Source organism: Mus musculus, chromosome 2 (assembly GCF_000001635.26).
Source record: "Mus musculus strain C57BL/6J chromosome 2, GRCm38.p6 C57BL/6J".
In the NCBI taxonomy this organism is placed as follows: Eukaryota; Metazoa; Chordata; class Mammalia; order Rodentia; family Muridae; genus Mus; species Mus musculus.
In genome coordinates, this window is record NC_000068.7 from 30,620,277 (window position 1) to 30,686,654 (window position 66,378).

General features: G+C 51.2%; 3 long non-coding RNA genes across 11 annotated transcripts, besides 1 other annotated feature; 1 reads left to right on the top strand and 2 right to left on the bottom strand.

The window, feature by feature from the left end:
* Positions 1 to 9,282: 9,282 nt before the first annotated feature.
* 9330198N18Rik lies at positions 9,283 to 35,922 on the top strand. Of its 3 annotated transcripts, none has more exons than XR_003954017.1 (3): positions 9,283 to 9,469; positions 21,097 to 21,989; positions 34,891 to 35,922. It is a non-coding gene; the product is annotated as an RIKEN cDNA 9330198N18 gene (long non-coding RNA). The 3 variants fall into 3 exon arrangements; XR_003954018.1 differs by lacking the exon at positions 34,891 to 35,922 and having other exon boundaries at positions 21,097 to 21,328; positions 21,428 to 23,187; XR_001783259.2 differs by lacking the exon at positions 34,891 to 35,922 and having other exon boundaries at positions 21,097 to 23,187.
* Positions 25,955 to 28,187: an enhancer, noted in NCBI's record as "VISTA enhancer mm1612". NCBI's record gives its function as "enhancer in: midbrain (mesencephalon)[3/5] | eye[3/5]" and the evidence as "EXISTENCE:transgenic organism evidence [ECO:0001131][PMID:17130149]".
* On the bottom strand, positions 27,268 to 35,657 carry Gm32316. 7 transcript variants are annotated; one of them, XR_866104.3, is made up of 4 exons: positions 34,326 to 35,657; positions 32,342 to 32,429; positions 31,266 to 31,859; positions 27,268 to 27,816 (listed from the first exon to the last, which is right to left on the bottom strand). It is a non-coding gene; the product is annotated as a predicted gene, 32316 (long non-coding RNA). The 7 variants fall into 7 exon arrangements; XR_374241.4 differs by lacking the exon at positions 34,326 to 35,657 and adding an exon at positions 34,174 to 34,191; XR_374240.4 differs by lacking the exon at positions 34,326 to 35,657 and adding an exon at positions 32,771 to 32,940.
* Positions 35,923 to 37,887: 1,965 nt separating the features above from the next.
* Positions 37,888 to 57,735, bottom strand: Gm14486 (predicted gene 14486). Its single transcript, NR_136917.1, has 4 exons — positions 57,630 to 57,735; positions 49,557 to 49,631; positions 39,524 to 39,609; positions 37,888 to 38,713 (listed from the first exon to the last, which is right to left on the bottom strand). It is a non-coding gene; the product is annotated as a predicted gene 14486 (long non-coding RNA).
* Between the last annotated feature and the right edge of the window lie 8,643 nt (positions 57,736 to 66,378).

A 66,378-nucleotide genomic window follows, 5' to 3' on the forward strand; every position in this document is an offset into this window, starting at 1 on the left:
AAGAGAGGGTATAGACTAAATAAGTCTCACTCAGAGTTTATCAGTCAGCTTTCTGTCACTAGAATAAAATGCCTGAGGTGACTTACTTATAGGGAGAAAAGGTCTGGGCTCCAAGTTCAAGAAGATCCAGACTGCTGGGCCTGTGGTGAGGCAGCATTGAATCCTAGTAGAAGCACATGGTAGGTGATGCCCAACACACACCATATTGCCAGGAAGAAGAGGAGGGAGGCAGGGCTCCACCAGCCCCTTTGAGAACTGTACCACACACAGTGACATAAACGTCTCCTATTATGTCTTCTCTCTGAAGGGTCCTACCTACCACCTCACGCTGTGGCCATCTTGGGAAGCAAGCCTTCAACACCTGGGCTTTTGGGGACATCCCAGGTCTGAACTCAGCAGCATTGCTTTGCCAACACCTGCGGTCACTTGTTACACCCTGGTATTAGTTACTCCTGGCACTGTGACCTCCATTCTTGATGAACAATGGAACAGAGGAAGGCCTATCCAATTCACAGGGCCAGAGGCAGGTGTTCCAAGATCAGAGAGTGAGGTCATTTCTGATACAGTGAATGAAATCCATTAGAACAAAAAGATTTGCATACACATACCAGGAAACTCACAGGATCCCTGGATAAAATAGAGACTTGCAGTGAGTTAACTAACAAATTAATCTGTTGTGCACACTGAGAACAGAAAGCAGATGTTGGGGCTTCCCATGTGAAGGCTTGGTTCCCAGGTAGCAGTGATCATAGGTGGGGATTTTTGGAGTCTGGTGGCCTCCTAAGGGCTCTGAAGTCATGGATGAATCAATCAGCAATGCATTTGCAGCTTGATGGACCATTGGGAGGTGGAAGACATTTTAGAAAGTCGATCACAGAGAGTGCTCCCTTGAAGGTGGGCTATGTATCTCTGCTATTCTGCCCCCTTTCTGGTTGCCATGGTGAGTATCTCTGGTCCAACATATCCTCCTTGCCATGGCTTGCCTCTCCAAAGCCCTGAGGGATGGAACTAAGTGATCTGCAACACTGATATACCTTTTGTCTTTACATTGCCTGCCTCAAGTGTTTTATCACAGCAATGGAAATGTTGTTGACAAGAAACCTCGGGGCTGGAGAGATGGCTCAGAGGTTAGGAGCACTAAATGCTCTTCCAGAGGTCCTGAATTCAATTCCCAGCAACCACATGGTGGCTCACCACCATCTGTAATGGGATCCAATGTCCTCTTTTGGTGTGTCTAAAGACAGCTACAGTGTGCATATACATTAAATAAATAAATAAATAAAACTTTAAGAAAGAAAGAAAGAAAGGAAGAAAGAAAGGAAGAAAGAAAGAAAGAAAGAAAGAAAGAAAGAAAGAAAGAAAGAAAGAAATGTTGCTACCTGCAAGAGAACAAGCACCAGGCTGCTTGTTTTCTGCCACAATGACTGCCCTTTCTGTGAGGCATGGGGGAAACATGGGCACATTCTGGGCTATCCCATCAGCTGTGGCTTCAAAATGCACCAGCACTACAACCAATCTAAAACTCGAAGTATAAATTATTGCAAACAACCTTTCCAGAGGGACTACCATGTCAAAAATATTCTTAAATGGTATTTAACATAATGTAAAAATAAGAATTTAGCCAGGCAAGGTGGCATAGCCTGGAGTCCCTCTCCGGAGGCTGAGACAGGAGGATGGTTGGAGCCCAAGAAGGTTGAGTGACACAGGGGTACCCTGTCACCAAAACAAAACACAGAAGGTGAAATAAAACAAGCAAGAGTTTTCCCATCTAGATTTAAAGGCTTAAAACACCTTGAAATAAATCAGAACTGGAGGCCCTGACCTCACCTGAATTGAGTTTTCTTCAAACCAGGCAGCTACCCATGCAAGACTCCTACAACCCAAGAGCATCCAGTGACCAAAGCTAAAAGAGCATTTAAAACAAATCGCTGAAGATGGAAGAAGGAAGTTGGGAGGGGAGGGGGAGAGGGAGAGAGAGAGTAGGGGGGAATGTGGGAGGGGGGACAGAGACAGAGACAGAGACACAGAGACACTGGGAGACAAAGATTCCTCCTGGAAGAAACAGCCAAATTTTGCTCTGACGCTAAAATTGTAAGAGCTCTAAGGCAGGGTGGAGAGCCACATCAAAACCATCCAAGCTTAACAGTTGCACTCTGAGCTCCCAGCAACTAACTGCAGCTCTTGCACTGGGCTCCCACCAGTGATGGTGGATGGGAGAGCTCACAGGGTACTATCTTTGATTCCTGAATGATTGGCTACTGGTGGATCCTGGAGAAAGGGAGTCACTGTTTTGGGTTGTGAATCCAGCTGCTGAGCCCACTGTACTGGCTAGTTTTGTGTCAACTTGACACAGCTGGAGTTACCACAGAGAAAGGAGCTTCAGTTGAGGAAATGCCTCCATGAGATCCAGCTGTAAGGCATTTTCTCAATTAGTGATCAAGGGGGAAAGGCCCCTTGTGGGTGGTGCCATCTCTGGGCTGGTAGTCTTGGTTCTATAAGAGAGCAGGCTGAGCAAGCCAGGAGAAGCAAGCCAGTAAAGAACATCCCTCCATGGCCTCTGCATCAGCCCCTGCTTCCTGACCTGCTTGAGTTCCAATCCTGACTTCCTTTGGTGATGAACAGCAGCATGGAAGTGTAAGCCAAATAAACCCTTTCCTCCCCAACTTGCTTCTTGGTCATGATGTTTGTGCAGGAATAGAAACCCTGACTAAGACACCCACCAAGGTCCAAATGGTCACACAAATGGCCCTGGTTAAACTCTGCAGCTCATCAAACAATAGACATGAATGTGAGAGTTTGTGGGGAGTTGGGGGAGGGTGGGCAGGAAGTAGTTATTATCATGTATATGTAAAAAGCTGCTAAAGAAAAATGTAATTGATTTAAAAATGCTACATAAATAGGTTACATTTTGGTGATACACCTGCAAAGGCTCTTAGACTGTGTAAAACAAAAACAAAAATGAAAAGTCAGCTATAAACTGGGTTTTATACCAATTCACATACCTTTCATCCCAGTGTTCCAGAAACAGAGGCAGGAGGATCTCTATAAGTTCGAATCCAGCCTGATCTACATAGTGAGTTCCAGGCCAGGCAGGGCTATGTAGTTAAGACCCAGTACAAAAGATCTTGAAACCAAGATCCTTTTATTATATACTTATTTACTTCTCTCTCTCTCTCTCTCCCTCTCTCTCTCTCTCTCTCTCTCTCTCTGTGTGTGTGTGTCTGTGTGTGTACATATACAAATGTGCAGGTTCGAGCACAGTTTACAGGAGTTGATTCTTGACTTCCATCACATAGGCTCTGGGATCAAACCCTGGTCCTCAGGCTTGGCTGGAGGCGATTTTATTCTCTGACAGCCCCTATCTTCGACATATTTAAATAATAGCTACCCCCCAGTTTATATAGAATTGGAATGTAATTAATAAGGTTGATTTAATAATTGAACTTTGTACCCTATGAATAAAAGACTCATTTCTTTGCCAGAGCCCATCAAACATTTATGAAAATTGATCATATATTAAGCCATAAAGAAAAAAAAATCCAATAGAATCCCAAAAGCCGATCGAGGAAAAGCCTCATCTTTGACCAAAGTGCAGTTAGGGTTAAAGATTATTAAGAAAGGTTTAAATTAACAAGCCAACCATTTGAAAATTAACAACCACCTTCGTAAATAACAAAGTAAAACCTGTGCTGTGACAAACTCGGGTGACAAGCCCGAGTGACAAACCACTTAGAGAAGTTACACTTCAAAGCATCACGTGAGGACTGGACCGAAAGGCAGCTGCCATGCACGGAGGAGGGGACCCGCACGTGAAGACCAGAAATGTGTGTCTGAGAAACAGGACAAGAATCAGCAAGTGAAGATCCAACTGAAGTTAGCGGCGGGGTTGGGGGAGTAGCAACAGAGCCAGGAAGAGAAAAGTGGAAGTCAATAAAGATAAAATGCAGATCTAATAAATAAGGAAGGAGGCAAAAAATAATGGTTTTCTGAAAGTCTAATAAATTAGGTAGATTTCCAGCAGAGAGAGAAATCAGGATCAACTGTAGAACAAAAATATAAGTTGAGTTTTAGGGGAATACAACTGGACAGGACATGTTAGCGGGAAATACAGGCATGACCCAAAGGTCAGAGGAAGAAACAGGAAATCTTATCACCACAAATAAAACCACAGGAGAAGGACACATTCGCTGAAAAATACTGGCTCTGATCCTTCTTCTAGCAAGTTCTTCCTGTTTGATTCAGGGCATCAAGGGTTAAATGCTGCTTTGTTGGTGTTAAAAAAGTATAGTGCTGGGCAGTGGTGGCACATGACTTTAATTCCAGCACTTGGGAGGCAGAGGCAGGTGAATTTCTGAGTTTGAGGCTAGCCTGGTCTACAGAGTGAGTTCCAGGACATCCAGGGCTACACAGAGAAACCCTGTCTCGAAAAACCAAAAAAAAAAATAAATAAATAAATAAAAGAGTATAGTGTTCAACTGAGGGTGGGGGTGGCGTGGGCCCCAGGTAGGGGTTAGGGGATGGTGCACTCTTTTAATCCTAGCATTTAGGAGGCAGAAGTAGGCAGATCTCTGAGTGTGAGGCTAGCCTGATCTACAGAGTGAGCTCCAGGACAATCAGGACTTTTCAGATAACCCTGTCTCAAAAATGAAACAAACATACAAATAGGTAGATAAATACTGTAGTGTTAAAGCCAAGTGTGGTAGCTGCCCCAGCTCTGTTTGCTCTGTTTGCTCTGTTTGACTGTCAACTTAACATGACCTAGGGTCAACCTGAGAAGGAGGCTCTTGATTAAGGGATTACTTAGATCAGATTGTCCTGTGAGCAGGTGTAGGGGAACCTGTATTGATGGTAAATTGATTTGGGAGGGCCAGCCCACTGTGGGCGTCATCAATCCTTAGGCAGGTGTCCCTAGGACACACCAGAAAGCTAGCTCAGCTTGAATCTGAGTGAACCAGCAAGCAATGGTTTCAAAGTTTCTGCTTTGGAGGGTCTTCTTAGAATTAGAGAAAGAATGACACACAGCCAGGCTCCTGAGGTAGCTAGCAGAAGCCACCAGGACACTTATAACTCACCTTCTAGTGTCCTCTGTCTCTCAACACACCTTGAGGTCTAAGACTTTCAAGTTCAACTTTGAGTGTCTTTGACATCCCTAGTCTATGATTAACGTGAGGTGATGCTGTCATAGTGCCTCAGTAATGACAGCTATGACTCTTGTGACTTTGCCAGCTGCTACCACACTTTTCAGATGGGTGAGGCAGGGCTGTATTGTTACCTATCTCCATTCAAACAAGGCTCAAAGTAGTAGATGCGGTTAGCATTTTATGGCTGGTGTGAGGCTGTGGCAGTTGGTGTTGACTGCCAGTCTGACAGAATCTAGACTCTCCTAGAGATGGGTCCCTGAGCATGCCTGTGGAAGATTACCGTGAGTATACTAATTGACGTGTGAAGATGCATCTTAATTGTGGGTGAGACCATTCGCTGGTCAGGGGATCCTGGACTGCATAAATAGAGCTTCCTGTCTTCTTCCAGACCGCTCTGCCTCTGTGACTTAGGCCACGGTGAGGGACTGCAACCTGAACTGAGCTAAGACAGGCTCTTTCCCCTCCCCCGCCCCCCATTATGTTGCTTTGGTCAGAGAGTATATCACAACAACACACAAAGAAACTAAGGCAGGAATCTCCAGGTCTATTTCCCCTGCCTCAGAAAGCAGAAGAGCACGTGTAACAACCCGGTGTTCTAATTTAGTTTCTGTTACTGTGATAGAACGTCAAAACCAGAAGCAACCTGCGCAGGACAGGGTTTGTTTGGCTTACAGGTTACAGCGCATCGAGGGGGAAAGTAAGGACCGGAACTCAAATTGGAGCCCACAGAACAGCCCACTGAGCTCAAAGCGCTCCATGGCTTTTCCAGTCCAGAGCTTTCGTAAGCCTCCCTGCAAACAGCATGGTCTGGTGCGTCACAGCAACACGCTGCTCTCTGGCAGCCATCTCTGCATTAGCTACTTCCTGTGTAAAACCCCAAGACAAAAGCCACTTACAGAACAAAGAGTTTACTTTGGTCCAAGGTTCCAGAGAGTTCATCGTGGTCGGAAGGCAGAGCGGTCGGTGGGCAGCAAGCATACAGCGGAGCAGAGTGGGCAGCTGAGAACACACAGCAGCGGGCAAACAGAAAGTGGGGCGAGACCTCAACACTCCCACCCCCTCCTCAGAGATGTGCTTTTTCAAAGAAGGTGACACCTTCTTAAACCTCACAAATGGTGTCATCAGGGGACCAAATGTTCAAGTATCTGAGCGCCTGGGGAGCGTTAGCCACCCAAGCCACCATTCCCTACTGTCTCAATTACTTTTCTATTACTGTGACAAAACACTATGACCAAAGCAACTTATTTTTTTAAAAAAGTGTTTAACTTGACTTATAGTTTCAGAAAGTTAGAGTCCATGATGGCCAAGAAACAGCCAGCTGAGGGTCACATTCTGACCCACACCCATGAAGCAGAGGCCTCTAGAAATTGCATGGGTTTTGTTTTGTTTTGTTTTGTTTTGTTTTGTTTTGTTTTTGACACCTACAAGCTTGCTCCCCATCCCTCATCCCCCAGTGACACACCCCTGAATAAAACCACACTTCCAAAAAAAAAAAAAAAAAGCCGGGCATGGTGGCGCACACCTCTAATCCCAGCACTTGGGAGGCAGAGGCAGGCGGATTTCTGAGTTTGAGGCCAGCCTGGTCTACAAAATGAGTTCCAGGACAGCCAGGGCTATACAGAGAAACCCTGTCTCAAAACAAAAGCAAAAACAAAAACCACCACACTTCCTAATCCTTCCAAATAGTTCTGCCAACAGAGAGAGAGTATCCAAATGTCCCAGTCTATGGTGGGGGCACTCTTTTTCAGACCACCACACCTGTGTATCCCGGCTAAGCCAGTGACAGAAGAACTGTCTCAAGCTGAGAGTCAGTATGATGCCTAGCATTAAAATTCTGGAACCATCCTTCATGATGTCCAGAACATGACAAGGATGCTCAGTTAGTAAAAAGTCTTTCTGGTTTTACATTGCTCCAAGTTCTGGACCAGTTATCTCCCCATCCCATCCCCCGGCCCATGAATAGTGTGATTGTCTACTGGAGAACAGAAGAGATACAAAGGAAAACATGTAGAGCTCTGAAGACAGACATACAACCAACATGCAAGAATTTCCTTTCTGGTTGGGTGTTGGTGCCGCATGTCTTTAGTCCCAGCTCTCAAAAGGCAGAGGCAAGTGACTGAGAGCTGGACACCAGCCTGGTCTACAGAGTGAGCTGTAGTACAGCCAAGGCCGCACAGAGAGACCTTAACCTGAAAAACAAACAAAAATCCTTCCTTCCTTACTTGCTTTCTGATAGACTGTGCTTGTTTGCTCTCTCTCTCTCTCTCTCTCTCTTTTCCAAGACAGGGTTTCTCTGTGTAGCCCTGGCTGTCCTGGAACTCACTTTGTAGACCAGGCTGGCCTCAAACTCAGAAATCTGCCTGCCTCTGCCTCCCGGGTGCTGGGATTAAAGGCGTGCGCCACCACCACCTGGTTTGACTGTGCTTTCTTTATCCGTCCCTTTTTTCTAACTTATTTTGAAAATAATATAATATGTATAAACTATACATGCATGAATATATATTATATATAAAATTATAATATATAATTTTCATATATATTGTATATGCATTTCACTATATATATTTGCAGGTTTGGCAGCTCACAACCACCTGCAGCTCCAGCCTCAGAGAATCCAACGCCCTCTTGTGGACTCCTAGGGCACCTGCACTCATGTGTACATACCCAGACACATAATTAACAGAAAAGTAAAACTTTTAAAATGTCATCATTTGAGGCAGGGTCTCATATAGTCCAAGACATCTTCAAACTCACTATGTAGCCACAGGTGACCCTGAACTTCCGATCCTCCACAGTACTGGAATTACAGGTTATGTACCCCCATGCTGGGTTCCTGTGGTACTGAGATTCAAGCCCAGGGATCCATGACTTCTTGGCAAGTAGTCTCCCAACTGAGCTATCTCTACTACCCTCGATATTACTTCCTAGTTCTTTCTGGGCTTGATTGACTTCAATAATAATCTGAGCCAGTACTTTTTGTGTGCTTTCCCGCCTGTACACGGTGGCGAGATTGAGCTGGGTCCTGTCTCTATCACTATCACGCTCCGGAGTGTTTTATTTCTACTCTGCTCCAAGCCAGCATCTGTCACTTCGGCTGCCATTCTCCCTCAGATGTGAGTCATGCTTTGCTGTCTTTGCCCGTGACCGCTTACATGTCACACTTGATGCTGGCCCGCAGCTTCTCTGTCATCTTTCACCCATTCTGTCTGCCAAGATCCACAAGCACTGATGCTCTTTAGTCTATCAGAATTCAGAATGTTGCTTTTGCCTCCATTCCCTGGAGTGTGTGTGTGTGTGTGTGTGCGCGCGCGCGCACGCTCGTACGTACAGGTCAGAGGTTAACACTGGACACCTTCTTCTGTTGCTCTCTGTCTTACTTCCTCGAGACAGTGTGTCTCACTCATTTACCTAGATTGGCTAGCCATTGACTTCTGAGTTCCTGGGGTACACCCTTCCTTATTACCCAGTGCTAAGGTTACAGGGATACCCAGCTGGGCCCTGCTTTATATGTGAGTGTGGGGACTTGAACTCAGATCCTCCTGTTTGCACGGATAAGTGCTCTTACCCACAGAGGCATCTCTCTAGCACCTCCACCTTATTTTTGGTGACAAGGACCCTCACTGAACCTGGAGCTCACTAATTGGCTACATTGGCTCCCAGCAAGCCCCGGGGATCCCTCCTGTCAGGTCTGCGTGAGCATGTCTGGTGTTTTTATGTGGGTTCTGGGGATCTGAACTTGCATGCATCGGAACAGCATGCACCGTACTGCTACAGCAAGCACTTTGCTGACTGAGCCGTCTCTCCCAGCCTTGCTCCCGCTCTCGAAAGGCAATTTAGCTGAAAGAGGGTTCAGACTGATGAATGCTTGCTTTAATTGCCTTGACTATGCTATAACAACAATGTTCTCCAGCCTTTCCTGTGGCTGATGGGTTTGTGGTCTCACTGGGCTGTGTCTCGGATGACTAAAGAAAGCGTTCTTCCTCCTGAGACGTTGAGCCACACCTTGGTCCTGTCCCTGGCCATGTGTGACCTTGGACTTAGTTGCTCACTGTTCTCAGTTTTGTAAGCCTAGCTTCAAGGGCATTTGCTGCTGCTGCTGCTGCTGCTGCTGCTGCTGCTGCTGCTGCCTGGGCTGGTTGCCATGGTTACCCTCACCTGGGTTGGCTAGAGCTGCAGTAAGGAAGGACCACAGGCTGGCTGGCTTACAAAATAGAAACGCGTTTTCTCAGTTCCAGAGGACACAATTCTAAGAGGAGATGTTGGCAGAGCTGGCGTCTTCTAAGCCCTCTGTCCTTGGCAGATCGATATCTTCTTCCAGCATTCCCCTGGTACCCATCTCTCTTCTTCCCTTTCTATGTGAGTGTGTGTGTGTATGTGTGTGTGTGTGTGTGTGTGTGTGTTGTGTTGTTTGAGATAGAACCTAGGATTTTGTGCATGCTAGGTAGGCTGTTTACCAGTGAGCTGTACCCACAGCTCTGGGAGGAGGATGCCATCATCTCCCTATTGTAACTGGAGGCAGACATTATGATGTCTTTCCCTGCATCTCACCATGTGACCTTGGCTACCCAGTGGGCTCTCCCTCCCTCCCTGGTGGGCAACCCCACCTGACCCTCCTTAGCCTGTACCCAGCTCCTAGACACAAGACTAACTGACCTAACACAGCTCCGGCTGGAGCTACATGACGTCTGAAGGTTGGGCCTGAAAGGTTCACAGCATCTCTGCTGCATGGGATTGGTCGAGCCAGCATCTTGCAAGAGCATCCCCCTAAAGGGAGAGAGTCAGGAAGTGTGAACACTAATGACTGTGGTCAGGCAAAGCAGGACTGTCCAGGGGCCACGCCCATGCAACACTTTGTGGAAATGTTGATTTAAACTCAGGGCTGGGGGAGATGGCAGGCTGGGAAAGTGCTAGCTTTGCACTTTTTACTACACTTCTGTAAAAAGCCTGACATGAGGAATCACTTGTAATCCCGGTGCTGGGGAGGCAGGTGACAGGCAGCTCCTGACCAGACAGCCTAGTCAGCAAGTCTCAGGTCCCAGGGAGACCAGGGATCAAAACAAGTATCCAGATGTTAACATCTGGCCTCCATGTGCACCTGCACACTTGTGGGTGCCTAAACACACACACACACACACACACACACACACACACACACTCACACACACACACACTCACACACACACACACTTAGAACTGCTTCCAATCTTCAAAGTCAAGACAAGGGGCTGAAGAGATGGCTGAGCCCATAGAGCGTCAGCTTTTGAAGAGGACTAGAGTTTGGTTCTCAGCACCCAGGAGGGGCAGCTCCCTGGAACTCCAGCCCCAGGGGTTCAGCCACCTGCTTCTGGCCTCTGTGGGCACCAGCATATGTGCATACACACAAGGTTTTCTAAACATGGGAAATCAGTGCTGCTTTGATGATTTCCTACTGGGTGGGGGGAGCTTCCCTTTTCGGTTGCATATTTAATAGAAGTATCTAGGTGTAGACTCCTCTGGTTTGTCCCTTTGGGAGGAGACACTCCTATCACAACCCTAAGGACTGGATCCAGGGTGGCAAGCATGCCAGGCGGGTGTTCTACCAAGGAGCCACAGTCCCAGGCTCTGTGCAATTCATAAATCTGAGAAATGTTTTTCACCAATTCTGGAATGTTCTCAGACAACATCACATCAAATATGGTCTCTTTCTCCTTCCAGACCTTCTTCCAGACAGATCTTGGGCCTGACCCCTCTCTTTGTTTCACTTTTCCTACTTCCTATGTCATCACTAGCTCTGCAAGTCGTGTCCTGGGTGATTTCCTTAGCTCTGCCTTCCAGGTCACCAGAAGTTTCTTCAGCTGTGTCTTTCTTGTTTGTTTGTTTGTTTTTCGAGACAGGGTTTCTCTGTGCAGCCCTGGCTGTCCTGGAACTCACTTTGTAGACCAGGCTGGCCTCAAACTCAGAAATCTGCCTGCCTCTGCCTCCCAAGTGCTGGGATTAAAGGCATGCGCCACCACACCCCGCTTCTTCAGCTGTGTCTTATCCACCGATTCACCATTGACTGAGATTTTAACTCCAGTGACTATTTTTCTTTTTTGAAGATGTTTCTTCTTCCTAGTTCTTGGTGTCTTTTTTCCTCTTCTGGTTATTTTAAGTGATTTAAAGCAAAGCATGGTGGGTAGGGCTTATATGTAAATACTTGAGAAGCAGAAGCAGCAGGACCCAAGTTCAAGACTATCCTGTACAACATAGCAAAGTCCAGCCTCAGGAAATATATATTTATTTTGTATGTATGGTTTGTGTGTGTGTGTGTGTGTGTGTGTGTTAGAGAGGGGGAGGGGAGGCAGGTGTGTCTGTGGAGGTCAAAGGACAACATTGGGGATCAACCTTGGCCCTCCACCTTGGAAGAGTTGTGTCTTTTTGTTGTTTGTTGCTGTTCCAATGTCCCAAGAGTGCTGGGATTAAGTCTCATTCTGCCTCACCAGGGATTTGAACTCATATCCTCACGTTTGTGTAGCAAGTGCTGTATTCACTGAGCCCTCTTGTCAGCCCTTGCTGACAATATTTTTTAAAAATTTTAGTAGCCTCCTGCTTTGTGCCCTGGCCTGAGCTCTTGGGATGTGATCACCTCCTGCATGGTAGCTGCATGGTGGTTCAGTCAGTCACTGAATTGGTTGTTCAGTTGGCAGAAGGGCCTTGCAGCCTGAGTTTCTCCTTTCTGCCCTGTGTCAGAGTTTCCCTTGCCTTTTCTCTCTTTCCACTGAAAATGGTTGGCTGTGGTTGTTGCTGTTAGATTCTGCCCAAATTCCTTAGCGGGACTGTCAGCTTCAGCTCGGTGCCTGGGCTCCGATATACTCCAAAGGCATCATGCAAACCAGGAAGGAAAAAAGAGGTTGTAAATCAAACAATATGCAGACAGTGGTTCAATAACTGGGTGTGGGGGGGCAGACTTAGCCTCAGCAGCCCTTGCAAGGGGATGGATTGCAGGTAAAAACCTACATATAAAAGTAAAATTATAAAAGCACCGGGTGCTGATGAGACAAGAACAGGCTTTTTAATTATTCACGAAACTGCAACCAACCTGAAGTCTTGACTTCAAAATGCTAAACCTTACGCACGCTGGAGAACTAAGGAGCCTGTGAAGTAAGAGGCTGGCTAAGATAATATTTGCAAGCGCTGATCCAGGCTTGGTATCCCCAGTCTGCACGGTGCTTAGTATGAGACAGACTTAGAGTCCTCAGTCTCGAGGCTCAGTACCTCAGGCTGCAGCATGCTTACCAATGTCCTCAAGTGGATTAATACCGCTTAGAAGGGTTTCTTTGGCTTATACTTCTACATTGCTGTTCATATTTGAAGGAAATCAGATCAGAAACTGAAGGCAGGGTCTGGGAGGCAGGAGCTGATGCAGAGGCCATGGAGGGGGGCTGCTTACTGCTCCCTGTGGCTTGCTCAGCCCTCTTTTTGTTGTTGTTGTTGTTTGTTTGTTTGTTTGTTTGTTGTTGGTTTTGTTTTGTTTTGTTTTGTTTTGTTTTGTTTTGTTTTGAGACAGGGTTTCTCTGTATAGCCCTGGATGTCCTGGAACTCACTTTGTAGACCAGGCTGGCCTCGAACTCAGAAATCCCCCTGCCTCTGCCTCCCAAGTGCTGGGATTAAAGGTGTGCGCCACCAAGCCCAGTCCTCTTTCTTATAGAACCCAGGATCACCAGTCCAGGGATGGCACCACCCACAATGGTCTGGGCCCTCCGCTTTGATCACTAATTGAGAAAATGCCTTATAGCAAGATCTCATGGAGGCATTTTCTCAACTGGAAAAAATAAAAATCTCCATCAGAGAAGAAGGTCCTTCCTCTCTGATGACTCTAGCTTGTGTCAAATTGAGACAAATCCAGCCAGTTCAGAAATGAATCCATAATTCACTAAGCAAGAAAGACAGACCCAGAAGCCCGTGAGGGTCACACCCTTACACTAAGTGCAGTGAAAGACCCTGGGCCTGCACTCTGGCTCAGCAAAATGGCTCAGCCAGTGAAGGTGCCTGCCTCGAAGCCTAACGACCTGGGTTTGATCCCCGAAACTCAGAGTGCAAAGAAAGAATTGACTCCCGTACATTGTCCTATGACGGTCACATCATCGTAGCTGATGGGGGACGCTGTGGGTTAGCATGCAGTCCCCGAGTGTGACCTTACCTGGGAAAAAAGAGAATTTGCCAGTGTGACCTTAAGAAGTTGAGGGGGTGTGCCCCAGGACCCACTCCATGCTACATGGCGCTTGGCCACTGGGCTATGAGCTAATATTTTCTTTGTGGTGGTTTGCTATTTGTTCGTTTCTTTGTATTTAAAAACAGGGTCTTACAGAATCCAATCAAGCCCTGGACAATTTTGATCCCCCTGCCTCCATTCTCAAGTGCTGGGATTATGGACATGCGTGGATCTTCCAATCTGTTTTTCCTAATTTTTTATTTTGAAACAGTGTTTCACTACTTTACCCATGATGGTCCTGTGTCAGCCTCCTGCTGAAGCGTGTCAAATTAAGGTCTTGAGATAGACTCATCTGTGACTACACAGCTGGACCCTAAATTTGATGGCAAGTGTCCTTTTATTGTTTGTTTGGTTGGTTTGGTTTGGTTTTCATTATTTATTTATTTATTTATTTATTTATTTATTTATTTATTTATTGAGGCAGGGCCTCTCTGTGTAGCTCTGGCTGTCCTGAAACTTGCTATGTAGACCAGACTGGCCTCAAACCCACTGAGATCGACTTGCCTCTTCCTCCCAAGTGCTGGGATTAAAGTATGCCACCATGTCCAGCATCAACTGTTACTATAAGAGATGCACAGGCAGAAGACAGACAGACAGACAGACAGACAGACAGACAGACAGACAGACAGACAGAAGAGGCAATGTGACCACTAAGGCTGAGATAAAAATGGCCATAAGTCAGGAACTCAGGAACCACCAGCTGCTGAGAGATGCTGAAAATTTAAGGGAAGACCACAGTCCATGATTTTCAGAGGGTCCAGAGCCCTGACCACAGCTTGGCCTTGGGACTCTGCCCTCAGTGATGTGAATTCCCATTGTCCTAAGCGACCCTGATGTGGGCACTCATGGAGTGGCACATGGTGGCAGGGAAATTTGGCGGCCCAGGCTTGGTCATGCGCATTCTTTCCTCCTAGGACTTTCTCAGTGTGAATAACTGATGATTTGTAAAGGATCTATTGGCATGAGTGCTCGCTCACTTTCATCTTCTTGAAGGAAAAGCTGAACAGACAGTGTACGGAGAAACAAAAGACTATTCCGAAGCCACTACTCCACAATGATAGAGAAAAATAATAATGGTGGCCAGGGCTGGTGTAGGGTGTGATGTCCTCTCGCCCCCCAGGGATGGGCCCTTTGTCCCTTCCCTTAGGATCCTGGCCCTGTGGAGAGGTAGCCATGGGAAGTCAGTGCAGGGAGAGAAACAGGAGAGATCTCAGTGCAGGCCACCGGTACAAGGTCCCAGAGCTGAGAGACAGACAGAGAGCCCAATCCCAGGACGGGTGCCGTGCCTTCTCCATCCTACAGGACAATTCACTCTGTGGCCACCAGACACCACCATGATGGTGACAGGTCAGACACAGGGATGTGGTCACACAGCTTTACGAGACAAACAGAAATTGTGTGCATTCTATTTTTGTAAAACTAAAAAAAGAATAAAGAGCTTTGGGCGTGCAGAGAAAGGGGCTGCAAGGATTTACCGTACGTACGTGTTAACAGGGAGGCCACTGCGGGATGCAGCTTGCTTTCAGGTTTACTGTCTACCTTCTCTTGGGTGGCTTGTGTAATCCAAACAAAAACATGGAGAGACAAAAACAGCCAGTGCCTGCCAGGCCACACCCACCCCTGGGCTGGAGGTGCAGAGGGGACCTGGCATCTGCAGGCCATCCCCTCCACTCTCTCCACAAGGTGCTCTTATGTGCTCATTGAGTTTCCCACCCTCAAAGGAGTGCCTGAGGGAAAGGAAAGAAGCCCCCTGACCCAGGCCCAGAACCCCTCATCTGGGGCTGGGGTTTGGGGTGGGGGCTCCTCTCCCTTTCTAATCGTTTTTATTTTTTTATTAATTTTATTTATTCACTTTACAACTCAATATCAGCCCTTCCTCTCCACCCAGTTTCTCCAGCCTTGCCTGGGCTGACTAGAGAAGTGGAGGTTTGAGTGACAGTGGCACGGGGTGTGTCTGGGTCCGCCTGTTGGTGCGATATGCCCTTCTCGGTGGTCTTGCTAGAAGGGTGTCTATGGGGGCTGCAGTTGAGTGTGGTGATAGGCAGGTGCTAAGGCTTTGGAGGGCTGTGTGAAGGAGCATGGCTGCCAGATGCTGGCTATGGCCTTCCACCTTTGCCTGAAGTACAAGGCTGGACCTGGCCTCCTTTAAGAAGCAACTTATCTTATGTCACAGAGCTCAAAGGGAAAACTGAGGGATCACGCGCACGCGCACGCGCGTGCGCGTGCGTGTGTGTGTGTGTGTGTGTGTGTGTGTGTGTGAGAGAGAGAGAGAGAGAGACAGAGACAGAGACAGAGACAGAGAGACAGAGAGAGACAGAGAGAGAGAGAGAAAGAGAGAGACAGAGAGAGACAGAGACAGAGAGAAAGAGACAGAGAGAGACAGAGAGAGACAGAGAGAGAGAGAGACAGAGAGAGACAGAGAGAGACAGAGAGAGAGAAAGAGAGAGAGACAGACAGAGACAGGGAGAGAGACAGAGAGAGAGAGAGGACAATCCCCAATGTGTCGCCTGCCCTCCGGAATCCTCTATTGGCTTTAGGGTGCCTGACACGCATAGAGTAGACAGCCACGTGGCCCAGGGCTATCCACGACCCTGAGGACATGGCTCTGCCATACTCCCAGTCTGGTGATCTTTGTGTTGAATGGCTGAGCCTAGACACCATCCACTTTAACTTTGACTTGGGTGTTAGGCTCTCTACAGTGCCGGGAGGCAGGAACTCTGGGGTCTGTGCCAGCTGCCCCCATGCCCTCCCGTGTTGCTTCCTTCTGTTGCTTCCTTCTCACATCCCGTGCCCTGGAAAAGCTTCCTCAGGATGCCCTCTGAACTTTGTCACCCCAATTCTGCTGTTTCCTGCTTGATTTTCATTGGTAGATGAGCCCCAAGTGCGGGGGCAGGATGTCTCCTTCCTGCATCTGTGAAGGAAGAAGCCAAGACCAGACCCGTATCTTTTCTACTGTGTCATTCCTGGAACCCCAGAGGTCTGGCTGACAGCACTTCACCTCCAGACATGAAGTCCACCCCAATATTTACCCCAAAGGCTGGCCTTGGTGAGGCTTCTGAAGGCGAAGTTGTCTATGCTGAGTTTCTGGTGGGGCAGGCAGGTGCTGTATGTGTGGCCTGAGGCCACTGCTCTTCTCTCCCCAGTCCTGAGGTAGAAAACCTGGGCTGCAGCCTTGTAAAACAGGTCTACAAAGGGAAGCAGAAAGAACAAGGTAGCAAGATGGGAACCTCCCCAGCCCTGGGGCACTCTTCTTTAGTTCTCACCAAGGCCACCTGTGTCCTAGCTTCTGTGGGGTCTTGAGAGAGGCTTGGTGGGAAGCCGAAGCTCTCTGCTCTGTGTCTAGGTTGCTGGGGCCTGGCCAGGCTTTGCAGCCGATTTTGCAAGGCCCCAGCTGAGGGCCTTACAGTGGGCCTCTGCCTGTTTGAAAAAGCTGAGGCAGCCAGAACCTTGTCCAAAGCCATCAGGACCACAGAGCATAGGGATTTGTATGGGCCCTCCCTTCTCCTCCTTCCCCTCCCTCCTCCCCTCCCTTTGCCCTCCCCCTTCCTATGTCTTCCTCTTGTCTTCCTCCCACCCCTCCTCTCCATGCCTGTCAGTTTCCCTCACTACAGGCTGCTCACTTCACTTCTTGTTCCCTGGGTTGCCCTGATGCCTCTCAAGCCTGTCTGTACAGCCGGACACTCGCACACCCTCTCCTCTCAGCTCCCCACAGCTTTCCTGTCCCCACCGACTCCTCTCCCTTTCTAATCGTTTTTTATTTTTTTATTAATTTTATTTATTCACTTTACAACTCAATATCAGCCCTTCCTCTCCACCCAGTTCCACCTCACAGTTCTGCCCCTCATTTGCCTTAGAAGGGGATGCCTCCCCTCTAGGTGTTACCCACACACACACACCATTTCTAGATCTTGAAAACAACCTGGCTTGTGCTAAGCTGTATCTCCTCTGTGTACCTATTCTCCCTCCTTCCCTAGCCATAACCCAAGCCCAGAACTGACAAAGCCTGGTTGCTAGATGAACAGGAAACCCTATCTGTACATGTCCCAACCTTGGCTTAAGGAATTAAAACCCGATATGGCTAATCTACGTGCCTATATAATGTGCTGTGCCTTTTCTGGGTCCTGCCTCGAGGTCTTTGCACAGGTTCTGGTCTCTAAGGATCTCTATTTCTCACTACGTGACTTTGGATAAGTTGTCTAACTTCTCTGAGCTCCCAGCTCCCTGACTATAAAATGGGTCGTAATAGAGTGCTTGCGGGTCCAAGGTAGTGAGAGTACGAATCACATACTTGGCACTTAGGGCAGAGATGGGTCCCTCTCCTTACTCCTTCAGAAGCTGGGCCCCTCCTCTCCAGTCACCAGACCACATTGGCTGTGACCTTCTTCCCTGTCCCCGTAAGGACCGGCAGGTGAAGACTGAAGAGACAGGTCTGTAGACAGGTGAACAGGCTCCAGATTCTGTCCTTTATAGCCATATACACTGCCAGGCCTGCGCCTTAGGGTTCGAAGGACGTGACAGATGGCTGCCATCCTTCTAAGCAGCAGAAAGCTTTGGTGGAAGAACATGACAGCCAGCTGGTCCTTTGGATCCTGGGGCTTAGCAACTGTGTGAGGGAGGGTGATAAGACCACTTTCAGAACAGGGACAGAGCAGCTCACAAGTAGCCCTGGTCTCAGCTCCAACAACAGGTACTTGAGGCCCTATGATGAAAGACGTCCAAGGGTGAGAGAAAGACTTGCTAGCTCTCTCCCATAAACAAGCCCTGGCCACACAGAGTTGGTGTGACCTCCTTAGCCCTGCCTCAGGGTCCCCAGATTCCCTCACTGAATGTGAGCACCAGCTCCCAGAAGTCCCCCCCCCCCCGGTAGTGCTTCATGGAGGTCTCCGGTGCCCAGGATACTCAGTCTCTGGAGCCTGCACCCTGGCTGGGGAAACTTTGGCAATATAGCTGTTTTGTGTTACCCATGATTCTCTTGGTGATCCCAATAACTCAGTCACCCAGACCACCATGGCCATTGGAGGGAAAGCTGCCCCCCCACCCCAATCAGGAACACGTAATTGTCAGTGACTAAGTCCCCACTGATACCAAGGAAGACACTGGAGGAAGGGCAGAGTTATTCGGGGAAACTGGGCTTGGGAAAGGCAGTGTTTGATATTTACCAAAGAGTTAAGAAAGGCATTGACTCCTCCTGACTGGTGTGGGTTAGGTGGGATGCCAAGACCTTGAGACAGGAGGAGCATTGCCTAAGAGTCATTTTGGTTGAGTAAAAATCCCAGAGACAGAGGTGAGAGGTGAGTTACCCCCCCAAGGTTTTGTTTTTGTTTTTGTTTTGATTGTTTCTTTGTTTGTTTGTTTGGGGTCAGGTGGTCCCTAGAGGACCCCAAACTATACAGGCTGTTGTCTCTGCTGTTGGTTGCCTGCCAGAATTAGGTGCAAAGTCCCTAATGCTAAAGACACTACGCACTTTGATTGCAGGACATGGAGAAACTGAGATAGGATAGAGGTGGAAGCAACCTTCCGACTGGCTGGCTTCTGTACTGCTAGGAGGTGCTATTCAGGCTGATGAGGGAGGACTGTTGCCAATGAACCTGCTCTGTTATGGACCTTGCTTGACAGACTACGGATATGCTGAGCAAGATGTGTCAGCTGGTACAACAGTGGTGCCAGTTAAGATGCAACCAGTCACCCTCTGCTGAGATCTAAGGCTGCTCCACAGGAGGGAACTGATGTTTGGTACTTCTAGTTGGGGCGAAGACCTATGGCCCCAGCAGGTTGGCCCCAGCAGGTTGGCCCACCAACTATTTTATTAAATAGATGTGGCGGGCCTCCAAACATTTGTCTTCTAGGCATTTGTGCTTACCCCCTTGGGATACTGATTCTGTTAGTGTCAGTCATGGGGGGAAACTTCTCTTTTACTAGAGGCAAAGTAGAGTACGACCAGTAACAGGTCTGAAAGTGAGTGACTGTTGCTGCAGCATCCAGACACAAAGGGAAGAACACCCAACATCTCTCTCACCCCACTAGGCGCTCAGGGACAACCTTCTCTGCAGAGGGAGGTGGAAGGAAGGTCATAGCCAGAGGAAGGGGTGGCCGTGCTAGGAGAGGCTGCTCAGGGGTTGAGAAAAGCACCGACTGGTCTTGCAGAGACCTGTGCTCAGTTTTCAGCAGCCACATTGGGCAGCTCACAGCCCCTTTTAACTTCGGCTTCTGGGGGTCTGGTGCTTTCTACTGGGATCCACAAACATTGCACTGTGTGTGTGTGTGTGTGTGTGTGTGTGTGTGTGTGCATACATAAAAGCTTTTTAATCAAAAAAAAAAAATAGAAAGTAAGTAGTAAAAAGCAAACAGAAAGCAGCTGAGAAAGTTGCCAGCTCCATAAGGCCCCTCTCAAAGGCCATCCAGAGTAAACAGGTTTCTGAGGAAGCGAGCGCTTGTGAGTGGAGCTGCCTGCACGCTGTGGCTGAGGATGGAGCTTTTGTGAGTCACTTACAATCCCTTGACTTCAATCCCTTGTTCCTGTTGCAGTCACCCTAGAGGCAACCATGGGTCGATAAATAACCCCTCCCCTATTGTACGAGTCTGGTTCCTGTTGCTGTGATAAAACTTTGGGAAGGAAAACCCTTGGGAAGGAAAGGAGAGGGTTTGTGTTACAACTCACAGTCCATCTGTGAGGGCGCCAAGGCAGGGGCTGAAGCGGAGGTGCTGCTTACAGCTCTGCCCTCCATCCCCCCATCCTGGCTTGCTCATCTTGCTTTCTTACGCAGCACAAGCCTATTCGCCCAGCGGTGGGGGAGGGAGGGCACTGCCCACAATTCCCAGCACCGGTTCATGGCCATCTGTCATTCCAGTTCCAGGGGACCCAACTCCTTCTTCTAGCCTCTGAGAACACCAGCATGCATGTAGACAAAGCAACTAGGCACATAAAGTAATTTTTTAAAAGAAAAGAAAGAAAGAAAGAAAGAAAGAAAGAAAGAAAGAAAGAAAGAAAGAAAGAAAGAAGGAAAGGAATGTCCGACAGATTTGCCTACAGGCCAGTCCAATGGAGCCATGTTCTCCGCTGAGCTCTCCCCAGATGACCCCAGCTTAGGTTAAGGTGACAGGAAGATGAACAGCACATTTATGTCCTACAGATAGCCCCAACAAGCCTCTGGTTCTGTGAGCTAACCACCTCGGTGGGCTGGTTTCTTTGGCCATCATCAGTACTCTCTATCTTGTGCCTTCCCAGAAAAGTTGCATAACGCAATGAATCTCTTCCTCTTCCTCTTCCTCTTCCTCTTCCTCTTCCTCTTCCTCCTCCTAAGACAGGGTCTCTATTATATAGATAGCCTTGGCTGTCCTAGAACTTGCTGTGTAGACCAGGTTGGCCTCAAACTCACAGAGCTCTGCCTACCTCTGCCTCTTGAGAGCTGGGACTAAAGTTGTGTGCCATCATGCCTGTCACATATACATGCCTGTCACATATACATGCCTGTCACATATATTTCTTTGTATACTATCCAGTATGTAGGTGGATGCGTGCACACGCCACTGTGCGTGCACATACAGATGTCAGAGGGTCACCCTCTGGAGTCTGTCCTTCCATTGTAAGGTTCAAGGGATTAAAGTCAGGATGTCAGGCTTGCAGGGGAAGCATTTTCATCCCGCTGAACCATCTTGCAAGCCCCTCAAAACACTTTTAAGTGTCAAAAAACCCACCTTTTACTCAAAACTTCTCCTCTATTACAGCCATGTCATTCATATGGCCAACTCATCTGCTCCAGATTCTGTAGCATGCCCAAGGTGAAACAAACTAGATAAAACCTGTACTCCGGACAATGGAAGCTCCCTCATCTTGCGCCACACAAAATAGCCACTCCCCACCGTCTGGTGATGTCTGGAATCTGTGTGAAGTCTCACAAGAGATAGGAAATCTAATCTAGGAAGGAATTACAGGCACCTGCCACAGAACAACTCAGGGGTAAGAATGTGCTTCCGGCACGGTTTGGTCAAGAAGCTCACAGCTGTGGAGCACTGCCTGGGCTTCTCGTCCATTCCTTCCTCTCTCCCCTCCTCACAGTGTTGGCTGGGTGTGCCCACTTGGAGCTGCGATGGCTGCTGAGTCCCAACACTCCACTTCTTCACCACCCTGGAGGAGCCTGAAGCAGCTTTGGAGCTCTGAGGTAGACAAGCACACCTTCTCAGAGGTGCTTGGACATCCTATGCAGGAAGCTCTGAGGAGTCTTCCAGCCCGAGGCTACTGTCTACCTTTCCTCCAAGATTGAAACATTTCATCTTGCAGAGAAGGGGCTTACGCGAATGGTCAACTCAGAATGGCTTCAGGAAGTCCACGACCCTAACCAGGTTCTTGTAGCTCCTTCTTGCCAAGTCAAGCTGCTGAGAGCCCCTCTCAGACAGGACAAGCCGAAAAGAAGACCAGACCAGCTGCCTGGAAGGAGCAGACACCCGCTGACCGGCCTGGAAGAGGTTTAGCCCAACTGAGTCACCTGAAGAGAGTACTCATCATCCTGCTGAGCTGCCTGTCAGCCATGCAGTCCTTCCAGATTCCCAGCTCTGTGAGCTGTCACCCAGGCTGCGGTGGGCTTCGGTGAGGCAGCTGTCTTTGAGTCACTTCTGTTCCTGTAAGTAACCCCTCGGCCATATTCCTAAAGATAACCCCAGCTAAACTCATTGGTGCACCAAGTTGGACTTGGGGGTGTCCACACGTTGTCAAGAGCTTCCTCTCTGGGGTGAGTGGAAATGTAAATTGTGTCTCCCCGGGAAAAGCTTTGCCACACAACAGAGGCAGAAACAGAGTCAAGTAGAAAGATGGCCAGGAGGGAGGATTAGACCTCACAGTATCCCAGTGACTCTGACGACTAAGGCCACAGAGAATGGGATAAGGTGACAGCAGTGACCTGAGGGAGTTTAGGAGGCACTGGATGCACAGGGCACAGGATCTGTGCTCACAGATGCTGAATGGTCACAGCCTCTGAGTCCTAAGAGCTCTATGTACCCAATCACCATCCAGCCCTGGGACCAGAGTGTCTCCATTCCAAGCCAAGGCCAGGTGGCCCTGCTGGGAGCTGGGTGGTATGTCTCCCAACACACCCCCAAGTGTCTAAGAAAGGGAGGTGTTCCAGACAAGGCAAGCCCTTGTCTTTCCATCTCATCCGGGCTGTGTGTCTGGCCACCCAGCCATCCCTCTTCCTCTGGCAGGAAAGCCATTAAGCTGCAGACCCCCAAGCACCGGCTGCAGCCTCAGCACTAAATGCATTTGCACCCATTAGTGAGAAGCCCAGGCTGGCTAGCCGGGGCTAATGCACAGCTCACCCTCACCCCACTCCCTGGAGACAGCTGGCCAAAGCCCCACCCATGTGCTCTAAGAAAGGAACCTGGGGCCTCCAGGACCCACGTGGACAGGCTGGGCTGCAAGTCAGTCAGATTGCCTCTACTCTTAAGGGCTGCATTCCACGTGGGAGATGACACCTATTTGTCACAAGCATGAAGGCATCGGAGGGGACAGCTGTGACTGCCTGGGTGGCTGGTAGAAACTCCAGAAGCCCAGAGCCTTGTGTTATCATAGAGGAAAGAAGGCAACACACACACACACACACACACACACACACACACACACACGCACACATGCACACACGCACACTAGTGCCAGAGACTGACACTAGTGTGCTTCAAGTCACTCTCCAGATGTGTCTCTCTTGGCTGGACTGGCTGGCCAGTGAACCCCAGAGAGCTTTCTACGTGGGGGTCAGGGACACTGAACTGTCTCCCAAACTCTGTTATCTTTTGAAATGATGTTTTTTAAAAAGCCAGTCACCTCCACCTGAGCCTTGGGTTTTATGTAAAAAATGACTCTCGGTGATGCAGAGGTACAGACTACTCAGGCAAGCAGACAACAGCCTGTCCTCTGCTGTCAGCTCTCCCTGATGGAGGAGCCTGGTGACTCGCACATGTGAAACTCCAGCCGGAATCTTCTGCAGCTGTCCCTCAGCTACCCAGAGTCTTTGGAGAGGGGGCGTGAGAGCCACAGTGTCCCACCCTTGCCTTATAACACCTAAAAGAGATCAGTAAGTTCTTGGAGGGTTTTCCTTTTTGCCTCTGGCGAGGGTATCAACTCAGAATGGGTAAGAATGCCAGGGCTTAAGATGAACGTGGTGAGCCAGGCAGTGGTGGCACACGCCTTTAATCCTAGCACTTGCAGAGGCAGAGGCAGAGGCAGAGGCAGAGGCAGAGGCAGAGGCAGAGGCAGAGGCAGAGGCAGAGGCAGAGGCAGAGGCAGAGGCAGAGGCAGAGGCAGAGAGGCAGAGGCAGAGGCAGAGGCAGAGGCAGAGGCAGAGGCAGAGGCAGAGGCAGAGGCAGAGGCGCAGAGGCGCAGAGGCGCAGAGGCGCAGAGGCGCAGAGGCAGAGGCGCAGAGAGGCAGAGAGGCAGAGGCGCAGAGAGGCAGAGAGGCAGAGAGGCAGAGAGGCAGAGAGGCAGAGAGGCAGAGAGGCAGAGAGGCAGAGAGGCAGAGAGGCAGAGAGGCAGAGAGGCAGAGAGGCAGAGAGGCAGAGGCAGAGGCAGAGGCACAGAGGCACAGAGGCAGAGGCAGAGGCAGAGAGGCAGAGAGAGAGGCAGAGAGGCAGAGAGGCAGAGAGGCAGAGAGGCAGAGAGGCAGAGAGGCAGAGAGGCAGAGGCAGAGGCGCAGAGGCAGAGGCAGAGGCACAGAGGCAGAGAGGCAGAGGCAGAGGCAGAGAGGCAGAGAGAGAGGCAGAGAGGCAGAGAGGCAGAGAGGCAGAGGCAGAGGCGCAGAAGCAGAGAGGCAGAGGCAGAGAGGCAGAGGCAGAGAGGCAGAGAGGCAGAGAGGCAGAGAGGCAGAGAGGCGCAGAGGCAGAGGCAGAGGCAGAGGCAGAGGCAGAGGCAGAGGCAGAGGCAGAGGCAGAGGGATCTCTGAGTTTGAGGCCAGCCTGGTCTACATAGTAAGTTCCTAGATAGCCATGGCTACATAGCAAGACCCTGCCTCAAAAGGAGAATGATAAGGAACAAAAGAAAGATTGTTGTAGCTGGAGAGACTCCTCAGTGTACAAATGCTTACTGCCTAAGCAAGAGGCCAGACTTCACACCCAGTAGCCATGGAAAAGGCCCTTAGGAATAACTGGAGACAACTCCCAGCACTAGGGAGGGAGAGGCAGGCAGATCTCTGAGTTCCAGGTCAGATTGGTCTACAAAGTGAGCTCCAGGACAGCCAGGGCTACACAGAGAAAGCCTTGAAAAAGAAAGAAACAAACAAACACCCACAGAAATAAAAATAATGTGTTCAGGGTCACATACAGGAGGAGCAGGATCTGTGCTCAAGATGGCCACCAGGGACAGAGAGGGGCGGGCACAGTCAGGCCACATGGACTGCCGTGCTGCTCTTACTGACTATGTGTCCTCTGCTGAAGTGGGGATGGGGAATGAATCCCTTTCTCTCATGATTCTAGGGCCTCTGGGACACTTAGAGGCTCTTAGAGATTCATGAAGCCCTCCCAGAAGTGAGACCTCACCAGGCAAATGGTGTACTCTGGTGGTGCTCCCCAGAGTGCTCCCTACTGCAGCTGCGTTAGTTACACCAGGAGGGCACCAGCCTGGTGGAGGGCTCTGTCTGCAATGGGTGTGGAGACCCCTATTTCCTGTGACTTCTGCAGCCCAGCCAGCCCATTTCTTGTCCCTCTGCTTCTCCACCACACTGCTCAGGCTATGGCTCCCGCTTCAGAGCCTCTCCCACCCTTACATGGTTCAACATGGAGCCCATTCAGCTTCTGACTGCAGCCATGCCATCCCTCACAGCCTACCTCTCTCTGTCTGCCCTCTCAGATTATGTAACTGAGTCCCAAATGATCAGGAAAGTATGAGTATGAGCCTTCTAGAATCTTCCATATGCTCTCAGAACTAGACCTATGTCTACCACACACACAGCTCTGAGGACTGAGAAGTATATCTTTTGTTGTCAGAGTCTACATAGATCGGCCTGACCTAAAACTAGTGGCAACCCTCCGGCCTCAGCCTGCCCAGCGCTGGCATCATGGGTATGACACTTTGCCAGGCTCCCACCTCCCCATTCACAGTGCTCACACTCTCCCAAGCGTTTAACTACCTCCACTTTTGCCACTGTCCCCACCCATGAGCTGGCAGCAGCAGGACTCAGATTCTCATTTTGTTTGCTTCATCTTGAGATGACCTGGCTGTCTTGCCAGTCAGAGGGGGAAAAGACTTCTTCTATGGAGTCCACCCCAGAGCTCAGGCCTCCCTCCAAGTCCTGGACCCCTGGCTACAAGGGGGGTGTCTCACTCAACTCACCCCATTATCATGAGGCCAGTCTTCCCCTCCCCCACAAAACATGGCCTCTGCTGACAGCTGACACAGTCTCCTATCCCCACCCCCACCCCACCCCCACATCTCCATGCCCTCTCACTGCTTGCAAACCCATGTGTCTGGCCCCCACATCCCCTGCCCTGGACTCTGGCTGACACCCACAGAGGAATCCGCAGCTTTCTCTGTATGGTTAAAATGGAACCCACCTGAGGAGAGTGGGGCCTAGGAATCTGCATTCATATACGCTCTCTTCAGAGCAAGGGACTAGGCTCCAGAGGCCACAAATGCTGGGTGGGCTGCTGAGACCTCAGCTCTGCCTCCAGAGCTCCTGGAGGTTCCCGTCTCTGTCCTGTTGTAGCTACTGGCTGTAGGTTAGACCTTCAGCAAAGATTTGTCATCTCTGTGACTCAGGGTCTGTTCCCCTCTGCCTGCAACAAGGCTTTTCTTGTTTGATCTCTGGGAAGGAACTCTTGTTCATCCCTCAAAACCCAACCTGTGCTGGGCAGTGGTGGCGCACGCCTTTAATCCCAGCACTTGGGAGGCAGAGGCAGGTGGATTTCTGAGTTCGAGGCTCTACAAAGTGAGTTCCAGGACAACCAGAGCTATACAGAGAAACCTTGTCTCGAAAACCAGAAAACCAAACCAAACAAAAAAACCAACCTGGATGCAGTGGTGGCGCACACCTTTAATCCCAGCACTCTGGAGGCAGAGGCAGGTGGATCTCTTGTGAGTTTGAGGTCAACCTGATTTACATAGCCAGCTCCAGACCAGCCAAGGTGAGTTTGTCAAAAACAAGCAAACAAACAAACAAAAACCCAAAAGAGCAAAAAAACAAAAGCAAAAACCAACAAAACCAAAACAAAACAAACAAAAAAAGCAACAAAAAATAACACAACAAAACCCAAAACAAATAAATAAATAAAACAAAGCAAGGCATCTCACTCCCAAGCTCGCTAGCTCACGCCTGCCTAGCTGGAATGGTTTCTTCTGATCTCTTCCAGGCAATTCAGCATCAGAGGCAGACTTGGCTCTGGCCCAAGCCCTCCTCTTAACAAGGCCTAGGATCTTCCGTGCTGTGGGTACAGTGAGCACTGACCTTGCCTTCTTTGTGGGGCTGCCTTGGGGTGGAAACGAGACAGCCCAAGTGAAGTGCTCTATGGCAGCCTGCTGAACTGACCACTCTGCCTCCGAACCCTGGGATTCAGGGTGGGGTTTCTCCCAGGAGTACCAGTTTGGGGGTGGGCTCAGCCACTGCTGTCCCTTGCTCCTGGAAACTGTCCCTGAGTGTAATCAACACTGACTGTGCCAGAGGGAAAGGGCTGCCACCTGGTGTGAGAGGGGACATTAAGGTCCACTGTGGGAGCACGCTGGTGGGCTCTGCTGCTCTTCCCCTAGGGAGAGCTCAGTTCTGAAGAGAGCAGGGTGCCGCAAGGCAGGAGGCAGGGCCCCAGCTGCACACACAGCCCAGGCAGGATCTCTTGATGTCTGAGCTGCTCAGGAGAGGCGGAGACAGCGGTGCCTGGGAGATGGTCTCCATGGCAACCACTGCCACTCACTCCCCATCTCCTATGTAAATTAGTTACAATTTTATTAGTGTACAGAATTTCAGCAGGCCATATTCTGCCTTGGAAAGGAAAGGGGCTGGGGGAACAGAGACAAGTGTCGAGGGCTTTCTAGTCCCCAGAGAACTGCAACTCTGTGATGTGTCCGTACAGAGTGACGGTCACATGTCCTCATCTGTCTTCCAGCCAGCTCCCAGGGTTGGGGTCAGCCCATCCCCGGAGAGGAAGCAGAGTCCATTTCCCCATCACTGGCTTCTTGCAGCAGCCTGGGAGCCCCCACCCCGCACAGCTGAGGTCGTTAGCTGACCCACTAGTGCTGGGGTCAGCATGGGCAGATGCGCTTGCTTTCTCCTTTCTCTGCAGATCAGGGGTCAAGGTTCACAGGGCACTGGCGCACAGCAGCAGACAGGTGAGGGCTCACAGACTTTGGGCTTCTAGGAACAGCGCAGGTCCCCAGCTACAAGACTCCTGCATGGGGCCACTGCCCGTGGCGGCACATCCGACCTGGCAGCTGCAGGCAGATGTATGTGGCGGTGACACCAACGCATTCAGTCATACCTACAACACACGTGACACATTTTCCCCCAAAGAGAGAAGAAAGGCACAGAGTTATCTTTTTCCTGAGGCTGTTGTTAAAATTAGTCGCACCTCCTATGGCTCTCGCAACTCTGTGGCCCTGATCTTCCCTGCAGAGTTTGCTCTGGGGAACCCGGGGCCCCAGCAAGATGCCTGTCAACAGCCATACCAGTGCCCAGGAAGGGGCAGTATGGCATGGCACCTCAGGCGTGGATCTAGGTCAGGATAAGCCTTACAGCTGTGGTTCCCAAGCCAAAACAGAGAAGAGGCTGCCTGGCTGAGGGAACTGCTCAATAAAGCTTAGATGTTAGCACAGACTCCTGGAGGAGGGGGCGGGAGGATAGAGTGGGGAATGGATGAGAGGGGGAAGGGAGACTGTTGACTGGTGGATGGAAAGAGAGAAGGATAAATGAAGGAGAGAGGAGAGGATGGTGGGGAAGATAGAGGAGGGGTGAGAGTGGCAGCGAGGAGGGGTGGGAGTGGTGGGGAGGAGGGGTGGGAATGGTGGGAAGGAGTGGGAATGGTGGAGAGGAGGAGTAGGAATGGTAGGGAGGAGGGGTAGGAGTGGTGGGAAGGAGGAGTGGCAGTGGTGGGGAGGAGGGGTGAGGAGGAGGGATAGGAGTAGTGGGGAGGAGAGGTGGGAGTGGTGAGGAGGAGGGGTGGGAGTGGTGAGGAGGAAGGGTGGGAGTGGTAGGGAGGAGGAGTGGGAGTGATGGGGAGGAGTGGGAATGGTGGGGAGGAGGAGTAGGAATGGTAGGGAGGAGGGGTAGGAGTGGTGGGAAGGAGGAGTGGCAGTGGTGGGGAGGAGGGTGAGAGTGGTGAGGAGCAGGGGTGGGAGTAGTGGGGAGGAGGGCTGGGAGTAGTGGGGAGAAGGGGTGGGAGTGATGGGGAGGAGGGATGGGAGTAGTGGGGAGGAAGGGTGGGAGTGGTAAGGGAGGAGGAGTGGGAGTGATGGGGAGGAGTGGGAATGGTGGGGAGGAGGAGTAGGAATGGTAGGGAGGAGGGGTAGGAGGGGTGGGGAGGAGGGGTGAGAGTGGTGTGGAGGAGGGGTGAGAGTGGTAGGAAGGAGGAGTGGGAGTGATGGGGAGGAGGGTTAGAGAATGACAGCTTGATGTGTGGAACTGTAGACAGAAGGGTAGGCAAAGGAATGGGTGGAAAGATGAAGGGAGGGTGGCAGAGAAATCGGGAGGCTGGGTGGCAGAATGGACAGAAGAATGGGTAGAGGGTGGCTAGAAGACTGTCAATGTGGCCAGGCTTGTATGCTAAGGCAGAGGGTACAGAGCTCCGACTCCAGCTTTGCCAAAGCATCAGAGTCCGCTGAGCCTCAGCTCTCTGTATGGAGAAGGGCAAACAGGTAATGGCCCTGGCCTCTAGAATGCCTTTAAAATACCCAGGCCAGCCTGTGCACACAGTGAGGGCTTAATGCATGTTTACTCTTATGGGGACACACAGAGAGTATACTGGGTCTTCTCTTGGGGCTCTGAGTCAGCTGGGAAGGGTGACTAGTTTAGACTCAGGTTCAAGGAGGGGGAAGAGGGTAGGAGCAGGTAGGGCTCTGTCTATGGCCCCCAGTGGGCAGCTTTCGATGGCAAATCTGGGGGAAGAAGGAGGTCAGGGAAAACCAAGCCTTGGAGGGCTGGAGTCCAGGGAGAAGAGGATGAACAGCCTAAGGTCTGGCTCTGATAACTGTAGAGGAGACACAGTAAAAGCAAGAGATGCAGAGGGGTGGAGGCTGAGGCAGGAGCATTGCAGTTTAGAAGACCTGCTCTCACGCTGAACTCAGCTTTCCATGCGAAGGCTGGTTTCCAGTTGTGCGTCTCGCCTCCAGTTCTGGCGCAAGTTAGAGTTGGCCCCAGGTGGGCAAGGAGATGTCTCCCCTTGCCCCTGTGGTGCTAGCCTTTCACAGTAGGATGGGGTACCCACTGCTGGGGAGAAGTCTGGGTCTCAGGCCGTCTGGGAGAGCACGCGGAGGTGCTGGCCAAGGTCCTCTCAGGGCCTCATGTTTGCATGTGCGCATGCAGCCACCAGCCTGTGGCCTGAGGTGGCTGAACAGTCCCCAGTCAAAGGGCTGAAGGCTCCAGTGTTGTGGTAACAAGCCAGACCCTTCCAGTGCTCAGTCCCAGCTCTATGAGGAAGGGAAGGAACTCCCCGGATTCATGGGGCTTCATTTTCAGTCTAGGGCCATCTGTGAGAGAGGCCAGACACCTGCAGCTCTCCTCGAATGGACAAGAAGGCCACACAGTCACGGAGGTTCTGTGTCCCTAGCCCTCCAGCTGCCATGTTTTGTAGCCGGAAGGCCTAGCCTCCTGACAGACAAGGGAGGATGGGCCCGCCCACCCTGTTCCGTGGTGTGTCTTACTAATTATGCCACACACCGGAAAACTTAATTAACTCGATGCTTGGTGTGTAATTTCCACTAGTTTGGAAGTCAGGGGAAATCAAACAAACATCCACATGGTGCTGGCAGCCACGGTACCTCACTGAACACCACAGGCCTGGCTGTGGACCTGTCCTGAGGGGCTGTGAGGAGGCCTCTGCTCTCGTGCTCTCAAAAACTATTATACATATGCAGAGATATCCACCCCAACCCCACATCCATACACAAGTCCATACACATCTATTCCCATCTATATACACACAAATCCACTCACACACACACATACACATATATCACATACACTCATATACCTACACCACACATACACCCCTACATATACACCCAGCATATCCTGCATATAACTCAGATAATACACATATATTCAGCATGCACATAGTCACATATACCCCATACATATACATACACTCACATACATACTACACACAACACAAACAGAAACACACAATTGTGCCACTAGAACGTGTCAGGAAAAGCCAGAGCTTTGGAGACTATGTGGGACACTAGAATGCTGGCTCTGTCCTCGGTCCCTCCAGGGCCCCTCTCCCCACTCCTGCTGGGGCCACCCACTCTGCCCCATGTGTGAGGAGATCTCAGCAGCCATGTGTGTCCAGGAAGGAAACAGAGAAAAGCAGGACAGCAGAGGAACCCAGTCGGTCCAATGACTCCCCGATACCTCTCTGGGGTCTAAGTGGGTTCAAAACAAGGCAGCCAGGGACAGGAAGGGTGAGGTGTAGGCAGAGCTCGCCAGCCTTTATAGGAAGTCACCTTTTATACTGAAGAAGAAGCTGGGCCCACACTGTGAAGTCAGTGACCGAGACCCTGACAACCTTGCCCACAGGATTTGAAAAGAGGTTTATCTGCCATGGGTGATACCTCAGAAAGGTACCTGCCGTGGAGAGACTAAGGACAGACAGACGGTACCAGGGCATGTGGGGCAGCTCCAACAGGCAGCATAAGATCAGAGGCTGAGAATACCCCAGCAAGGGGACACCCAGATAGTGTGACAGTGTTCAGATCTCACCTGCCCACTTACCCATAGTGCTCCCTCTTCCTGCAGGCCATAGAAGGTTCCAGGTAACCACTGAGGGCTTGGAATGGAAACTCTGGGTGAAGGAAACACAGGATTGTGTGTGGAGAGGTTAGGTAGCTTGGCCAGGGTCACATGCTTTGGAAGGCCTGGCTGCCTCTGTTACATACAGAGACCACTCTGTCACTTTGGAGGCACAACGCTGGAGGCTAGGTGTATCTAGACCCATTTGCCTCTTGGGGCAGGAGGTCACCAGCCACCCCTGAGCCAGTGGGAGGGGTTCTTCTACATACCTGGGTGCTGCTGCTTCTGTGTCCCTTGCTATCTCTTGCCCAGCCTGGCTGACACCCTTCCCCAATCACCCGCCCAGCCTGGGGCCACCTGGCTGCAGGGTTTGAATCCTGCTTGAGGGACTGGAGACTCAGCTATAGCCCAGTCCTGGTTCCCCTCCAAGAGACCATGTTTCTGGATCCTGCTCACCATTCAGGTTTTAGGTTCAAAGCTACCTCCTTGTTGAAGCATCCCTGGCCCTGGCCATCATCATGGTGAGACCACATGGGCCAGGAACCTTCCTGTGAGTTCTTCCTTTGTCCAGGACCCCTGCAGGTCCAGAAAGAGGCTCAGAGGATATCATCAAATGACTTGAATCTATTCAGAAGGACAATTTGTCTCTCTGCCACATGCCAAGGACTAGCCAGGGACTTCTGATATAGCTCCATGGAACCCAGGCCCACCCTTAGGTGAGTGTGGGTGACACCCTCAGCATGCCTGGCAAAGGAGCCACCTACTCATCCTGGGACTCTGGCTCTCCATGGTGTGGGGGGGGGGGGCACCCAATGACTAAACCTCAGAATATTTGTGCCCCAGAAATTTCTCCCTCATCCCTATCTTTCTCTAGGCCCTCTTTACTCCCCACCCCCACCCCTCAACTCTGTCTCTCTCTCCCTCCCTCCCTTCTGCCCCTCTCCCCTCCCTGCCCTCCCTCTCCTCCAAGCTTGGGGGCCCTGCCCTTCATCTGGCTGCAGCTCTGAGATTTCTCCTCTGGTTGTTTCTCTTCTCCAGCTCCTTCCTCTCCACCTCACCCTGTCCCGGGGAGGGGCTGGCGGCCCGTGATTTGCAGTTCCCAGGGCGGTCGTCTCTGAGGCTGCACATCTGGATCCTTAGGACGCTCTGGAAATCAAGAGGCTGCCTGAGCGGGCAAAGTGCCCCCTCCCCCACCTCCCCTCCTTCCCACCCCAAGCCGGTATTTTTAGCTCTGCGGAGCATCAGTGTGCAGGGCCGGTGAAGCCTGGATGAGGTTTTATCTGTTGTGACAGCCCCAAGGGCAGTGGCAGGCAGAGAGGCTTTTTGCTTCTTGAGTTGGGGTGCTTCTCTTTCGGTGGAGCCCCCAAGGCAGGGTTGGTCTCAGCTGGAGGGGCCAGCTGTCTCTGTCCAGGCCCACTGGACCTCGTCCCCTCCTCTGTCCTGGCTTGGCCTTTGTCCCTGGAAGGCTCCTCGCTGGAGCTGCCTACCATGGTTGCCTAGATTCTCTCCCTTCTTTTGTCTTGGCTTTCTTTTCCAGGATTCCGCCCTCTCCATCCAAGCCTTCCCTTCTGTCAGCCTCTTTCCCTATTCTCTTGAAGTTAGCAGTGAGCACAGGACTTCTCTTCAGTCTGTCCCTCCTGCTCCCCAGTGGCCCCCCCACCCCTTCTGGTGTTCCTGCTTCCTGCCTCCTTTTGCCTCTGGCAGCCTCTGGGGAGCTCAGGACAAGGCAGGATGGGTAAAAACCCCTGAGCCTGGGCTTTCGAGCTTTATCTTCAGGGAGGACCCCTGGACATTTCCAGAGTTAGGACGGTCCAGCCTGGTCCCTATAACCGTAACTTTTATTCACCTGGTGTAATTGTCCTCTGAGCCTTACTGCCTCCATCTGCGAACCCAGGCCTAGACCTGGAAGCTTGTACTCTCTGTGCAATCCGACCTAAGCCTAGGATGTTTTCAACCTCTGAGACTTGCTGCTGAATAAGCTCACCTTTCCTAGTTCTTTCTGAGCTCTTGCTGGCTGGTTCAACTCAGCTCTTCAAACTCCTCCCCCAGCTGACTGATTCAATCTGGCTTCTCTCGGCTTCTCCTGAATTGCTCTGCTTGGCCTCAAACTATCTCTGGCAATTTGTTGTAGTTTTCTGGCTCCTTCTCATTCTCTGGATTGTTCTGTCTTCACCTGTGTCTAGCTCCTTCTTTCTCTCCAATCTGTCTCTCTATAACTGTCCCAGTAAAAGCTGCCTTTCTTTTCTCTGCACTGCCCCTCACTAGCTTCCCTCTCCTCTCTCTTCTCCTGAGAGTTGGGAAGATCCTATTCTGTCTAATCTTTCTCTGATTCCCATTTTTTTCTGCCACTCAATTAGATATCACTTTCAAACATGGGTGTTTCCTTCTACAAACTAACTTTACCTTCATTGTTTGGGGTTAAAGGCGTGTACAAAGGACTGAGCCACACCACAACTAGAATCAGGTTTGTTTGTTTGTTTTCCTAGTAAATATCACAATCTTGGGGTTCCCATTGTGATAAAATATCCTGCAACATAGTTCCCCCACTTCCAACTTTCAAGTCCTCAGCTCCCTGGGCAGGCCCCTCAGCAATGTCCACTCTGGCTGTTTACCATCCATGTGTCTCCCTGGACCTTAGCTGGTCTGCATCGCCAGATCACCCGTCTATTCTTATAGACTGTGAGCCTTGAAGAAACCACAACTTTGCCTCCTGAAGCGAAGAGGAGTTTCTGGCAAGAGTCTGTGCTCATAAATATGGATGGGACATAGAAAAGAGTGAACGCTACTGCTGCCACCACCGTTAGTGCTCCCGGAAGCTGAAGGAAGGTGGCGGTGGCAGCGGGACCTAAAGCAATTGTATTTAATAAGCAAAAAACAACTGCCGCCTAACCTGGCCTGTCTTCTGCCAAAGAGCAAAGACCAGGGGCTTCTGCTGCTATGGTTACCAAGCACAGCTGTGCCAAAGAAAGGCAAGGCCAGCCAGGCATAGGAGATGTGGTGATGGAGCCCAATGGAGTCCATCAAAAGCAAAGATGACTTCACCTTGTCTCCACTGAGCCCAGATGTAAACGCAGGAGGGAAGTACGGTCAATCAAATGGTCCATTTTCCCTTTGCACTTCTGGAGGACCAGGCTGGCAGATCACCAGGCTCTACCCTCAGGGTAGCTGCTGGCAGCTGGGAGGAGCCAAGGACAGGCACTGCAGTGTGTAAAAACAGCAAGGGATCACACGTGACCATGACCAACCAGAGGAGGCAGGTAGGAGGGAGGGATGGGAAGGTGGCCGTGTTACCACCCTCCTCCCTCTCCTCTGCCCTGACTCCCTGCCACCTGGCCTGACCAGCGCCAACTTCTGCCCTCTGCAGCCTGGACAAGAGTCCATACAAGCAGGTTTCAACCCGAGGCCAGGAGAGCAGAGGCTGCCAGGAGCCTTACAGCTGGCAAGTGAGCTCTGAGGAGAAGGCATGGCCCCACCCTTACCCTTCAGTACAGTCTCGCTGACCTCCAGAGAGCTGTGGGCATCGACCACTGCACCCCACATAGCATTTGTAGGAACTTGGGGTCCACAGCCAAGACAATCTGCAAATCCCTGTGGCTCTCATCCTCAGGGCCTCAAGGATCCAATATCGCTGAACTGGCAAGAATGGTGGCCCTGTGGAGGACCCAGTCCTGACGCTGGCACTTCAGGAGCCTTATTTGGAAGTAAGTCTTTCCAGAGTTAAAATGAGTCACTCTGGTAGGTCCCAACCAAGACCACTGTCCTCATACATATGGGAGTATTGGACACAGGGGTGGACCTTCCCAAAGGGAGGAGGTGGTGAAGACACAAGCAACAGGCAGCCCTGTCCATGTAGATGGAGGACATCATCGAGAGCTAGAGCAAGGAGCAAGGCCTGGGACCATCCTGCTGGGGCCTCCACTTGGTCATGGTTTCTAGAATTAGCTCTAGAAAACTAAAATAACCACGCAAGCATTACCATCACCGTCGCAAACACCTTCATTAATATCACCACCACAACACCCACCGCCACCAGGACACCAGCATTCACACCACCATCACTCACCACCATCATCACCATCATAGCTGTCACCCCACCATCACTGCCCACCACTATCATCATCATCACAACCATCATGATCACCACCACCACCATCACCATGCGGCCATCAGCCCATCCCCACACCCCACCACCATCTCCGGATTGGTGTTAGGCTTTGTGGATTTAACAGCACACATGTCCTCGCAGCTCTGGAGGCTGGACATGGGCAATGGGTGTCAGGAGAGCTGTGCTCCCTCTTCAGGCTTTGGAGAGGGGCTTTCTTTGCTGCCTCTGGTATGTGAGGGCTTCGGGTGCTCAGTGGCTTGTGGCTCTGTGTCACTTCCCTCTCTGCCTGAGTCTGAATTTGCTCTTGTTCCCCCATGTATTTATTTTTTGTGTGCACACATCACAGCGCTTGTGGACGTGTGCAGAAGTCAGATGGCAGTCTGTGGGAGTCATCTCTCCCTTTCTGCCATGTGTGTCCCAGGTGAAACATGGCTTGCCAGTCTTGGTGGCCAGCTACCTCACCTACTGAGTCATCTCACTGGCCCATCTCCTTTCATCTGACATTGATTTTATTTTATGTGTGAGTGTTTTCCTTGTATGCATGTGTGTGTGTGTGTGTGTGTGTGTGGTGCCCAGAGAGCTCAGAAGAGGGTATCAGATACCCTGAGACTGGACTTAACAGCAGGTTGTGAATCTCCAAGGCGGGGCTGGGACTCACATCCTGGTGCTGTGCATGAACAGCCAGTGCTCTAAACTGCTGAGCCATCTCCAGCCAGCATCCCGTTTCTTACAAAGACATTTGCGATGGCATTTAGGCCCCACCTGGCTAATTCAGGATGCTCCAGAACCTTAAATAGGTCTGCAAAGACTCTTTTTACCAAATGAGGCCATGTTTGAAGCCTTCTGAGATTAACACAGACATCCCTTTGGGGGCACATGCAGCTCATGACAGCAAGGCTGAGGGACACGCAGCGCAGAAACTTTTCCTGTACCCTGTTCCTCAGACCACCTTCCGCAGGAGCCATCTTCCTTCAACACACAGCGTTCTTGACAGGGAAAACTGTTCAGTGGAGGGAGGGTCCATTTAGAAGCTTCAGTGTCCCTGGCTCCTCTGCTCACCCAACCTCAGCCTCTGAACTTCTGGTGGGAAAGAATGTATCCCAGAAGAAACAATTGTCATGAGGAGAGTCAAGCTCTGGGGTCTCTCTTGAGGTGTCCCTCTGAGTAAAGCAGTCTGTCCCTTGGGGGTCTTAAGCTTGCTCATGTGTCAAACTGCCCACAGGTGTGGCTAGCACCTTCCCTGCTAGTACCTGCTGCTGCATGCAGCCTGTTCCCCGGGGAGGGGGGTGAGTTTATGGGGTGCACACTGATTTCCAGGCATGAGGAACTGCACACACACTCTTCCCCCAGCCTGCCCTACTCTAGACTATCATCAGCAAGGGCACTAAGTCTTTCTGGGAGCCTTTTCTTCAAGGCTGATTCCCAGCAGCCCTGAAGATCACTCTGTGATGGTCCAGGCGACTTAGGAACCACCCGTGCGTTGTGTGTGGAGAGTCTGAGGTGTTCGTGGGGCTGAAGGAGCCCTTGTTAATTACCAAGAAATGACCAGGAGGCCCGGGCCCAAAGCTCTGACCTTGAAAGGGCAATGGAATCGAACTAAAACCCTGTAGCAGACCTAGGACGACCCTGACTTCTGTTTCTGAGCCAAGGCTGAGGGCTGGATGTGGTCTGAAGGCAGAGGGCTCTCTTTGCTGGAGGCCTTAGGCTCCTCCCGGCACACAGGAAAAAACAACCTGGGCCATTCTGGGCCATTCATTCGAGCTGTTTGTACGTGCAAATATTTATTATTATTATTATTATTAAACGTCCACTTCCTGTGCCCGAGGCCATCTCCTCCATCCCTCTTTCCAGCCTCTCTGTCCAGGACCAGAGTCATAACTGTTTGCATTTGGGCTAATAACGACCTGGGAGTTTGGAGGTGGATATGGGCAGGACTGTAAACTTTAATTAGCCTGGTGAGATTAACATCGTAGCAGGGGACTGGAGTGGGGGCCTCCTTCCGAGCTCTCTGATCCCAGTAGACACCCCCCTCCCGTGAAGGGCACCCCATACAGGATGTGCAGAGGACCGCACAGCAAGGCTTACACGTGCTGAGTTAATCTTTATTCGCCTCGAAGCCGAGTCAGGCTTCAAAGAGCCCTGGGTCGAATTGCTGTCCCTCTGGCTCCACAGTACTCGCTGGCTTCCTCCTTGCAGAAACCTCAAGCAGAAAACTCAGGGACTGGGCTGTGTGACCTTGAGCCGGTTACTCACCCTCTCAGGGAGGGGAGGCTAAGTGGGAAGGTTCAGGACAAATGCTGCGGAATCTAGGAAGCTAAACCCTACTGGGTGGCCGAATTCTTACTGCCTGGCTGCCTAGCCTGGGGGGTCACACGTTCAGGAAGGGCTGAGGATTTTCTGGTCTCCATCTGGCTTAGTATTGAGAGCATTCAGCGGCTCGGGGGCTGTTTCCACCAGCGTCCCCAGGAAATTGGCCTTCCCGAGAATGAAGTCATCTGCTTCTCTTTTATTTATTTATTTTTGTCGCCTTTTTCTCCTTCAAGCATGAGCCCCTGGGCCTGTGCGGCCCCTCTCCACGGCTGTCGCGGGAGAAGGGGCTCTGAGAATAGGTGGGACCCCGGGGTGCCACGCGCCGTCCTGGGACTGGCCGAAGGTGAGCTCCCGGGCGGCCAGGGCGAACAATAACAGTAAATAACGCTGCCTCGTCAGCGTCATAAAAACGGAAACGCTTCCACTGTGTTTTAATAAGCGTCGCCCATCAATCTGCCTCCCTGCCGGCCGCGGGCACCGGGGAGGGTGCGGGAGGGGGACGAGGGGGCGCGAGCGGCCGGGGTCACGCGCACCAGCCGAGCCGAGAGGCGGCCGAGCTGAGTAACTCCGTTGCCATGGCGACGTGGCCGCAAGGAACAGGAAGCAGCAGAAATAGCAGCCGCCGCGGCGCGGCCCCTCCCCCCGCGAGCCCGTTGCCACGGCGACCGGACGGGAGCGAGGCTGCGCGGGCGGCCTCCTGCTCAGCCGACTGACGCATGCGCAGTACGGCGCGCGGGTGGGCCTCGCCCTACAGCTCCCGGGGTGGCCCGTGGAGACCAGTGCTACTCGGGGGTCGGTGTCTGCTTTGGGAGCCTTCTCGCCTCGGCTTCTGGCAAAGGCAGTGCTTTCCAAGCATGCAGCGGGCAGGGACGTGGTCACCGGAGTCCCCGACCTGTTCTGAGTGACAGCAGAGCCGGGTCCAGGCTTCCCTCGCCGTGGATGGGGCACCTGGTGACGTCCAGGATGCCTCCTCCTCTTGGTCCCCATCTCCACGTGTCCCTTTGCCAGATAGAACCTGCATAGAACACAGAAGCCCTGGCACCCTCCATGTCCCCTCTTGTGCCAGAAAACAACGTTCTTTCCTCCACACCCCCCAAGTTGAGGGAAGCCTAGATGTTTCATAACAAAAGCCCTCCCCCACACCCCATAATAGCTTGTTTATGTGGAAGCGGCTGCAGCCTTGGGGGTCTGAAGCTGGTGTGTGTGTATGTTTGTTACAGGGACACACGTGATTATATCTGAGGCCGTTTGTGGAGAATTTTCTTCTCTGTAGATTCTGTTTGGTTTGTTTTTAATAAGGGTCAGAGGTCTGAGCTTCTGTGGGGAAGGGGGAAGGGTCACCTCGGATGGCCAGGCCAAAGGGTCCCAGGGGGACAGGTCACGGGGCCTGCAATGCTAGCAGAGGCCAGCAGCTAAAGCTGCTCCATCTGGCTCTGTTCCTGGCGGCAGGCAAGCACAGGCAGCCAGCAGGATGCTCCCTTGAGTGGAGCCCCAGAGGGGGACACCCTGGAACGGAGACTGGTCTCCCTGGGCAGGACAGCTGTCATTTCTCAACTGTCCAAGAGAGAGAGAAGGGAGCTGCTGCTGGCTGGGTCTTTCTACAGCACTATCAATGGCGGGCTTGTGTATGCCGCCTTCAGGTTGGCTGTGTGAAATGAAGGGAGCCTTGAACTGCTTCCGAGTCCTGGCCAGCCAGCCCAGTGTGTGGACCGAGGGCTACAGGCTACATAAGAGCATTTCCACTCAGGACAGCCTAGCTCTGTGTGTCTTTCCCTCCTTCCTCACCCTGTAGACATGGCAGGGGCGGGGGGGGGGGGCTGCTTACCCTGAAGGAGAGCCTGCCTGGTGTCCAAAGACAATGCATCCACCATAGAGATCCTGGGGTCACAGTTAACTCTTTTTTAGGGGAAGCTGTGGAGATGTGGGGAGGAAGGAGCAGAGAGACTGGGCTGTAATTCAGAGAAGGTCCCTGTCCTTGAGGCCAAAGCAGACTGAGACCTGAGATGACAAAGCAGGCCCTCGTGGCTTGTGACTGTCCCTGGAGGGAGATGGGTGCTCAGAATCCGACGTCTATTTACTGCAGCTGGAAGGGGTTCCTTCGCTGTCCCCTGGTCCCTGAGACCTAGGCTGACTGTGTCCAGAGGCTATAGGCTTCAGGGGTTAAGAAGCAAGGAGGTGGGCCTTGGCTCTGCTACTAAAGCCCCGTGGAATCAGAGGCAGGCCCCGTACCTTCCTTGGGCTTCAGTTTTCCCATCTGGCAAACAGGAAGAGGGTCAAGGCAGCTACTGACTGCCTCATAGTTGACCCAGTCAGTATTTCTGAGGTCTGAATGTCCTATACCGCCAATGGTATCTTAGGTCAGGCTCAGGGATAGTGGCCCAGAGGAGTGAAGTCACTCCCCAGGAAAAGCTAGAAGGTAGCACAGGCACCTGCCACACCCGCAGGAGAGCAGGGATCACGCTGTGAGTGCTACAGTCACAAGTCAGCACCCCCCTCAGCCCTTCTCATTTTGGTGGCTCCATCCAGAGCCTTCCCTTTGTATAGAGTTGGGACACCCATTCCTCCTTTCTGAGGTTAGCAGAGGGACTAGAACTCTCCGTGGTGTCTGCTAACTGTCATGAGTGAAGGGTGACCGGGAGGGTAGGTCTCCAAGGATACGTGCTCTGCACACGGCTTTGCAGTCTGCCCCAGAGCTTGAGATCTGTGTGCCTTCTCCCCTGTCCCTTCCTGCAGCTGATATGGCAGGGCTGGGGGTCCTCACTCACTAGGCAAGCGTGTGGCATCCAGATGGTGTGGTTAATCGCGATGGAACCGTAAATCAGCGGTATTGTCCCAGCCTCCCTGCTCTTGGCAGAGCCGTCACCTGGAGGAGGAGCTGGTGTAAGAAGCTCCTGCAGCCCCGCCCACCAGCCCCAAGCTTTGTTCCCAGTCAGTGGCCAGTGTCTGTGTTTGAATACTAGCCCTGTCACTGCCTGTGTGGCTTTGACGAAGCCCTGATCTCCCTGTTAGCCTCAGTTTCTTCATCTATAAAATCCGGGCGATCACAGCGCATGTGGTCCCCAGAACAAGATGAAGTCTCTCATGTGGGCCATTCCTGACTTATAGCTCAGTAGATCCTCCACAAGCTTATAGCTCTATAGGTCCATCCACAAGCTTGTAGCTCTGTAGGTCCGTCCACAAGCTTATAGCTCTATAGGTCCATCCACAAGCTGCCTCTCACCTCTTGGACCTGTACAGGAACCTGAGAGTCAGAGAAGGAAAGCAAGCTGCCCAATGCCACACAGCCAATTAGCAGAGGAACAGGGCTTAAGCCTGGCAGGCTCGAGTGACACTAAACACCTCGGGTTCCAGTCAGCCCGCCCTCCCCAGCCCCTCTGCCTATGTCGGTAGTGACAGCAGAGCATTGTTAGCCTCGCCTAGAGCCACTGTGCAACCCAGGTCTAAAAAGACGCCTTAATAGGTTCCTAATAAAGCTTCGGGGACGGCGGCTTCCCAGGGCAGGGCCAGGGTCCAGGTGCAGCAGATGCGACCTAATGAAAATGTCAGTAGTGTGGTGGTGGTGGTGGTGGGGCACCTGCTCATGTCTCAGACTCAATCTTCCTGTCCTCGGCTGAGTCACTGGATGCAGGGGTCACTCACTCATCCCTCCTCCCATCCCATCCATCCATCCACCCCACCACCACACAGTGGTTATGGAACATCCTTCTTGACCGAAGCCCACATTAAATGTACAGGTTCCTCTCTTCCCGTTAAAAAGACATGAGATACACAACTGGGCACAGCTGAAGGAGAGAGGGTGTCAGAGGGTCTGCGAGAGCCGTGTCTGCAGAGCAGCCTTGGTCAAGCTCTGGGGAGCTTGTCAGACCGCTGCCCTTCCAGGCCACACTCTCTGGACCTGTTTGTCAGTCAGGCTGCTGTGACAAAATGCTGTACTCTAGGTCCAACCAGCCTAAGTGTATCTCCCAGAGTTCTGAGGCACGGGAATGCCATGATCACACTGCAGGCATATCCTAAACCTGGTCAGGGCCTGTTGTCCTGGATGGGGTCTTCTAGCCGTGCCTGAGTGTAGTAAGGGCGGAGAGAGCTCCTGTTTCTCCTCCTCCTTCTCTCCTTTCTGTGTCCCTTCCTCTTTCGTTCAAAGACTCCCCATGTAGCCAAATCTCGCCTTGAGCTCCACATCCTCTATGCCTCAGTTTCCTGAGATTACAGGGGCATGCATACCACCTCTCTGTGGTCCCTGCAGTCTCTTTGTTTTATTAGTACATATTAATCATACAGAGTGGTGGTTTCCTTGCCATCTCAGGCCACATTTATGAGGAAACTAATCAACCTGCATGGGGGAACCCTCATACCCCAGCCCCCAAAGGCCTTAAAGTACAACTTCCTAACACCACCTCCATAAAAGATGTTTTCATTGTTACATTTGTGCGTGTGTGTTCTTGTGTGAGCGTGTGCATGTGTGTGCAGGCATGCACACTCCACACGTGACAGTCAGAGGACAACTTTTTGGAGAAGGGTCTCTCCTTCAACTGCGTGGGTTCTGAGGTCTGAACTCAGGCTGTCCTTTACCTGCCTGCCAAGCCTTCTTGCCAGCCCAGGATACCACCCGCCTCCTAAACCCTGATGGTAAGATTATGTCCCAGCATGTAAGGCTGTGCATTCACACCACAGCAGAAAAGATGGGTTGTGGCATTCCAAAGTCTGCAGTTCTGAAGCTCCACTCAGGGTAAGTGACCCTCCAAGTTACCTACCAACTCTTCTAAGGACCCATTTGGATCCTAAAGCTCTGACCTAAAACCCAGGGCCACTCTGACTGACATGAGCTTAACCACTGAGCTGAGTGGAGACTGGCTGTTGCCTGTCGCTTTTGCTACCCGGTCGAAGCTCCAGGAACAGGCCGCGCTACCAGCCCCACCCAGATTCCCTTGAATGCATGGATAAAAATCCACAGACACACTCGATCACAGGGAGCCATGGAAGGACAGGAAAGAGACAGGCCGTGAGCACTGGGCAGGAGCCGGGGCCAGGCCTCAGGTTATGACCCTCAGGCTCCATCAAGTCATACAAGATGCCTCGAGGACCCTGTGGCTGTTGGGTCATTGCTGTTGTTGATGTCACAAAACTCCATGGCAAAGAAGGGGCTCTGAAGTGACACTCATCATGAATACTTGTAGTTTTTCTCTTAAGAAAAAAGCATGCTAGGCTTGGTGGCTCACACCTTTAATCTCAGCACTCAAGAGGCAAAGGCCAGTGGATCTCTGAATTCAAGGCCAGCCTGGTCTGCATAGTGAGTTTCAGGACAGCCAGGGCTATATAGTGACACTCTCCCCCCCCCACCCCCCCCACTCTCTCTCTCTCTCACACACACACACACACACACACACACACACACACACACATACACACACACACACCAAAAAAAAACCAAAAAAAACAAAAAAACAAAAACCAAAGAAACAAACAAACAAAAAAATAAAAAACAGGAAAACAAAAGCAAAGTGTCTGGTTTATTCTGGGTCCAGGTGTTAGAACGGTGAAAACCATATCCTGGGAGGACAGTGAGCAGATCACTGTTAGTGCCCATCCCACAGCTAGTTGAGGCTCTGTGGATTTAAGGGGAAAAATGCTGTGATCCATTAGTAATGCCTGCTATGGGCATGGTAAGGGGAGCAAAAGGCAGGACATTGGTTGGCCATGTCGGGAATTCAGATTAAGAAGGCATTTAGAGATCCTTGTGATGGTGGCTGCCTTCTAGAGAGCCCTGGGCAAATCTGCGATATACTGCCTGCCTCAGTCTACCCTTTAGAAAGCAAATATGCTGACAGAGGACTCATGGCATCTGGAGGATCATGAGTTGAAGTTCACACTCATATGGGGCTCAGGAACCCCAATCTGCTGTAGTCTAAGTCTGGGCCATGGCTTCCCCATAAGGTGGTGGAACAGAAGAGGCTGAAGGACCCAGGCAGGATGCTGGGCTTGAGCAACACGGGGAGCAATGAGTACAGCTTTCTCCTTTGGTGGGTATGGACACAGAGCACCCCTCGAAGGGGCAGAAGACTCCCCAAGGCTACAGAGGACAGCGTTCTGTCCGTGGTCCTTTGTCTTGCAGAAGAGAGGACCCAAAGACCTTCACCTTGATCATAAGAAATGGAAAAGCCTTGGGCCTTGAAGACAGGAGTTTGTCTTAGTTAAGATGTGGGCGACAGGCTGTGTGGCTTTAGGTGTAATTGCCTAAACCCTCTGAGCCTCACAGCACTTGTGAGGATGGGGGAAGGAGCACTGTTCAGGACGCAGGTGTCCTGACACACCTTTAAGTCTTAATGGATTAGAGCTTGTGTTAAGATTAGGGGGCTGTAGATAAAATAGAATTTTATGCAAAAGTGGTGGCTTCATCCTTTTTATTTGTTCTAGAAAGATCCTTAGTATTGTGAAAAAACACTACAGCTGACTGCCTCTTCATCAGGTCTGGACCCCACTACATCCTGGTGCAACTCCAGAAGGCCAAGCTCAGGCTAGAACAAGGTGGCCAGTTTGCAGGCCATGTTTCCTGGCAGGGAAAATTAATTGGCCTGTAATGGGAAATAGTGTTTATCCTAATTAGCAGGAAGTTGACCAATTTCTTAATAAAGGACTTCACAAAGGCTCTAAAGTCGGGGGTAGTAATGTGGGGGGGGTGCGGTGAGCAGGGCTGACCTCTCCCCGCTTCAGTCCAAGAGGGGACACCAGGCCTTGGGGTACTGGCCTTGCTGGTGTGTCTCCTCCCTGGGAACTGAGGTAGCAGGAGGGAGAGAGCAAGGGAAGGCAGGTGTTATGGGAGGAGCCAGCTGTGCCCAGAAGTCCTGGGTAGGGTTTGTTGTTTGTTTGTTTGTTTGTTTGTTTGTTTGTTTGTTTGTTTTATCAATGTGACACAGCTGGGGTCATCTGAGAAGAGGAAATTCAAGTGAGAAACAGGGCCGTCCACAGGCGGCCCTGTAGAGGCTGTGGGAGCATCTTCTTGATAGACGTTGTAGGAGAGTTGGTACACTGTGGGCACTGCCCCTCCAGGGTGGGCGGCCTGGGTGCTAGAGGAAAGCAGCTGAGCAAGCCAGGAGAAGCAGGCCAGTAAGCAGCATCCCTCCCTCCCTGGCCTCTGCCTCAGCTCCTGCCTGCCCTTCTGTAAGCTGTGAGCAGAAATTAACCCTTTCCTCCCCAAGCTGCTTTTGGTCGTGGCGTTTATCACAGCAAAACAAAGCAAGCTAAAACCAAGAGAACCTACCCACAGGGAACAGCACGGGCCCCTCTTGCCTTTGCCCTTCTCTGCACGGTTTGGTTGCACACAAACAGGTTGGACCTAAGGTTGCCTCCTTTCCTTCTACAGAACTGGGGACTGCAGCTCATAAACAACCCCATCCTACAGCTGTGGGAACAGAGGCACAGAGAGAGTTGGCACCCTGCCCCCACCTACCTTGCCGTAGCCAAGCGCCCTTAGGAGTGTGCAAAATGAAGGAACGAATAAGTTCATGGCAAGGACCAAACTGAAGGACAGATGGCCCGTGTCACCTGCCCTCTTCCTAAGATCCCCAAAGGACCTCACAGGGACTTTAGGGGGAATCCTGATTATGTGAAGACTCGGGGTTCACAAGCCACCTCATAGTACTTCAGAGATCTATCTGCCTCATGCACTGGCAGAGGAAGGGACCTGGCACTCCCCTCCCCTGCTACTCCTTAGAGTCCGCAAGCTTCACAGTCCCCGAAGAGTGGACCTCGCTCATCCTCCCGGACTAAACCCCCAAGCCCCAGCCTCATTTATAAACTGTTTAGACAGTGCTTTCTATATACTAGCCACTGCTCTAGGCATTTAAAAGGTGTTTATCCTCCGTGTGAAGGAGGTACCATTATGTGGCCATTATACAGATAAGGAAACTGAGGCACAGAGAAGATGAGATGATCATTCAGAAGGTTGGTAGGGAGGCATTGAATAAGCAAACCTGTAAACCTGTTTAAAGCCACAATTGCTCATTAATATATAGAAGAATCTCCATTTTTGTTTCCAGCCCAGCCCCCGTCCTTCAAAATATGGTTTATCCCAGAAGGCTTTGCTCCAGTCTGCTTTCTGGGGCAGAGTCTTCATCTGAAGGTGTCCGCAGAGCATTGAATCACTTGGTTTCAGCCCTGGTCATGTCCACCCCAGCTCCTGACCACACAGAGCCATGGGCACAGATGGGAGACCCAGCCAACCCAAAGATGGGAACTCTATCAGGGAGTAGAACCTGTGGTCTGGGCTCATTCACTTGTCAAGTGTTCAGGGAGACCTACTGTGTGGGAGACTGAACAAGACAATCCCAAGAGCCCACATCAGTGAATGATGCCACCAACTAAACCAGCACCTTGGCTCGAAGCCCTTTAGGCTCGCATCTGTCTCATGAGGGACAGATCTAGCTGGGCAGATAGCAATGGCATCTTAGCTGAGGCTAGGAGTGGAGACAGCAGGGAGTGACCAGGCTATGGGTAGAGCAGGTGAGACCTAAGGGTCCGGAGAGCACCAGGACCCAGAGGTGGCCTCATGTCTTCACACACTCTGTAAGTGGCAGGTGCTGAAAAGGATAAGCAAAGGGGCTTTGGTGCCTGCCCCCTGGGGTTTCATTCTGACAGGAGACAGAGATGGGTGACATCGGCCAAGTGACCGACCCAACAAGGACACTGCAGAGTCCATCGTTAAGGAAGACATGAGTCTGGAGAGTGGGGGTGGGAATCAGTGCTGAAGCTGGAGACCCAATGTGGGTGTGGCTGGGGCATTTAGGAGCTGAAGGCAGGAGCAGAAAGCAGGGTCAGCCACCCTGGAGAAGAATCTAGATTTTTTTTCCTAGAAGGCAGAGGGCAGGAGTTGGTGGCCTAGGCTAAGGACAGTGAGAAGGGGTTTGTGAAAAAGGTAGGGGAATGAGAAGGTGGGGCTGAGGAAGTGGGGGTGAGAAGGGGGGTGAGGAGAGGTGGGGGTGAAAAGGGGGGACTGGGTAGGACTTTGGAGTGCCGACAGGACAGGGCCAGGCAGAGGGTCGGCTGAACCCTGATCTGCCCCATGTATGTGGATGCTTTCATCAATCAGAGAGGATAGCCCACCCAGTGGGACCCAGCAGAGATGTGGAGCCGGGGCCAGGCCCTTCAGCTGACTCAGGGTCCCCAGGAAGGGTTCAGTCAACCATGTTGGGGTGTCCTTGCTTTGCCCCAGGACATCAGCAGGGAAGGACTTTCCAGAAGCTCCAATGTCTTCTCTGCTTCCTGTGATTGCTGCCATGTCCCTTCCAAGGGACCAACCGTTTACTTGGCCAAGAGCGATGGCTAATTCTTGGGATTGGGACCCCTGGGAAGTCTCCTGTGCTCACCCTTTGTTCAGCTGTGGAGACTTTTGTCACAGTCACCCACATCCCTGTGGCTTCCAGAATAGCCCGCTCCTGACCCAGTAGAAGCCATGGGAGGGACAGGAAGGGACCTGCAAGCTCTCCCTTCATGATTCTTGCTGGGCCCCTCACTCTTTGGGAAGGTGTCCTTCCCCTCAGGGTGGGGCTGAGCTGGAACCTAGCAGGGCTCTGTCACTGTGCCTTGCAGAGAATGGAGAAGGGGGACGCAGGCGAGCAGCAGCGTCTGAAACCTAATTGTGTGCTGTCTAATCTATCAACAGAGGACAGCTCGCCAAGCCCCTCCCGGCTGCCTGATAAATGCCGTTCCAGGCCCCCTGTGTGCCAGGGTTGCCTTAATTGGTATCAGGACGTGCCTGGACTCCGTTGTCCTTCCTGCCTGCTCACTCCTGCTGCAGTCACTAGCAAGTCACTGGCTGCCACCTCCACCTCTAGGACATACAACAGTGTCCACAGGCCCAAGAGGAGCTGGAGACCAGCAGAGACTTCAACCACCCAGTACACTTACTGGAGTGCCACCCTCTTCCTGGAGGAGGCAGTTCAGGGAATCCAGCCCAGGAAGACATGGAGAGACACTGAGGACAGATACAGGGTTCATTTCCACATGCACAGCCTGGGAGGGTTAAAGGGTGATATCTACCCATTTGGGAAGGTTCTGTTAAGATCACACAGGACAGAAGGGCCAAGAGCCAGGTGACCCTGGAAACAGCCACAAGACTGACTGATTTGCTCGCATTGTCCTTCTGGTTAGAACACCACCACAGCATGCTCTTCCTAGTGGGTGGGCCTCTCCAAATTCTGAGGAGAGTGGAGTATCCGTAAGGGGCAGAACAAGGGAGCAACTGGGATGGGCATTTGTACCTACCTTCCTTCCTTCCTTCCTTCCTTCCTTCCTTCCTTCCTTCCTTCCCTCACTCATTCCTCCAGGATTTATTGAGCAGCTAGGTGCTTCCCTGAGGGTCCTGGCAGGATCAGTGACATGATTTTTAGGGACGTGTACAAAAGAGCAACTGGAGTGTTCCTGGTCCAACACAGGACCAAGGATATCCAGATGGCCACTGCACATACTCTCTTCAGCAATGGACCTGGTTCTGCTTGTCAAGAGCCACCAGTCTGTGGCTGGGGGACCTGAAATGACATCGAGGCCAGAGCTGTCCCACCCTGAGTCCCAACTTCTTAGCTGCCATCCTAACTTGTCATACAACTGAAAAATCCCATGTTCTGTTAAATGTATTCAAAAGCCAGATCCAGCCTTGGAGAACAGGAAATGAATGATATTCTGTCTGCCCCTTCCGGGTGGTCTGTTCACGGACACCTCCCTGGTACATAGCAACATAATGCAGACATCACCTTACTCCTCATTTATGTATTTGTTTATTACTGTTCTTGGGATAGCCTGTGTATCTCATGCTGCCGGCACATTCGCTATGTAGCTGGGGATGACCTTGAACTGATCGTCCTGCCTCCACCTCCAAACAATTAGAGGTGTGTGATATTATTGGTTTATATAGTGCTGGGGACAGAACCAGGGCTTCACACATGCTACAGAAGCCCTCCACTAACTGAGCTAAGGCCCTAGATTTCTGGGGGTTTTGTTTGTCTCCTAGTTAGGGTTTCTATGGCTGAGATGAAGCATCATGACCGAAAAGCAAGCTAGGAAGGAAAGGCCTCGTGTGGCTTACACATCCACATCACTGTTCATCATTGAAGGGAGTCAGGACAAGAACCTGGAGGCAGGAGCTGATATGGAAGCCACAGAGGGATGCTGCTTAGTCCTTGCGCTTGCTCAGCCTGTTTTCCCATAGAACCCAGAACCACCCGCTCAGGGATAGCAACACCCACGATGGCCGGGGCCCTCTCCCATCAATCACTAATTAAGAAAATGCCCCACAGACTTGCTTACAGCCAATCTTGTAGAGGCGTTTTGTTTGTTTGTTTGTTTGTTTGTTTGTTTTATTTGTTTGTTTGTTTGAGATAGGGTTTCTCTGTGTAGCCCTGGCTGTCCTGGAACTCACTTTGTAGACCAGGCTGGCCTCGAACTCAGAAATCCACCTGCCTCTGCCTCCCAAGTGCTGGAATTAAAGACACTCACCACACATTAGAGTCATTTTCTTAATTGAAGTTCCCTCCTCCCAGATGACTTTAGCAGTGTCAAGTTGATGTAAAACTGGCCCGCAGGTTTGTTTTGAGACAGAATCTAATGAAGTTCAGGCTGGACTCAAACTTCTTTTGTATCCCTGGCTGACCTTGAACTCCTGATCCCAGTTCTGGGATGACAGATGCACATTGCTCTACCTAGTTTTCTTTCTCCCTCCCTCCCTCCCTCCCTCCCTCCCTCCCTCCCTCCCTCCCTCCCTTCCTCCCTCCCTCCCTGCCTCCCCTCCCTCCCTTCCTCTTTCCCTCTCTTCCTTCTCTTTCCAGCTCTGCTCCCCACCCCCACCCCAGTACTGGAGCTCAAATACAAACCTCACAGTAGTGCTTGCTAGATGAATTTCACCACGGGGCTGCACTTGAGCTCCCAGGACCCACGGCCTCCAGCGGCTTCCATGAAAAAGAGGAAAAGAAGTGGCTGTGTGGGTGACAGAACCTGTGATCATTGTTAAAAATAAGAACCCAGGGCTACTGAGATGGCTCAGGCAATAAAGGCACTTGCTACCAAGCCTGCAGACCAGAGTTCAGTTCTTGTATCCCACACGGTGCAAGCAGAAAAACAACTTCCAAAAGTTATTTCTAACCTCCTCTCGTGTGACATGGCACATACATGCCCGTGCACCAAACACACACACACATACACGCACTCGTGCTCACTAAATTAACATAAGCCTTGCTCTAAGACACCCCTACCTCATGCCTCAGCGAGCAGGAGCAGCGACATCCAGGCCAGGCAAGAAGACAGAGAACTCACCCTGGACCCTACACCAGTTCCTCCAACAGCAGGGAGACAGAGGCTCCTTCCATCACAGGCCCATCGTGGCTCCTCTCTCCCTGTCCTTCCATCACTCACTGTCCCTGGCCCCAGGAAAGCCTGTGAGCCGCAGGTCTAGTGGCCCTGAGACATCAGGCGCCCAGCTTTCTCCTCACCAGCACGCTCAATTACCAGCTTCCCCTAGCTTGCATGTCCCCTTTGTGATTAACGCCCTTCTAAACTCCCTTCCCATCAGCAGCCACCAGCCTGTGACCGCAGAGTGGTCTGACTCTTTTAAAATGCAAACACCCTCAAATACATGCACACACACACACACACACACACACACACACACGTGCACATGCACATACACGCTGCAGATGCAGCTCATCCTTCCCTGGACATTCAGAGATCTGGATGGAGCTCCCAGGAGGACTGCCTGATACGAAATGCTGGAAACTTCTGGAAGAAGGTAGCCATCACTCTAAACGGCAGACCAGAGCTTTGCTTGTGGTCTACAAGCTGCCCAGTTTCCAGGCATGCTGGACAGGCATCTATCTCCAGAAAAGGAAGGAATCTGAGGCTCAGAGAGGGCAAACTACTTGCTCAAGGTCACCCAGCCTAGATTTTTTGAGCCCAAACACTTGGGATTCAGCAGGGAGATGCCAGAAACACTAAGAGCTGCTGCCTTTACACAGTGTCAACACAGGCTGGGCCAGGAGCTAGAGCCAAGTGGGCAGATGAGGTGGGACAGAGCCCAGTGGGTGGTGGTCGGAATGCCAGCCTTGGCTGTCCTTGTAGGTGCTACAGCTGGGCCTCACCTACGAAGACTGGGTACCCCTCTGCTGATCCCCAGCAAAGAGAGGGCTGTAGGACCTCTGGTGTGACCTCCAGATGCAGCCCAGAAATTCTGCCTTTGCCCTTGCTTGGAAACACTGGAGTCCCCAAGGACAGGTGAGGCCCAGGTAAGGAGGTCTGTTTGAGCTCCCTGTCCTGCCAACGCCCCCTGTCCCCATCCCACCCCCACACCCTGCAGCTCCCTTCCTACCCGCCTGCTGCACTGTGCACTCATTAGAGCAGAGCTGAGCTTGCTCTGGGTTAAAAATGCTCTGAGCACAGCCTGGCTTTCTTTCCCAGCTTCAGCACCAAGTGTGACTCTCCAGCATCCCCAGCCTCCTCTCACTGCGGCAAAGGGAATGTCAGGGCTTCCTGGACCTCTGGCAGACCTCTGAGATGGCCTGGACTTCCCCATGGGTTCCTACAGTTCCTCATCATCTACTGGATGGTTGGGATCAATATGGGAGAGGACTGCCCACAACATGGACCTGCCAAGCTGCCTGCCTTGGGGCAAGTGGATGTACTTGACCCGCCCACCAAGGTCTGGACAGGGGGCCCTTCCACACCCCAGGAGCTGAGTGTGCTGAGCCTCCTGGGGAGCTGGGACTCACTGTTCCTCCCTGAGTGATGTGTCAGCTGGTGGTGTAGGTAAGAGCAGAGCAGAGCAGGGCCCTCCCCACAGGGCCAGCTGGTGTCCCAGCCACCCATACTCCTCCCCACCCCCATCGCTTACCTGTCTGCCCAGAGCCTAGCTGCCCCTACTAACTGCCTGGACTGGTTACAACAATGCACTGCAATTGTTTGTTTGTCTCTTTGGAGAAGGATGTTCAGAAAAACAGAATGCACTAGGGCTGCGCAGGGAGATGGCTCCGTCATGAACAAACGATGCCTGCAGCAGAGCCTTGTGACTTGAGTTCTATCTATGGAGACCCACATGGTGGAAGGTGAGAACCCACTCCCCCAAGCTGTCCTCGGCCCTCCATGTGTGCACCATGGCTCACACGTAAATACACATGTGAACAAATAATGAATAAACTTCCATAGTAATAACTACAAAATCGGAGCAAAATGCAACCAAAAAACTCACAGACATTACAAATTCCACCATCAGGGGCTGGCAAGATGACACATTGGGTAGACAGATTGCTGTGCAAACATGAGGACCTGAGTTCAATCCCTGGTACCCTGTAAAAAGTCAGGTGTGAAGATGTGTTCTTGAAATTCGAGCATCAGGAGCATGAGGCAGGAGGCTCCCTGGGTCTCACTGGCCGGCCTGCCTGGCTGAGCCAGTGAGGTCCAGCTTCAGTGGAAGAAGACCTTGTCTCAAAAATATAGTGCTGCTGGTGGAGCACTCCTTTAACATCAGCATTTGGGAGGCAGAGGCCGAGGCAGGGGGATCTCTGTGAGTTCAAGGCCAGCCTGGCCTATAGAGTAAGTTCCAGGCCCATGAAAGCTATACAAAGAAAGCCTTTCTTGAAAATCAAAACACAACGGTAGATAGATAGATAGATAGATAGATAGATAGATAGATAGATAGATAGATAGATAGATAGATAGATAAACAGAGAAAGATTATATAGAGCAATAGATAGATAGATAGATAGATAGATAGATAGATAGATATAGAGAGAAACAGAAAAATTATATAGAGCAATAGATAGATAGATAGATAGATAGATAGATAGATAGATAGATAGATAGATAGATAGATAGATATAGAGAGAAACAGAGAAAGATTATATAGAGCAATCGAGGAGGACATGGACATGTAACATCAAGCTCTGGTAGCACACTCATGTGCACACACACACACACCTCACACACACGCTCACACACACCCCACACCGCACACAACAAAAGCATCCTGTCATTAGCCAGGCATGGTGGCTTCTATCTTTCATCCCAGAACTTGAGAGGCTGAAGCAAGAGGGCAGAGAGTTGGAGCTTGATAATAATCATGGCTATGTAGTGAGCTCCTTGCTAGCCTGGGCTACATAGCAAGACCCTGTTTCTACATTAACTAGTAATCAGTTAGTTGCCAACACCCACATCTCTTCTGGAAACCAACTGTGTTATGAAGATCCTGAAATGTGAAGCTTGTATCTAAGAAGATTGCTCTCTGCACAGGAGGGGCCGGCTCAGCCACTCACCAAATGGGCTCAGGGGTACCTGTCCTGGACACTGGCAGTTGAGGTCTGGCAGAGAATTTGGGCCTTTCCCCCCACCTCTAACTGTCCTAGAACAGGATTGGCCTTGAACTCACAGAGATCCACCTGCCTCTGTCTCCCAAATGCTGGGATTAAAGGAGTCTAACTACCACTGCCCAACATGATTTATCTATTTATTTTTATTTTATGTGCATTGGTGTTTTGGACGCATGTATGTCTGTGTGAGGGTATCAGATCCCCTGGAACTGGAGTTACAGATGGTTGTAAGCTACCATGTGGGTGCTGGGAATTAAACCCAGGTCCTCTGGAAGAACCATTGAGCCATCTGTCCAACCCCTCAATTTGAGCCTTCTAACTCCTCTTCCAGTGTAGTCTGTAAGGTCCAGGATTCTCCCTTTGGCCCTAAGATTGGTGAGTCTCTTAGGCAGATGGTTTAAGCAAACAAGGTTTGCCTGCGTGTGTACAGGTTGAGGTTTGACAGCATCAGTGCAAAAGGCTCAGACTCGTCTGGCTTCCTGTTTTATCAGTCCTAGTGTCTGGCTTTTGTCCTCACAGTGTTAAGATGGCTGCCTCACCTCTACCATCACATCCACATTCTATTCAGAAACAAAAGGAATAATGACAGTTATTTTCCATGGAAGTTTTACTTTTAGATTCAGGAAGGAAACTCTTCTGCCTCTATCCCATTGCCCAGAGCTGGGCTACCTTAGCTGCAAGGGATGCTGAGAGGTTACTTGTTAAGCTTGTCCGGGTCCTAGAGTAGAGGAAGGCCAGAGACAGGAGGCTTGGAATGTGCATGTGTGAGGCCACACAGGTTAGGTCAGGCAAGGCTCAGCAGTGATGTCATGGCAGTAGCCTCCCTTGTCCATCTTCAGACCTCCTGTGCACCCCTGGCTGTCTGGGACTCGCTCATCTTCCTCTGCTCAGTGTGCAGTTGAATGGAACTTCAAACTCTCCTGTGTCACCAGGGTTCCCAGTACTCTGTCTTGTCTCCAAGGATGGGTCCTCAGTCAGCAGTCCCAGAGATAGTCCCTGCCTGCTGTCTGCAATGAGAAGCCATTGTTTCCCCAGTGTGGGGTAACCCTCAAGGAATCAGGGACTCTAAGAACAGCACGTAAGTTCTAACCATCTCTGCTTACATGGCAGGGGAGCTGAATCTGACCCTGGCATCCAAAGCTCAGAAGTTCAAGGTCATCCTCATCTACAATTGAGTTCTGGGCCAACCTCGGTTACATGAGACCCTGTTATGAAAAATAAGAGGGGCGAGAGAGGTGGCAACGTAGTTAAGAGCACTAGCTGCTCTTCCAGAGGATCTATCCCGTTTCATTCCCAGCACCAACAATGGCAGCTCACAACCACCTGAAACCTCAGCTCTAGGGAGTCTGACACCTTTTGGCCTCTGTGGTATCAGGCATGCAAAACTGTGTGTTACATACATGCGGGAAAAACACCTGCACATGTAAAATCAAATAAGAAAAGAAAAGAAGAGGAGGGGGAGGAGGGGAAGGAGGAGGAGGAAGAGAGGATTGAAGGAAGAAGGTAAGGTGGAAACTCATTGCAGTGGTCAAGTTTTTATTGACTCAGCCTAGCTACCCAGTCCCCAGAGTATCTGTATCCGTGGCACAGGATGAGGGAGCACGCTTCCTTACAAAATGCCCCTGCTTTGTGATCTTGAAAATGTCCCTTTCCTCCCTCCCTGCATTCCAGGGCTCCATTTCTGGAGGCTCCCACTGGGCAGAGCTGGCTCTTTGGCCCCAGCCTGGATCACCTGAGAGAGAAGGCAGCCCATTCTCAGTTTGGAATGACTTTACTTTAAGACTCTGGTGACTCGGCCCTGGGGATATGACCCAACAGGTAAAGTGTCTGGTTTGCAAACTTGAGGACCAGAGTTCAAAACAGCTCACAGCCACCCATAACTGCAGCTCCAGGCAATCCAATGGCCTCTTCTGATTTCCATGGCACGTACACACACACACAAATAAATAAATAATATTTAAATAATAATAAAGCTAGGGGGTTGTGGCACACGCCTTTAATACCATCACTCAGAGGCAGAGGCAGGCAGAGCTCTGAGGCTAAGACAAGCCTGGACTGCAGAGTGAGTTCCAGGACAGCCAGGACTACACAGAGAAACCCCCGACTCAAAAAACCAGAACCAACCAACCAAATAAAAGCAATAATAAAATTGCAATATGTAGTCAACTTCTGAGGAAGGACGGCAAGACTGAACTTTGGCCTCCAACATGCACATGTAAACAGGACATCTACACACAAATAAAATGAAAAATAAATAGAAAAGAGTCCCCAAGAGCTGTGCTACTATACATAAAGTGCGGTTCTCATGGGTCCTGACTGGAATCCGAGTGTTTATGGGGATTTTGCACATGCATGGGCTCCATCTCCAACACACAAAACAAAATCGAGTTTCTGGGACATCTCTCCCTTTGGGGTAAAATGAGGTCAATCGGAGTCAGACTCGGTCCACATAGGGTGAGTTTGGGCAAGTGGCCTCTGTTTTCACAGCCTCAGTTTCCCCTTCTGCAAAATGGTGTGAAGTGGACATGACTCAGATCAGTACCGTATTAGCTCCCTAAGGCTTTCATGGATGCTGAGGAGGATCCCTGTTATCTGTTGCTATGCTAGTGTGGGTGCAGCTAGTGATGCTAGGATGGTATGGGTGTCTTCAGCCAGAGGTCACCCAGGCAGATGTGCTCTGAGTGAGCCAAGTGTCACTCCTGGTGAGATGGGAGTGGCCACTGAGCAGGGGAACCTCCTCTACCTGGCACCCAGCTGCAACACCAAGGGGCAACAGCAGAGTTTTGATCAGAGTGTTAATGGGATGGGGACGGGGGCTGGGGCTGGCATCACTGATGCAGTATCTGGGAGCTGGGGTGGTGTTGTCTCCATCTGCCCTCCCAGAGTCACCTATCAGCATTGCATCTGAGGGAAGGTCAAGGCTCTGCTCAGGCATCCCTGGGGTGGGGGGAGGGGTACACAGCTTTGGTGCCCATGCCATGGTGAGACACATCTTGGGCAAGCTCCTGGGGTTCAGACTAACTCATACAGAGATGGCCTATCTCCTAGCAGCTAGGACTTCCTATTTCAGAGGCTACCAGGAGAACAGAGCCTCCTTCCACCACCACCACCACCACCACCACCACCACCACACCAGTCACAGAATCCCAGATGGGAGGAAGAGGCTGGGGTAGCTGGGGTAGCTCAGAATCACTGGGTGGTTCCAGCAGTCAGACATACAGGGAGGGAGGCTGGGGATTGTTGCTATACTGCAGCTGCCTGGACTTGGTCCTCCAAGGTATCCAACCAACCGTGAGCTCAGAGCCTCTTCCAGCTTCCTCTTGCCCTCCTCTTCTCCCGCCCTCCTCTCCTCTCCTCTCCCTCAATTCTGCAGCGTTCTTCAGCTTTCTCTTAGGGTTGAGTATGCACACCCCGCTGTGCATACCTGCAGGTGCCTTGGGTACACATGTGCTCGTGTTTTGTGTGTGCACCCCTGCATGCATGTGGATTGGTGTGCATGCACGCATGGTGCTTCTGCGTGCAAATGTGCGTGTGTTCTCTGTGTGCACATGCAGATGGACCAGTGTGCATGCATGCATGCATACAGTCATGCACGGTGCCTTGTGTGCACACATGCATGCCTTTTCTGTGCACACAAGCCTCGTGCCTGTACTCCCGTGTGCATCCGTGCAGGTGTGTGCATGCTAGCGCCCGTGTGAGTGAGTGAGTGCCCGCGGGCGCGCGTGCAGGCCGGGCAGGGATTTGAAGCGGCGTGAGCGCCGCTGATAAACAGCCCGGAGCGGCGCGCTGGCGGCTGCTATCGGAGCTGCTGGCAGGCGCGCAAGAAGCTGTCCCGGCCGCCAGCGCTATCAGCCCACGGAGGGAGGGCGGCAGGAGGGCGGGAGGGAGGGAAAGTGTTTGCTTCAGCCCTTAATCACGGAATTTGAAATCCCAGCGAGTCGGTGCCATTTATTTTCAGAGCCTGTCAAGGCTGGTTTCGGCGTTTAGAAGAAAGGAGGCTGTGCGCATTTACATCTCCGGCTCCCACCGCCCTCCTGGATCCGGTGGGGAGAGGCCAGCGGTCGGCTCCTGGGACTTCCCCCTCCACGGTCAGGGCTCTGGGTGGCAGATGGGCCTGCTGAGTGCAGGGTGCTGGCGGGGGCATCACATTTTATCCCATAAAGCAACCCTGATCTCCCCACCCAAAATTTGCCCCGGTTCCGGGGGACTCCGGAGACTTCTGCCAACCTCTTACCCCCCTCAAGCCTAAGGGGGGCTGAGGGCACCGCAGGACAAGCCCCTTCCTGTGCAGATATGGACACTGAGCCCTGAGACTGAGTTCTGGAGATCTGTTAGGCCAAGGTCACACAATGGCAGACCGAGACCAGGAGGGAGGCTGGGGATGAGGGTACACAGGGAATGGAGAGGGAGCTGTCAGGCTGAAAGCTCTCTTGCTCAGTGACTTTACCCACTGTCCCTTCTCTGACCTTGATGTGGAAAGTTAGGGACCTCCCAGGGGAGTGAGTTTGCCAAGGCTGGGCAACCAGCTCTGCCTGGTGGCTGGGGATATCAACCCTGCATCTAATCTAATCAGCCCCACTCTTTTCCCCCTACCTCTAGTCTCCGTGGCTTCTTGGGGCTTCTGTCTCCAAGGAGACTCTTTGATTGAAACACAGACCCCCAGGAAAAGATGGCAGTGTCTACTCCCCAAGGCCCCGATGGAATGAGGACTTCCTAGGACCGGCAGAGTTCAGGCATGCGCAGTGCCTGGCAGAGAAAAATACCTATGATACCCCTCTTTCCTTACTGATACAGCCCCTCAGTCTTGCTCTTCCTTCCCAGGACAGGAAGTGACTCTCAGGGGCTTCTCAGTCATAATTTAGGCGAGTCATGGCCAAGCCCCTGGAAAGGTCCCATGCCGGGAAAGATGGGGAACAGCAGAGAGGAGGAAGAGTGAGTGAGGTTGGAGTTTTCCTGTCCCTCTGAACACTTAAAAAGCCTTATGTAGCCGGGCGGTGGTGGCACACGCCCCTTTAATCCCAGCATTTGGGAGGCAGAGGTAGGCGGATTTCTGAGTTCAAGGCCAGCCTGATCTACAAAGTGAGTTCCATGACAGCCAGGACTACACAGAGAAACCCTGTCTCGAAAAAACAAAAAACAAAAAACAACAACAAAAAAAGTCTTATGTATAGGAGAATCAGCTATCACTATGGGTTCTATGTGACAGTTTATTACACCTTATTATTTATAGTTACATAATATTCCATTGGTGATGCATATCTGCATGTGGTATCTGATCCCTAGTAGATTGTGCCCAACTTGTCTTCTACCTTCCAAGCCTCAGAGCACCCAGTAGTCTCCTCCAGGAGGGGCCGTTAGAGCTGTCGAAGGCCTCTGCAGGCACAAGGGAAGGGCAAGTAGCTCTGGGACACTTCATCCCCTTTCATAAGCAAGAGGTAGGCTAGGATTTCCCTAGAGCCAGAACAGAATGAGAGAAATGGCTTCAAGTAAGCCAGCATAGCAGGAAGCTAGCCTTCAAGTCCACCTAGGTAAGGAAGGCCCTCCAATTCATAGTAACCTGCAGGCAGAGCTACCCAGGGCGGATCACAAAGTCTGAAGAGGGTAGAGTATGACTGAGAAGAAAATGTAGCAAGGGCCCTCCAGGCACCCTCTCTCCCTTTCCCTGTGAACCTGGGCCACCTCAGTCTACTCCCTAAGGCCCCGGTTTGGATTGAGGATTTCCTGAGACCTCCAGTGTTTGGGCATGCCCAGTCCCTGGCAGAGCAAAACACCCCAAATGGCCCTCTTTCCTTACCAATTTGGCCCTATGCCCTTTGCCCTGCTTTTCTTTTACAGGGCAGGAAGTGTCCCTCAGGGTCTTGGGCCCATAGAGGAAGTAGGCAGGAAGCCCCAAGCTTTAAGTTCCTGCTTTACTTGGGAGCCAGCTCCTTGTAGCTTCAGTTTGCCAGTCTATATATGTGGATATTGGCAGCACCTACCACACTAGGCAGGAGTTCTGAGGACTCACAAGGAATCCAAGCAAAGCCTACAGCAGGCTCTCCAACACACTGCTAAGTCCCAGGGAGCCTCCTCAGTAAAGAGACTGTGGTACATGTGTGTTCCTCTGTGTGCTTGTGTGAACATTTGTAGTTATATATGAGTGTCCATGTGTATGCACACCTGCTCGTATAGTCATGTGCACATGTGTGTACATAAATGTATGTGCATATGCATGTGTATACTCTATTTGAGTGTGGCATCCACACTTGTAGTAGTTGCTTTTCTTTTGCTGTGATAAAATACTATAATCGAAGGCAGCTTAAGGAAGAGTTTGTTTTAGCTTCTGGTTCCAAAGAGGTAGATAACCACAATGTCTAGGAAGGCATGATGGTAAGAGCAGGAAGTAGAGAGATCACATCTCAGTTGCACACAGGAAGTATTGGGAGTAAAGGGGAACTATAAACTCTGAAGCCATGCCCCCAGTGATACATTTCCTCCAGTAAGTTTCTACTCCTAAAGATTCCTTAAGTTCCCCAAACAGCATCACCAACAAGAGGACAAGTGTTCAAATACATGAGGCTACAAGGAACATTTCTCATTTAAACCACCACATAACTCTGTGTGTCTGTCCTCTGCCCCCAGAGGACACTGTGATTTTTCAGCATACCTATCAATACATCTTTCTAACTTCTCTGGGCCTTAGTTACCTTGTAAGATAAGAATGACAAAGTTATAATGCTAAACATATTAGGCAAACAGCACACACACACAAGAATGAGCTCAGGAGTAGCTGGTGTGTGCTCATGTAACAAAATGGAACATAACCAGAGGCAGGAGCATGCTGGTGCATGATGGAGGCTTTAAAAGCTCAGCACAATTTGACACCAGCTGGGTCTTTTCTCTGAGGAATATGGTCTATGAAGGACTGACTGGATTCCTAAAAAGAGACTATGTGTGTGGAGCAGACCAATGACCAAAGTACAGATAGTACTAAATCTGAGGTGTTAACAGACTTTGATCATAGGAATCTACTCTTAGTTAGGAGGGGGTTTGTTATGTGGCATAACATAGCATAAGCTGACCAATGCAGAAACTGGAATTTAGAAATAGTAGGCCACTACAACAAGTATGTGTCATGGGTTCTAGGGGACAAGCAATAGACGACAAGGAGACAGGTACTGAAGGCCTGAAACTTGGTTTGGTAGCCTGTTACACAGGTTACAGTTTCTGTAAAACTCCTGGCTATGAGAGTTCAAAGCTGAGGTTGGAGATATGACTCAAGTTGAGAGCATTGGCTACTCCTCCAGAGGACTCTGGTTCAATTCTCAACACCCTGACAGCTTACACTTGTCTGTAACTCCAGGTCTGGGACTTCTTACACACTCACACAAAGGCCATACACCAATGAACATTACATTAAAAGTGTGTGTGTGTGTGTGTGTGTGTGTGTGTGTGTGTGTGTATTTCAAAGCTGAAAAACAAAACAAAACCAAAACAAACAAACAAACAAACCAGGGTATGATGGTGCATGTTTGTCATCCTAGCACTGGGAAGGTGGAAACAGGAAGAACAAAAGTTCAAGGTCTTCTCTGACTACATAATTCAAGGCTAGCCTGGGCTAAATGAGATCTTTTCTCTCAAACAAAACAAAACAGGGCTGGACATGTGGCTCAGTTGATAAAGTACTTGTCTAGCATGCTTGAAGGCCTGGGTTCAGTTCCCAGTACCACGGAAACTAGAGTGGTGGAGGACACTATTATCTCAACACTTGAGAGATGCGCAAGAGGGTCTGGTAGACACCCTGAGACAATCAACAAATTCCCAACTGCCTTAGGCTACTTGAGACAGCATCTTTGAAGGAAGGGAGGGAGGAGGGAGGCAAGGAGACAGGGAAGAAGGAGAGCCTGCAAAACTGATGGTCCTCTGTGGCTTTAGCATTAGAGATGGAGGAAAAGGAATGCTGACACATCTGGTCACAGATGTGCTGGCCTTTGATCTTAAGCCCCCCCCCCCCCACACACACACACACACTGGGAAGTAAGTGTTCCTGTGAGGCTGGGCTGGAGGTGGGAGGGCTGGCTTTTATTTAGCAGCTATCCAAGGATTAGGCTGCAGGACCCTGGGGGAAAGGGAGGGAGAATGGGCTTCTAAGGAGGAAGCCTGATTGCAAGCCAAAGAGATGCAGAAATTTTAGGTTTTCGGGGTTGAAAGTACAGTTAGTGTTCATAACTGACCAATGAAAGGAGACCAGGGATGCAGCTCAGTGGACTGAGCCCTTGCCAGCACGTAGAATGCCCCGGGTTCCTTCCTCGATGCTGAGCAAACAGGACATGGAAGCAGTGGTCCTGGCCTGTCAAGCCTGCACTGGGGATGGACATGAAGGTAGAGGATATCAGGAGTTCAAATTCATCCTCATCTACACAGGGTTCAAGGTCACCCTGCACTAAATGAAATCCCAGCAGCCAGTGTCCAGAGGCCCAAGCATGGGGGGGGGGGGTGCGTTCAGAGAGACCTCCAGCTGGGAGCGGCTGGGGCAGGTCCCACCTGCCACTCTGACAGCTCACTGGCCCACACCAGGGCCAGGCCTGGAGTTGGGCCATCTTCTGACAAATAGACAGACACAGTTCTGGCCCCTCTGGCAGTGAACTGTGTCTACAAAATTCAAGTGACAAATGACATTTTAGTAAGACTCCTGACATATCTGTGCTTAGAACACATGACATGATCTTGGAGCAGATAAGGGTTTTAATTTTAACTTCATCTGTGTCCCCTGAATTGCATTGTTGGAGAAGCCCACCCGTGAATTTTAAACTATACATAGAGACTCTTCAAAGCCACCCATGGATAGTCAATAAAGATTATTCTAGACTAAAGAAAAACAACAGGGCAAAGGCATGCTCAGCCAGCATAGCAGGCTTTTCAGTCAGTTTGGTCAGCACTCTCTCTTGAGTAAATGTCATGGTTAGTGTGGTCGGTCATCACACCCCTTGTTGAGGCTGCAGGGTCTAGGTGTCACCTGCCTGTCATCCCAGGCCAGGAAAGAGGATCCCCCGTGAGGATAGCCTGGACTAAAGAATGAGACCATGAAACACCAAGGACTGGAACAGAGCTCAGTACAGTGTCCTTCTGCCCTGGGTTCCTCTCTAGCACTGCAAACCTTATCAATACGGTTAGCTCCAAGTGGAAACTCTGAGCTAAGGGTGTGCATGACACAGCCACCAAATCCTCTGTTCACAACCAGCTCCTGGCCAGCCCAAATCAAAGGGGAGGAGCCCCGTGAATGGATTGGGAGGGGAGGGGGAGATGAGGTGTTGCTATTGGCAACCAAGATGGCAGATGGCAAGTAGGGTGGTCATTGTTCCTATCTATTGTAAAAAGAATTATCCAGGCCTGTCCTATCTCCATGTGGCAGGCTGAGCCCCGCCCCCAGTCACCCCAACACCACAGCCTTAAGATGTGCTTTAGCCAGTGAACATACCCTGGAGTCAGTCAACTGAAGAACAGCTTCAAGAGTCTGTGTGTGGGGAGGGCAGTCCACTCTGCTTTTGCTCAGAGCGGGGAGCCTAAACAGGGAGGGACAGCATCCAAGCCTCTTAATGGGTGTTTTTACACCCTTGCTCCATTCTCTAGCATTCAGAAGCCTCCAGTCCATCCCTCTGTTCTGCAAGGAACACCTGGCAAGCTAGGTGTTGTCCATTCTTCCTTATGGTCAGGGAAACTTGGGGGTTACCATGAGCCACCTGTTGGGTACAGGTGTCAAGCCGCCTGCCTAGTATAGGTGGGGTTGGGGTTTTCTGCAGATGAGCAAGTTATCCGTAAAATTCCTGATACCTGGGGACACTGTGGCTCTCATCAAGGCTGTGTGACTTGTCCAAGATCCTCTTAGCTATTAAGTGGATGAGTCAGGACTTGAACCCAAAGATGCCTTATGGCCAAACCACTGGGCTCCCATGCCCCTCACACCACAGACGCACGACAGGTATTCGTAAGCTGATGCATGAGGTGTCCTGCCAACCTTAGGAAAGCCACTAAGTTCTGGGTGTAGTCACAGAGGCCCCAGTCTCTGGGTTGCACTAATCTAAAAACTGAGGGGGTAGGAGGACTCACCCCATCCATCCCTGTCTCCCCAGATCACCAGGAGAACTCAGTTTGTCACAGTGTTGATCATGTGATGGATAAGGCTAGAGACATGGCTCAGTAGGTGAAATACCCCTTGTGTAAGCATAGGGTGATGGATTCAGATCCCCAGCAGCCAGGTGAAAAGACAGGTGTGGTGGAGCACTGAGATCCCAGCACTTGGGAGTAGCAGACAGTGTGGTGGAGCACTGAGATCCCAGCACTAGGGAGACAGATGCTAGAGAAGAGGATCTTTAGGGCCAACTGGCAGCCAGTCTAGCCAATTAGTAAGATCTAGCTTCAGTGAGAGACCATGTCTCAAAAAATAAGGTGGTGGGGCTGGAGAGATGGCTCAGCAGTTAAGAGCATTTGCTGTTCTCACAGTGAACCTGGGTTTGGTTCCCAGCACCCACGTGGCTACACAACCATCTGAAACTCCAGTTCCTGTGCATCTGACATTCGTGGGCACTCCGCACACGTGGTACAAAATGTGGCAAGCAACTAGGAAGACAGCCAATATCAACCTCTGGTCTCCACGCACATGAGCATACATATGTGCCCACACTGGCACACACATGAGAACAAAAACATGCACACACATGCCCACCCAAACGCACATATATACACATAGGAGATGGCAATATGTGGTCATTTCCTTTAGAATGTGTCATTTTACCAGGTTGGGAAGAGGAGGGCAGAAGAGCCATTGCTGTTCCCATTTTGTTAAAGGGGAAACTGAGGCACCAAGTAGGCAAAGTCTACCTCTCAACATGGTTTCTGGCTGGGGGCTCAGTAGCTTGCCTAATATATAGGAGGTCCTGAATTCCACTTCTGCACAATAAAGAATAAATAAAAAATTACATTTATTAGAATTATAAAATAACATTTTATGATTTCCAGGGGTGAGATGTGGGGGAAAGTCATGCAGTTTGAACCACTCTCTCATGCAGTCTACACTGGGTTGGGGCTCACTCTATACCAGAGTGTGCCACACTCCTGGCTTCAGGACTGTCACAGTTGCAGGTAGGCAGAGACATACCTCTAGGCCTTTTCCATTTTAATATTATCACATCAACAAACAGTTCACAGAGCGACTCTAGCCCCTGGCCCAGGATTTGGGACATGCAGCCTTCACTGTGGCCTACATATCATGTCGTCCAGGAGTCAGGGGGTTGGAGTGGTGGTTGACCATGGATTTCTATAACACCACCAAGTACTGTGAAAACTGAAACCCAATTGGTGACTCATTCCTATAATGCCAGCACATTGAAGCGGGGGTCATCTTCAACTCTATGGAGAATCTGAGGCGGATTGAGCTGCATAAGACTGTGTTCCCATCCACCAAGCGCCCCACCTCCCCGAGAGAGCACAGGCTGCCTTGCAGTGGGCATGGGCTACTTTGATGGAATATGTGCACATCAGATATGTGCACCAGGGAAGGACCCTGGTGATCAGAGGCATCAGTCAACATCCATCTCTTTGCTCCCCTACTGGAGTGGGAAGGGGAAGGTGGCTTTCTTTTCCTGATCTGTGGCCTGTCCCTCTCCATCATGAAGCCAGGCATAGCTCCCAGTCTGAAAGAGTCACAAGTGAGTTCTGCCCCTGACAGCCTTTGGGTGGGTGGGTGGGTCTTTGTGCCTCTGTCCAGCAGACCTGGGCTACAGCACAGCCTGGGGTTCCCCAGAGGACAGAGGCAGCTTGCTTACCATGTTCCACACACGCAGCACAGTTTGGCCTGCCTTCTCCCCCGGCAACGCCTGGCCCTTGGGGCAGAGCACAGAAGCTGTAGTCCCTACCAGCTCACTCCTGCCCATTTCCAGTTCCTGCATCCTCTCCAGGGCTGCTGCAGCTCTCTGCTCAAGGTCAAGGAACAAACAGATAAACCCTGTCCTTGGAGCCAGTGGAGAGAGAGCCTCCAGCTCCAATCCAATTGAGTCAGGGCCAGGGAGTACGGTTCTGAGAATGTGGCGACAGGAAGGAGAGTTTTGCGGCCATGAAATAAGCGAAAATGTTTTGTAGGCAGAAAAAGAGGCCAAACAGTCAGCTCTGGTTTAAGGCACAAATACCGAATGCAAGTAGCTAGATCTGAGCAGGGACGGTCTGGGGGTGGGAAACTAGGATATTCTTGTAGCTGTAGTGATATTTCTACCCCTGGGGACCTGACGTTAGACAGGGTGTAGAGAGTTTAGGATTGAGACCAGGCTCATGAGGCCTAAGTAGAGTCAAGGGGAGGAATGAGCAGAGAGTTGAAGACTCCAGAATTTTCTGGGCTTTTGGCCAAGATAGCCCAGCAGTTCCGCTGGGACTATGGTTTTGTGGACTTACTATGGAGATGGACTTGATGGGTCCTTTCTTATAGGAGCCAGGAGATGTCAACCATTGGCCAGCTTGGGAGGGGTCACATAGGACAGGATGGGATGTGTGTGACCCTATCCAGAGGGCAATGAGAAGCCCATCTGTCTACGTTGTACTTCAGAGGGACTCCTTCAGACAGCGGTGTGGGGTTCAGGCTCAGAGACTGGGGAAGGGCAGAGGAAGATCTCCAGAGGCTGGACAGGGAGCAGGAGTGGGCAGATCAAAGTGTGGTAGAGGCAGAGCCACAGACACAGGCGACACTGGACAGGAGGAGCTGTCTAAGAGAGGGGACAAAGACAATGCCCAAGACTCTTAGGGAGACAAAGGGAGAGATTGTGTAGGTGTGCTGGAGATATTCTCTCTCTCTCTCTCTCTCTCTCTCTCTCTCTCTCCTCTTTGAGCCTTAGGTAATTTGGTCAGGACACCTGGAAGAAGGTACAGCTTTGGTCCCCAAAAGCCCAACTCCATACAAATCAAAACCTGCACAGGGACCTGCACAGGGACACATACACGTGCTCGAGCGCGGAGGGGAGTGCATGCAAGCACTTAAGGGTACAGGGGGAGTGTGTGAGTGTGTGTGTGTGTGTGTGTGTGTGTGTGCGCGTGCGTGTGTATGTGTATGTATGTGTGTGTATATGTGTGTGTGTGTAAGTCCTGAAAGAACAGAATGGTGCCTTTTTGGAGGGTGGGTGGCAGGCATCTGAAGACTGGCCCTTGGCTTCTGTAGTGTTCCAGGGCATTCATGCTGGCCTCTGAGAGCACCCACCCTCTCACACTGACTGAGGCGCCTCCTAGCTTCACTGACCCCCACACTGGGGTGGGCTGGCTTTCCTCCTTTGAAAGATACTCTTTGGCTGGTCCTGTGGGAAGTAGGTGGGGTCTGTGGTAGAGG